Source organism: Onychomys torridus, chromosome 1 (assembly GCF_903995425.1).
Source record: "Onychomys torridus chromosome 1, mOncTor1.1, whole genome shotgun sequence".
NCBI lineage: Eukaryota > Metazoa > Chordata > Mammalia > Rodentia > Cricetidae > Onychomys > Onychomys torridus.
Window position 1 is genome coordinate 59615744 of NC_050443.1, and position 65200 is coordinate 59680943.

Below are 65200 nucleotides of genomic sequence, written 5' to 3' on the forward strand. Positions count from 1 at the left end.
AAAGGCTCTATCTGCATACACAGCATGTGTCCAGGGAGACACTGTCTGACCTTGCTGCTCCCAATGCTAATCAAATGCCTGCCTGGCTCTACCCGCAAAGGAGTAAATTGCTTGCTAGAGGGTGCCTGTAAAGAGCAATGTGGAGCTGAGCCTTGAGGTTTGGAATCCAACATAGGTCTAGGTACAACATCCCACGAAGCTCTGTGTTGGATTCTGAGACTTGGGAGCCAGCAAAGATTCATAAGGAAAGCAGCTAGGGGTGGTATAAGGTCAGGTCTGCTCTGGTTCAGTGAGCCCCAGCTTTATACTGTGGGAACCACTAGTACACTCATTTTACAGGTGACACAGAAATCCAGAAATGTTACATGTCCCAAGTCACAGCTGGAAAGTGATAGAACTGAGGTTTAACACCCATTTCATTGATTGCAATCTGGACTCCTAACCCCAAACATATCTTGTTTGCCTGGGCCACTTTATAAGAGGTCTCCTAAGCCCAAACCTGCCCTGGTCCATTCCATATGAAGAGACATTAACCTCTTCCTCCAAGATTCCCACAATGCCTTGCCTGGGGCCTTCCCTAATTCTATCTAATTTCATCTCTGGGATATGCCAAGACTTGGAGCCTGGGCATTAGACCTGGAGAAGCAATTCAGAGGGAACCTTCAGTCAGTATTGCTGTTGAGGACTATGCTGTCTGCCTCCTGGGGGCTGGTCATCTGCACTCTGCAGATGCTGCCCTTCCTTCAGGTCCTTGACCTAAAAGACCCATGAAAAGGTCAAGGATGCTCCTGGGTCCACCCCAGTGCTCCTCAGAGGGGGACCTGGGGGGGGGGGCGCTGCAGCAAGGCTGAGGCTGGAGGAGGAGACAGGGGAGAGCAGAGATGACACTCAGGTTCATGAATCCTTGGAACTCTCCCCAAACCATTGGTTTTTCAGGACAACCCTGAGGGAGAATTAAGAGAAATTCCGAGGGAAAGGACTCCTCCAACCCTGGGAACCCTCTGCCTCTTTTATCCCAACTCACCACAAATAAAAGTTTGAAGACTCTGTCTCTAATTTTTTGTTTTTTTCTGGGCAGACAAGAGTGAGGAAAGGAAGATTCAATCACTAGCAAAGACAGCTCTGAGTATTGAGGTGTGATGAGGAGGATGGAGTGAGAAGCCTCAAACTGGGCTAGGGTCAGAAGGGCAGCGGGAAGCCTAGCTTGTGTTCAGGCTCGAGAGTCTAAGTGTCTTGACATAGTGCTGGAGGTTCTGAATTGGGAACCCGGTCCCAGTGCACTCCTAAGCCTCAAGGAATGTCTCCTCAATTTTCACCATGATCCCATAAAATGATCACATTTGCCACATTAGGAAACCGAGGCTCAGAGACACAGCGCCGCACAGTTAGGAAACAGTGGCCCTCGGCTCCGGATCTCTAGGAGCAGAATGGGAAGCAGGGGGTCACGAGGCTCGGAAAAGCCTTTGACAAGTTTTTTCATGTATGCGCAAAACCACAATCATGCTTTCATCAGTTTTCATTCTCACAGGCCCTTGTACCCCAGACAATAATTAACACTTTCTTGCTCCCAGTGCAGCTCTAAGTGCTTGCGCAGCCCCAAATTACATTTAATCCTCAGGCGTTGGTGTGCATAGCTGGGCACCTTCCATCCTTAGCCCCATCTAAGCTACAGAGAGGATTAGAACCAAGAAGCTGTTCACCGTGGCCGGTGGCCGGCGTGAGTGTGAGCGCTGCTGAGATGTGAAGATGTCTGCAGTGGAATGCCTGTCTGACCAGGCGCTTGCTTACCCACTGCCTCCCTAAAAGCTTGGTGGCTGGCCAGCCTGAGTTGACCCCAAGATGCTAAATGAAAAACCCTCTCGCCGGCTCACATCAGCCCGAACCACCGAGTAGTTTGAGCCCAAACCATCGACTACCAGGCGGCACTCCCCGGGACGCCCCGATCCTGCGGCCAGAACTGCAGGCTGGAGCCCCAGGGCACCGGGAGGAGCCAAGATCCCGGGCTAGGAGGAGAAGACTAGGAGGCGGGCGGCACAAAGAGCTTTTTATTCAAATTTGTTTAGAGTTTCGCAAATTTGCATGAAAAATGTGTGAGAAAAGCCAGCTCCGGTGACCTCATCCGCACCTGCCATTAACGTTCAATTAGCGGCTGAATAGGGCCTGCCGACGCGACGTGCAGAGAATCTTGCCTGCCCCGCGCAGCGCGGCGGCGGGCCGGGCGCGGGATCGGGAGGAGGGGCGCGGCGGGGAGCAAGGCTCCGCCTGGGGCTGGGGGTCCCGACACCCGAGGCCTCAGCACCCTCAGTCTCAAGGGAGCCCGGAACCCCAGGGCCCTGGAGCGCCGGGCGATTTGGAGCGAGACTGGGCCCTGGAGATCAGGGCTCCCCAGGGTCCCAGCGGAGAGCAGGCTCTCCAGGCCTCCCGGACCGAAGGTGGCTGGCGAGTCCTGTCCCGACTCAGACAAGCTTCCTCGCCACCTTCCGGACAAAGTGTCAAGTACAAGTTCAAGTTCAGGGGCAGGCCCCCGGAGGAAGGAGGGTGGGGGGGAGCCATCCCCAGCTGCCTTTGTTCTCCGGGATAAGCGCTCCCACGTCCCCCTCCCGGGCGGGGCCCGACAGATACCCCCGCCCCGCCCCCCCTCGCCGCGCCCCGCAGCAGCCGCTTCCTCCCGCCCGCGCGATGTCTGTGCCGGGGTCCCAGCGACCCTGCTCAGGGCCACCGAAGGGTCTGGGGGCTCGGGGCGGGGGGATGTGCGCGGTCCGAGCCCGTGGGAGCCTCCCCAGCCCCGCAGTCCCAGCAGCAAACTGAGCTTGGACGGACGGATGCCCGCGAGGAGGTAAGGACCCTTGGCGGGGTTGGTCTGCACACCCCTGTGCCCCGCCCCACTCCGGGCCGGACCGACCTAGACCAGTAGCGTAATCAACTGCGCGCTGCCAAACCTCCAGGTTGGGCCTCACGGGGGCGCGCTGCCGCTCCAGACCTTCGAGGGTGCCAGACTTGGGGGGGGAGGGATGGGTACTGGGTCAGGGGCGCCTTGCGGAGGCTGGGAGAGAACATTGACTGGCCTCTTTCCCAAGGGCAGCTGATTCACCATCTTTCTTGCGCAACACTCTCCTGGCCTCCACGGCTGCATCTCTTTGGCTCCGTGCACCTCAGATTTTAGCAGGGAGGGAGGGTACCAGAGTTAAAGGATATCTCCTCAGACTCAAATCCCCCTGGGAAGGAGGACCGAGGTGTGCTTGCGGCTTAGCTAATAGAGGAATCACTCTTAGCTAATAGAGCAGTGCACACTCCTTCCTCTCTCCGAGACACCTTATTGAAAGTTCTGTGACAAACGCCGGTTGCTGCTGTGGGCCGAGGTGGGCTGAAACCCAGTGTCAATGCTGTGAACTTTATTCTGCCTCTAACACCTCCTTCGGTTCCTGCATGCCCGGTTCTGCAACTTTCCAAGTTAGAGGTTACCCTTTCCACCCCGCCCTCTTCTGAAAGGACACGGAGGCCTGCGTCAGAGCCGCCTTTCACTCTCCTCTTCTGGATTGGACGTCGTTTATGCGACACTGCTTTACATACTGTCCCAACATTCATGATAGTCGGTTTCTGAATCCACAGTAAGTTAGACGTGGGGAATCAGAAGTGTGTGCTCCCCACCCCAACCGCCAAGCTGCTTCCCGTGTGTTCCTTCCTTTTCTTCGTTTGGGGGGTGGTCTCCTCCCTGGTTTCTCATTTGTGGGACACTGCCTGGCCAAACGTTGACGAGTTTCTGCTTGTTCAGGATGTTTGTTCAGACTTTCTCTCTCTCTCTCTCTCTCTCTCTCTCTCTCTCTCTCCATCTTCAGCTGTACTGTCAATATTTATCAATACGTGAAATGGTTTATGGATAGATGAATTTTAAAAACGATACAGCATCCATTTAAACAGCTTTCAGTTCGCATTTGTTTTGGTTTTAATATCCACTTCACCGTCAGAAGCTCTCAGCTCCTCCATCCTTCTGTTCCATAACTTTGGGGGTCTCATCCGCAAGCAGCGACCATGGAAAGAGAGGATAAAGGCTCTCCCAGGGGTTCTATTAAAAAGAAAGGGAAAACATTCAGTGGGGAAAAAATTGCTTTACAGTATCTTGTGAAAGAAGTAGCAGAAGAGAGCCCCTTCAACACCATCCAGCTCTTCACTCCATCTGACTGAGTGTGGGGTGGCCTGGAAGAGCTAGGACCCTCTGACAAAGCCTTAGTGTGCCCCAAAAGTGGAGATCAGCTCCACCAGACCTGTCACCAACAGCTCTGTGTGTTGTTGGATACACACACACACACACACACACACACACACACACACACATATATATATATATCCTGGAAATCACTATGTAGATCAGGCTAGCCTCAGACATCTACGTGGCTCTGCTTCCCAAGGGCTGGTACTAAAGGTGTGTGCGACTGTGCCCAACTTAGTCATGGGTACCAACGTGCTCATGAGAGAGGAGTCTGGGAAGAAATTTCTATTCCTTAAAAAGAAAAGAAATCAAAATAGCTTTATATATATTTATTTATCCGATGAATATGGGTATTTTGCCTGCCAGCACATCTGCACATCACGTGAGTGCCTGGTGCCCTCAAAAACCAGAAAGGACATCAGATCCTCTGGAAGTGGAGTTTCAGACTTACAGATGGAACTGAGCTGCCATGTGAGTGTGGGAATCAAACCTGGATCTTTTGAAAAAGCAGCCAATGCTTTTAACCATTGAGTTATCTCTCTAGTCCCCTAAATGACTTTTCTTGGTTTGAAAAAAAAAAAAAATCTATGGAGGCAGTTCTAGACTCTTTCTCTTCCTCAGGGGAAACTTGGGACTAGAGGTCTTATCCACCTGATTCTCCCTAGGGAATCGTGACGTCTTAGATGAACCTCTCTTTTCCCTCCAACACCCCCCCCATTCATAAGTGGGTAAATAAGGACACACTAGGCAGCCACAGTTTGCAAAGAGTGGCATAAATTGAAGGCATTGACGGTGATGTTATTATTTGTATATATCTAATCCTGAAGTTCTCTCAATTAAAGGACATGGATCTTGTTCTTAGCCCCCTTGGAAGAAGAGAAAAAGGAGGACTGGAGACTTTACCATTTGCCTCACAACTAGGAAGAGGTGCAGGTGGTTTAGACGTATGCAGCCAAGATTCTGACTTGCCCTTAAAGCCTCTCTCTGAATCCTCATTTGGCTCCTCATTCTTTACAAACCTGTCACTTGGGTCAAATCTCTATTTCTTCATCTGTAAAATGGGCTTGCTGATGGGTCTCATGGACTTGCAGTGAGGGTGATGCTGTTTGACTGGGTACCCGAGACATTTTCAATGAACCCATGGGTGGCAGACAGTGTTGTGAATACCAATCATCTCTAATAGTTGGTACTGTAATTTCCTTCCCACTCCAAAACACAAGAAGAATTTGACCCTCTGGGTTGGTCTCTCGGTGCTTGAAAAAAGCAACGGGGAGATGAGCTGAGTCTAGAAAATGACACTACCCACAGCCAAGAAAGACTCACTGATCCACAGGGTCCTAAACACAGACACGTAGAAAGCTCTGCTCTCTAAAAGGGTTGGAGGAGTGGACATTGGGGGGGGGGGGAGTCCCTATGGATAACTGAGAGACTTCCAGACCAAGATGGGTAGATCTGAAGCATGTTCTTATTTTCTCTCCTAGTCATAGATTGGTTAACCATCACCTCTGGATAGAAAATAAGACTAGATCCTGCTACCAAAACAGACCCTGTCACTGGGCTGGCTACCTCTGCCACCTTTTGAAAAATTAATGTTTATTTATCCAGGGTTTGTCTTGTGCCAGTCAGTGTTTTAGGCGTTGGGGATGAGGCCGAGAACAAAACAGATACACCCTTGCCCTTGTGGAGCTGGTGTGTGTGTGTGTGTGTGTGTGTGTGTGTGTGTGTGTGTGTGTTATACAACAGAAGAGAGAACATTGGGATAGCTATGTGAGCTACAGGTCTACTACCTGCCTTTGAGTGGGATCCTCCCTGGTGAGATGGGTCAGTTGGGATTCTCTCTCCTTTACTCATCCTTGTGAGCAGAGGACACACAGCCACCTCTGCCTGTGGTGGTTAGTCAGGAGACTAACGGGACTCCTCTAACAGGCAATAAGTAAAGGCCACTGGGAAACTGGATCAGTGGTAGAGGCACTTACCCAGTGCATGTGAGGTCCTTGGTTCCATCCCCAGTAGGAGCCACAACAAACAAGATTCCAACTAAGGCAGAGAACCATTTGACTCGGCGTGTTTGGCCAGTCCCCAAGCAGCAGTACAAGAATAGAAATAATGACATTCTGTGGTAGAGACCAAGAGGACTGGGAAGGGTGGAGCTGTGTTCAGAGGTCTCAGGAAATTACATTAATAGCTAAGCCGGGTCACGTGTATCAGCCCATTTGTGATCATGATGCCAATACTGTTATTAATCTGTATTAGTAACATCAAAGCACCAAGACGAAATAAAGTGGCCCAGAGTCATAGTGGGAACATCTGAGTCAGATGTGAATCCCAGGTAGCCTGGTTCGGAGGCTTACATACCAAACACATGATCTTACTGCTTATCTGGGGACTGGGGACCAGGGTTTCTCCCCAGCTGAAATCTACCTGCTAGAAGGTCCTAAGAATTCTGGAGATTTCCTTCTGCTACTTTCTGTCACAAGTTTCTGAACTTGTCTGTCTGTCTGTCTGTTGTTTGTTTGGAGGTAGAGACTCACTCTTTAGCCCAGGCTGTTCTCCAACTTGTAGCAATCCTCCTGCCTCAGCTTCCCAGATGCTGGGATTACACACCTAGCAACCCTCCTACTTCTTTAGAGATGCCAGGAGCCTTCTTTTGCAACTCTCCGTCTCTTGGTGGATAAGGAAACTGAGTCTTGGAAAGGACTTGCCTGAAGTCATTGTCAAACTGGGCACCTGCACTCAATCTTGGTCTTGGCAGAACTCAGCAGGTGCCAGCCAGTCTGGAACTGAGTGCAAAGGCCTCAGAGGGAAGAGCTGCTGCCTGGACTAGAGACTGTTCCCGGCTCAGCTGCCCACACTGCTGGGCACCTTGGTGCCAGTAGAGCAAAAAAGATGATCCAGATGGTCTTCAAGGGCTTCAGAGGACCTGAGGCGAAATGTGCTCAGAGAGCCAGAACCCTCTGGAAAATGTCCTCTCTTTGGAAGGAGGAAAGAATGTCAAGACCAATCTGAATTTGAAGTCAAAATGCCAGGAAGAATGTTGTATGTCTCTCCATGCCTGGGGAGCCTCACTTTCTATCCATTCTCTGAACTTCCATTTCTCGTTGGTTGAAGGAAGACAAAGACACCTCCCTGAGCCTGGAGGGTGCCACAGAGAGGGTGTGTAGGCGAGGAGGGTGAAGGTGCTCTACCTAGGGGAAGGTGGATGGGGGACCCTGCTTACTCCACATCGATTCAATAATTTTGAAAAATTGAGTTCTAGACCAGAGACTCCATCACAAATCCAGAAACAAGATGGAAAATGGCACAGAGGGTACAGGATGGGGAAGGAGGAGGCAGAGATGTACTTCCTCTGAGTTCCTGTAGGCAGGATCCACCTCACCCTACTCCAACCTAGGGACTTGCTGCAGTGAGGAGGGAGCTGGGGTGGGGGCCTGCACTTTCTGGTTAGAACTCTATTGTAATGATTTCCACTGGTTGTTAAGCTGGATGCGAGTTTTCCGGATTTTCCTGGCGGACATAGAGGCTGTATCACCAGCTAACGGAAACATACAGTGTTAGTGATAGGCTGTATCACCAACTAACCGAAACACACAGTATTGGCGTTACAGCCAGAGTAAAGAATTTTGTTCCACTCCAGTCACCCCCAAATCCAGACCCAACTCTTCTTGGGTGAAAGATTTCTGCTTCTGTTGACTCTGAGGTCAAAGTTAAGAGCACCAGGTCTGATCCAAAGAAACATTTTTGTGTCCTGCTTTTGCATGGCAACTCGAAAGGCCTGCCTAACTCAGTAGACTGAGGGAGACACTTCAGCCCCTGCAGCAACTGACCTTGGTAAATGAGGCTTTGCTGGAAGCCAAGGATGCCCACCCAGGCCCTAAGGTAGTCTGCCCCAAAGTGTATTAGCCCGAAACTCTCCTAGAAAAAAAAAAACTTAGTAGAGGACTGGCCGGTCAACTGGAGGGGGGACGGGGACGGGGACCACAACCAGCCATCTCTCTTTCCCTAAGAATATTATTATATTGCTATGGTTTGTTTAAAATCCTAATGTGAAAGAAATCACTCAGGGTGGTGGTACCAACAAGCCCTCCTCCTGAACGCAGATATGATTAGTCTTGGAAGCAGCCAGGTAGTGGTGGCACACGCTTTTAATCCCAGCCCTCGGGAGGCAGAAGCAGGCAGATCTCTGAATTCGAGGCCAGCCTGATCTACAGAGTGAGTTCCAGAACCACCAGGGCTACACAGAGAAACTCTGTCTCAGACCAAAACAAGTCTTGAAAGCAAAAAAAATATATAAACGACTTCACATGCTTCTTTGGTCTACCTCTCACGGTTCCAATCTCTCATTGCCTGCCTGAATCTGAGGCTCCAAGTAGGGGCCAGCAGTCACTTTGCGACTGGGATCCGGCAGAGCCTGTCAGTGCGTCTGTAGGACTTGATTTGCTTTCTGCGCTGAGCGGTGCAGGGTTAGTGTCCTTTAGACTAGGAACTTCAGAGGAATCTCGAGTTCCTCCGTCTCAAAACATTTACTCAAGGTTGTCGGGCCAGAAAGCTATTCTTGGCCAAGCAGCTAAGCGCAGTGCCCGCTGCATCTGGACCTCTAGTGGTTCTGGCCCGTCTGGCAGTACTGTTATCCTTCATCCTACTGTCTCTTCTGGCGTTTCCAGAATTAACTCACCCTGGAACTCTAACTCAGGCCCTAACAGGAGTCTTGAAGAGAAGCGTTTCCTTTCTTGCAAGCCTTCTTTTTTAAGCATGGTGGCTAGCTCGCCTCGCCGGCCTGTCCTGCCCAAAGCTGATGGCTGTGCAATTAAGGCCCTTGGACCCTAATTCCGACCTTCCTTCCTACTGTTCTTCTCTATGTCTCTGCCATGGCATTCACAATCAGGATATCGGATTTGCCTAAGAATCAGGTTTATCGTATCTTTATAATTTATTCTAACCTGGAGGTTCCAGAAAAGTCTCTAATGGATGTCAATATGTACAGTGTGTCTCAGAAGGGAGAGCTGTCGGGTTATTCGCCATGGGAAATGTAAAACTGGCCTGCTGGTGGGTAACGTCAGTTCCCTGCCCCTCGTTTGCTATCATCCTGAAAGAATTTTCTCCTCAAGGGGAACCCAGCTTGTTTGAAACCCATTTCTCCTGTCTGATTCTGTAGACTGGAGATTAGTTATCTTAGCAGGCTTTTCGAAACGATTTAAAACAACAACAACAGAGAGCAATCCAGACAGGCCCCAGGAGGACGCACACCACTGGTGTCCCCGACCTCGGGACATCATGAACACGCAGCACCTTAGCAGCCTGGGGTTTGCCCCACACAGATTGCCCGGCCGGGCACCGGAGCTGTCCGCGGCGGCTGGTCTGCGTCCCGTCCCGTCCAGTCCCGAGGCTAAGCACAGGAGAGCTTGCGCTCTGCGCCCGCCCGGGTCGGCTCCCGCCAAGCTCGCTCTGCCGCCGAAGTGAGGCCGCGCTGAAGCCAGTGGTACTTAGGGATTCCGCCGCCGCGGCCAGGGCAAGACAGGGTTTGTCCCACGCCCTTGGCGCCAGCAAACTGGAGAATGAGACAGACCCCAATTTTCTCCCTTTGGAGTTGAAACAAAACCTGAAAGCCCGAGCTGGTCCGCACCGCCAGAGGTGGCGCCTCAGCGGCGGGTGCCTGAACGGTTCCCAGGCCGGGGTTCCACGTCCCGTCCTAGTTGTCCAGTTAGTTAGCTGGTTAGCCAATAGTTAACTCCCAGGCGACATTTATGTAAACGCAAGGCCAGATCCCACGAGCCTCTGCGGCCTCCAGCCCGAAAGCTGCTCGGCTGGGCTCCCAGAGGAGGGTCGGAGGGAAATTCCTGGTAATTAGAGGGGAGGTTTTCCCGGGGCGCCCCTCTGTGATGTGGCCTTGGCTCCAGAAGAGAAACAAAGGGCTAAGGTGCCTGCGCTCGGCGCGCCCTCCGGGCCCGCGCGCCCCGCATCCCGCCCCCTCTCCGCGCCGCGGCGGCCGCCGGGCTTTGTGCGCTGGGGCCGCGCGCCGAGCTGCACCTGCCCGGCTTTAAGTACCTTGGCTAGGCAGCGCGGGCGGCTGTTCTAATCGCCATCTCCAAAGTACCTGCTCATGAATAAACACCAGCCCCATTTGTCAGGTACTTAGCGCTCATTGTGAAAGGGAAATTGGTCCTTTTCTGAAAGTGTCTATCCTCAACCCATCTGCACAGTCCTGGTTGCAGAATTTCCCCCACCCTTCACACACACACACACACACACACACACACACACACACACACACACACACACCACGAGGCTCCTCCAAGCTAAAATAAACTCGCTTTTCTTCCGGTAAGTGCGTGATTGAGCCGCGACAATAGGCCGAGAGGAGGAGGCCGCTGGGTCAATAGCCTGCGTCTCTCTCTCTCCCATTGATAGGAAAAGTCAGCACCGCTCTGCGTTTGCCACAGGGGCTTTGCAAGTCGTACTTGCATAAACCTGCAGACACGCTGCCCAATGGGTTCCCCGGACACTGGGCAAAATACCGGAAGCAGAGGTCCGAGACGTCCAATAAATATTCCTACCAACTTTGGTGCCTCACTGTACTGTCATACTCCCCCACTTTCCCCGCTCGGGCGTCATATTTTGATCTGGGTTTTAAGTCTTGAGCATTTGTGACGGGGAATATAAGAATCTGGATAACACAAGTTGCAAACACCCAGGCCAGTTGCGAGGGATGGGGTGGAGTGGCGCTTCCAAGAACCCGGCTGCACCGAAAAAGTAAGCTTGCCTTCGCAACCAAGGGTTCAGAATGCACAGAGGTGGGAGGGGGTAGCCTGCCCTGCCAATACATTCCTACTTGCCTGCCAGGGGGCATAAAAGCTGAAGCTAACAGCTATGCACTTTAGGTTCACACGAAGGCGGGAGAGTAAGCCGCAAGTAGCCGGTTGGCATCCTGGGGGTGCGCCTCTTTTCCACCTATCCATTCTCGCCGAAGACGGCTGGGCTTTCCGTGTGCGTGGCGCCTGTTCCCAGGACTTTTCCCGGGGTGGAATTCGTCCAGACGCACAGCGATTTTCCAGACCTGGGGACAACCACGAGCAGCTCTGAAAATGAAAGTGTTTGCTAAGGCTAAGGGGAGATTTCTCCAAATGAGTGTGTGTGTGTGGGGGGGGGGGAAGTCGCTTTGTCTTCCTTCAGCTCTCCTGATTTCGTTCAGTGTTTACAAACACCAGCCCAGAGCTAAGCCCAGCTCTGACACCCGGCCTTCGCATGGTTCATGGAGGTGGTCGCCGGGATTCCGGGATCTGAATGCTCTGGATGTTCAGATATGCAAGACTTGAGTGCAAATCCTGGGGTCCCTCTCCTTTGCACACCCAGTTTCCAGACCCTTGCCAAGCATTAGGAAGGAGTTTAGGGCTTCTGAGTTCTGTGAGCGGTAAGCCGACCTAGTGGGGGTGGGACTCTGACCGTGAACTACCGAACTGCATGCCTAGACCAGGTGAGGGAGGAGACTGCTGAAGGCACCTCCAGGTAACCCCGAGAACCATGGCTGTCCTGGAGTCCTTGGCTAGTCCCAAACTTCCACCCGAGTGCAGAGACCAGACTTTCTAGATCCTCTCCAGTCCTGGCATATCAGAAACTCAACTCAAACACAGCCATTTACTTGAGGAATATTCTAGAAGATGACAAGCTCTTGGTTCTCTTTGTCATTAGCAGGTAGTAGTTGATAAGTTGAGGATGCATTGGAGTGAGGGCGGACACAGAAGGGATACATGATTTTAGAAGACAGGCTTAAAAGTAGGAATAGCTTAAAAAAAAAAAAAAAGAACCTCTCTGGTGTCCACCCCAGGGGTTCAGGATCTGAACCCCACAGGACCCTTTAATTTGGAGAAGACCCTTGTAGAGGACTCCGGAATCCAAATTAGTTGACCTTATGAGTTAGTGTTGGAATGTCTTATGGCGAGTGTGTGTACTTCTTTACAAATCTATGGGTTTGGGGAGGCTGATTGTTGCAGGAACTGAGTGGTTCCCCTTGGGGCAACAGATCATAGCAGGAGCTGCTCCCTCCAGTGCTCAGGTTTTCACTGTCTGGGTCAAACCTTTGGTGCACATCCCACATGGAACCAGGCCCACTCCTCCCAAAGGCTGGGGTGGGGGGTTGGGATGGAGCCGAGTCCAGTGGGAACAGAGCAGTGCATGGCTTCAGACTTGGTGCCTCCACCTGCTGGGGCGGTCGCTGGGTCAGAGGCCTGGAGCAGCTGCTGGGGAACAGGACACACGTGGAGACGCTTCTTCTTGGACTCAGGACACACAGGAAAGGCCTGGAGCAGATGTCTCTCCCTGTGCTCAAAGCACTACCCTCCTTAGATCTCTACAACACAGCCTCTCCTTCCCAATTCCCACTGCCCCTATCTTGGGCCCTGGCCTGTTATAGCCTCAGTGAGGGCCAAGAAGGAATCATGGGGGTTGCAGAGGCTGTCTCATGCTGCCGGGGAGGGGGAAGCAATTGTGGCCCCCAAACATGGTAATGGCATGTGGTGCTGGTACTTAACCTCTAAACGGGTTTGAAAAGGAACCTGTTGTCCCATGTTATCTCCTTCTGAAAACTCCTTGATTCCCTGAAAGGATTCAGCCTACATATGGCGAATTTCATCTTGGGGCCGTTTGCCCCTGCTCTTGGCGACATGCTGCGCACACAGCACTCACTGCGGCTGGGGATATTAGGCGGGGAAGGATCTTCACCTGTGGTGCAGGGCGATGCCCTCATTCACTACAACAGACCTAGCCACCAGAGAGAACTAACTGGCTGTGGTCTCCCTAGACCCTGGTTCATCACCCAAGGGCAGGCTTCGGCAAGCTTCTGAGCCCTGCCCTTCTCGGTCTGTGGTGGGTGAGAAATAGGGTCTTGCTCTTGCTAGGGCTTTTCACGCGCTTTCTTAGGCTGCCTGGAGTGTCTTGGAGATCAGCAGCCAGGGCCGACTCCGGGTGCTCATACTCCACACAACCTCGGCAGTAATGCCTTCTACACAAGTTCACCCACTAGCAATCTGTGTGGGATGGAGGAGGCAGGGTGTTTTCTAGAACCCTTACAGACAAGGGGCTGCAGTTCCGTGCTCCCCAACGGTTTAGTTTCGTGGTCTTGGTTCCACGCTGGCTGTGCAGCTTCCTAGCTCGCCTCAAAGTGGAGCGGAGAACACAGATGCATAGATTTCACTGTTTGGACTCCAGGGTCAGGTCCGCAGCTGCGCGTGCTCAAGCGGCCTCCTCCAGAACCGTCTATTACAGGCCCGCCGGCAGAGGGCGCCCTGGGAGAGGAAAGGAGCGGGTTTGAATGCTTTTCCTGGGTCCCTGGCGCCACACTGTGGGGCTGGATGATTCACAGCCACACCTGTCATCACTGTATACCAAACTGGCAGTCCCTTGGACAAAGCTACCGAAGCAGGCCTGAAGGTGGGTGGGAAGGAGGCGTCCCCACCTACGGCAGGAAGGATGCGGGCTACTGCTTCACAGAAGATCTTTTTATAACCACGTGAACACTGAAGGGAGTCATTGTTGGGCGCACTGTGGAGATGTGTGCGTGCCAGCAGTGTGTGCATGTGTTCACATTGAGTGTGCAGAAGCAGGGAGAGGCAGAAGGTTTAGTCCCTGAGATGGCTCTTAATTCTTCTGTGCTGGTCGAATTTGTCTAGAACATTTAGTTCAAGTAATCTCTCCTCTTTGGTGGTGGGGGTGGAGGGCAGGGTTTCACTAAGTAACCCAGGTAGGTCTTGAACTCCTGATTTTCCTGCCTCAACCTCCCTAGGGCTGAGGTTGCAGGTATGTACTCCACAACCAACTTGAGCATTCCCTTAAATGGCAGGAAATTGAGGCCCAGAGAGTGGGACAGATTTATCCAAGGTACAGTGTTGACTCAGCTCAGGCTGGCAAAGAGCCACCTCTCAGCTGTCACTGGAGCACCAATATCCTCTACTGTTAAACAATGAAACTGTACCAGGTCCATGCTTCTGGGTCACAGTTGAAGGTGTGTGTGTGTGTGTGTGTGTGTGTGTGTGTGTGTGCATGCCACCCCACCCCACACCCCCACACTGCTCATGTCTGGGAGGTAGCATATCCCCACTTGAGAAGAAATGTGCCTTATGCCTGAATGTCTATAAAGGACTCTGGGTACCTTATTTGGTGGCTAACACCTGTAATACTACTACTCTAGAAACTGAAGAAGGAGAATTGTGAATTTAAGGCCAGCCTGGACTACATAGTGAGTTCCAGGCTGACCTGGGCTATATGCTGAGACCCTATCAAAAGTAAAGAGGGAAGGAGAAAAATGTGTGTGTGTGTGTGTGTGTGTGTGTGTGTGTGTGTGTGTGTTGCGTTTGCTTATGGGAGGATACATGTGTCTGTTTATGTATGAAGATGTATTTGTGCCTATGAAAGTGTGCATTTGTGGAGTGTTGTGTGTAAAGGTGGTAGAATAATAAAGGGATATGTGTGTCTGGGTAGTGTGTTCATGTGTAAAGGGATGGCTGTGACTTGGGAATAACCACTTCTTCAGACAGTGGGTGTGACACATTTCCACACCTGGTCCTCTACTGCCCATTGACCCCTACTCTCTATTTTCCCTGCTCCTTTAGATGAGCCCTGGAGCACTCATCCCTGAGCCCCAAGGAGAGGGTGGGAGGGTCGTGGGGTGCTGGCTCCAGGGTGTGGCTGTGTCCCAAAGCCCAGCAGGCTCCAAGGGTTGCAATTAGGCAAAGCTTCTGGTCTGCAGAAGGAGGAGGAGGATTATGGCAAATTCATTTCTGTTTTCCAGCCCAGTAAGCCTGCAGCATGTCCCTGATGTTAGCATGAGAATGAGCCAGGGCTCTGTGAGCCCCTCCCCACCGACCTGCTGACCCCTGTCCCCCCACGTGAATAGCAGGACTCACGGCCTGGACAGCCTCTCGAACCAGTGCTTGCAAAACCACGGCTCCTACTCAGGGTAATTTAATATATTTTAAGCCCCTGGCGGCTTTATTTTCCCTCCTTTTTGAGTTTGTTTTAGGCATTCAGAGCTCTCACCCCGTCATTAGACAGCCTTATTTGACGGCTGGAAGGAGCTGCTATGAGACCACAGCCCTTTGTGTCCCCCACATAAGCCGGGCTTCCCCGTAATTAGAATGGTATTCCCAGCCATTGAGGCCTTTCATGAGGCGGAACAAAAACTCTCGAGATGAATATCCCCCAACTCTCAGCCCCCTGGATGGCAAAGGGACTGCGAGTTAAAGGGACTCCTTGGGGAAGGTAGTCTGTGACCAGGGACATCTGAGATCCTGCCAGGAGCAGAAAGTTAGAGGCCACAGGGAGTGGGCTCCAGACAAAGGTTCATCAGGGTTTTCCCCAGGTGCTTTGCCAGCCCCAGGATCTGCTTGGCTCAGCCTTTGTGGCAGAGGACCCGTATATACTCATGGGATTGTGGGTATAATAGTAAGCAAGAGTGTACATGTAACTATACAGCCATTTGGATCTCACTTAGAAATGGCTGTACATTTAAACACACAAATATACATATCATACACAGTTACTTTCACAAATAATTTAGGATTATATTGTAAATAACATGCATGTGCATGCATATATGGACACATGCATGCTTAGAACAGGACCACACTGTCACAAACCAGGTTGGAAAAGAGTAATAAATGTACATATATGTCACATGCACTGTCCTCCAGACATAGAACCAAATTACAATGTGTCTTGTCTGTGCACACACACACACACACACACACACACACACACACACACACACAGGCAAACCATCCTGAGGGGAGTGTTGCTTATAAACACACATGCATGTGCATGCATACACACACACACACACACACACACACACACACACACACACTCACAAACATACTCACATATGCACACCCAGATCTTCTGTGGCAATGGGCATTAACCAGTTCATGTGCTCTGAACTAATTCCATCCTTTCCTCCCAAGGATACAGACTTACTTCTGGCTTCCTTCCTAAACCTATAGTTAGACTGTGTTTAACTAGATTGACATGCGCATAGGTCTGTGGATTTGTGGACATTCTCTGTTCATACTGACACAGGAAAATGCTGTGGACCCAAATGCTGTTACTTTTCTAGGGTAAGCCTCATGATTGACATTCAAGAATACCGGAAAAAAAAAATACAGGTGGGTTGGGTTCTTCTCTGGACCTCAGATCTCCCATGCCTTTGGGAAGAGGAAACCTCTTTTTGGGGGAAGCTTCTACTGGGTTAGGCTTTAAGAGTAAACGGCAGGCATGAGGCTGTCTGGCCAGTCAGTAACTTTTCCAGAGGAGAAGCTCAGAGGGTACTCTTTATTCTGGCAAACCCAGGTTTCTAAGTGGCCCCCAGGAGAAGCAGTTCCAGAGAGGAGCAATAAATGCCCCATTTCTGTGAGGATTTAAAAAAAAGAAGATGGAGTGATCACAAGGCACAGATGCTGTGGAGGGCATGTGATCAATGAATGCAGCTTCTAATCTGTGTCAGATTCTGTGCACAGGGCTTGGCATACGGCGGTGAGTAATGCACACTATTAATATACAGTTATGATATAAGGTACCAAGAACGGCTGGGGCCAGGAGAAAAGTCATATAATGCATGTCTAGCTTCCATACTGGAATGGTAGCACAAGAGCCTGGAGTGGCCCTTTCAATATCCTGTGTTCTGCTCATAAGTGTGGTGCCTTGGAAGTTCCCATGTGACAGAAATAGTGAATCAACTGTTCTTCCAGCTTCTCTCCACTCTAAGACTTTATGTGTACAGCCATGGCTTTCTCACAGGGGACCCACAACATAGCACTTTTGGCCCAAGCCAGAGCTATATGCAGGACCACAGTGGGGGCAGCCTGCTAGGGTCCCCAAGACCAATGATGAGGCTGATGACCCTGTTTCAGTAGAAAGCATCGAAGAGAAGTGAGTCAGTTCTCAAATGCAGCCAATGGCATGTTTATTTTTAATTTTAGTTTTGAACTATGTTGTAGATGTAACCGTCTTGTTAAATAAGAAACACAGAGCCAGTTGCAGAGTTAAAAACCAAGAGGTCAGAGCAATAGCTGAGAGCCTTACCCTTCACTGCTTCTGCTGTCTTTCCTCTCCTCAAGAGACCTACTTCTGTGTGTGTTTTCTTTTTATAGACCATCTGTTCTGCTTTCTCATTGGTTGTAAACCCAGCCACATGACCTCCTTGTCACTGCCTGTGTGTACAGACCTTCAGGTCTTTTGTGGTTGGTATTGAGATTAAAGGCGTGTATCACCATGCTGGCTGTATCCTTGAACACACAGAGATCTGCCTAGCTCTGCCTCCCAAGTGCTGGGATTAAAGGAGTACACCACCACCGCCCAGCTTCTGCTATGGCTTGCTCTGACCCCAAGGCAACTTTATTAATATACAAATAAAATCACATTTTACAAATATAGTATCGTGTGTGTGTGTGTGTGTGTGTGTGTGTGTGTGTGTGTGTGTGTGTGTGTGTGTGTGTGTGTGTGTGTGTGTGTGAATGCAGCTGCCAAGCTGCAGAATGCAGAGGTCAGGAGAGCCTGTCAGATCCCCTGGATCTGGAATTACAGGTGGTCTCGAGACACTGGACAGATCCTCAATAAGAGTACTATGCACTTTTAACCACTGAGCCTCCTCTCCATCTTCCATTTGCAAGTTTTTTAAACCTTATCTTCCTGAGAAATGTGGGTGACCCTTATCACGTTATAACTGCTGGTGGTACAAATGATCACTGACCCCCAGCATCTCTACTTGAACAAAACACTCCTCCATTCTCTTTGTAGAAAGAATTTACAAATGATTGTTAAGGGGCATTTGGAAGTAACTTCTAATAGGTTCTCTACTATTTTAAAAATTTTATCTATTTTTAGTGCATTGATGTCTTGCCTGCATGTATGTCTGTATGAGGGTATTGGATCCCCTAGAAATGGAGTTGCAGACAGCTGTGAGTTGCCATGTGGGTGCTGGAAATTGAACCTGGGTCCTCTGGAAGAGCGGCCAGTGCTCTTATCCTCTGAGCCATCTCTCCAGCCCTGTGGTTTTTACTTATTTAATTTAATGTAATGCTTATATAGCCCTGGTTGACCTAAAACTTGCTGTGTAGACCAGGCTTCTCTCAAACTTGCAAGCCGTTCTCCTGCAGCAATGCCCAGCTCTTGTTTGTGTGTTTATTTATTTATTTTGAGACAGGGTTTCTCTATGTAGCCCTGGCTGTCCTAGAACTCACTCTGTAGACCAGGGTGGCCTCGAACTCACAGAGATCTGCCTGACTCTGTCTCCTGAGTGCTGGGATTAAAGGTGTGCACCACCACTTCCTGGCTTCTTCTTCTTCTTCTTCTTCTTCTTCTTCTTCTTCTTCTTCTTCTTCTTCTTCTTCTTCTTCTTCTTCTTCTTCTTCTTCTCCTCCTCCTCCTCCTCCTCCTCCTCCTCCTCCTCCTCCTTCTTTTTTTTTTTTTTTTTTTGTCGCAATGTTCCTTGCTATAATATAGGGATTGGGGCCTTGGCTCTGGGAATTACCTGGATTTAAAACATTTCCTAGTTTTATGTGACCCTGGGTACTGATTTTTAGGGCCTGGATATCTTCAGTTTTAAAGTGGGGATGATAACAGTTCCACCCCAGTGTGATGGTTGTGAGGGTTAAATGTGCTGATATCCAGAGTCCATCCATGTCTCATACACAGCAAGTGCTCAATTAGTGTTAGCCATGGTGCTAAATACTAGAGTTCTCAGTGAGTATGTATTGGGTACATCAGAGCACCTTTTCATTTTAGCCTTTAAATTCAGGATAAGGTTGTGTGAAAATAAGATCTTGGCATCCTCTCATGAGTTACTTGGTCAGAGTCCGGGATTGGGTAGGGGAGAAAATTATAGGCAGAGAGTCCCTTGAAGTTAAAACATGATTTTAGGGATGGGGCATAACTCTGCTGTAGAGCACCTGAGTGATGTGTGATGATCTGGGTCATATTACTAGAATATAAGAGATGATGATGATGATGATGATGATGATGATGATGATAAGGAAGAAGAAAGAGAAAGAAAAAAGTAAGGGAGGAAGGAAGGGAGAGAGAGGGAGAGAGGGAGGGAGAAGAGAGGAGGCGGGGGAGAAACAAGCTTTCTGCATTGGCTCAGGTTGTTACCGCCGGAGTCAGCAGGGGGAGCCCAAGGCACCGGAGCACTCAGGAGCCAGGGAGGGACCCAGAAAATTACACATGACCCACCACCTACTGTGTGCAGTGTATCTGAAGGAAGGCAGGGAAGTTGGAGGCTCCAGTGACAAAGTGAGGTGCCCTAGGATAACTGCAAAAGCCAGACTTCCCTAGCTCGAGGGCCCTTTCCCTGCAGCGCCGCCTGGCTTTGGGTGCTGCAGAAGTCTAGGCAGCTGCAAGCTCAAAGCTGAAGACAGTCCCCAGGCCACCCTGTGGAGTTGGTGATGACCTGCACTTAGCGGAGGGCACAGTCTCTTTGTAGTGCCCCAGTGTAGGCTCAGAGCAGGCACCCACTGCTACTCCTTACAGCTGGAGGCGCGGCACAACTGTCCCCACGTGCAGCAGCGTGGAGGTGAAGACCACACCCAGTCTCCCACCCTTACACACCCTTGCACAGTCCCAACTCTAGCAATAGCAGAGCTGCCTTGTGGGATGTGGCCTTGACGGTGAGTGTCATTCCGGATTCTACTTTTTGCCACGCCAGATTTTCTTGTCCACTACCTTGAGCTGGCAGGTGGAGAGTGGAAAGACAAGCTAATCCAGGACCCTGGTATGTATATCTGCTAAAATGAGGGCAGCTATATGTGCACGTAATAGTTGTTTTCACAGACATTTTTAAATACTGGAGTCCCTGACAGTCCACCATTTCAGCTAATTAAAAATCAGTTGCCTCCTGGTTTCTAAAAATGCCAGAATTAGAAAGATGTGGAAGGGCAAAGACGGCAGACTTTTTTTTTTTTTTTTTTCCTGGCTCCAGAGCAGACAGGCATGCCCCAGGCAGGGTGTGGTCTGGCGTCTGCATCTGGGAAGGAGACAGTCCAAAGGGGCTCCTTTGCTTGGTTCCCCATGAGCACAGGTGCAGGGGTCACCGAATACAGGGTCTCCTGCTATAACACCGTGGAAACCCTCCCCAGACCTCGTCCCTCTCAATGCCCCTTCTCCAACTTCTGTCCAGCAGGATCCAGAGCCTGGCTCCTGCCCTCTCAGATGCTCAGGTATATGTGGGTTCGAGTCCCCACGCTCCGCATTTCCAGCTGGGTTATTTAACACCTTCTACACATTGAGCCAAAATACCAGCCAGTTGGAAGATGCAGACTCCTTGTGGAAGGCTGTCTGGACACCATGGTGGAAGTATTGCTGGAATTTTCTTTTATTTAATCCTCCCTCACCAGGGAAGTCTCATTCTTCTGGTGCTTGGGTGAAGAAGCCAATGTCTGGAAGAAGGGGGGTAGGGGATGGGCATTATTTATTAATTAATTTGTTTGTTTGTTTGTTTTTGAGCTGAGGATCGAACCCAGGGCCTTGAGCTTGCTAGGCAAGTGCTCTATCACTGAGCTAAATCCTCAACCCGGGGATGGACATTCTTGTCCCTGGGGCAGTGAGTAAAAGTCTTTGGTAGTTCCCTAGGCCTCTTTAGAATTAGTTTCTGAGACCAGCCAGGCATGGTTGTACGAAGCTGTAAACCCCAGCACTTGTAAAAGCGGAGACAGGAGTTTCAGGCCAGTCTGGCCTATGTATGGTAACAACAACAGCAGCAGTTCCCAGGGGTGACAAGGAGCATCTATGGTGACTGGCTGAAGGCTGAGGTCCCTCACCAGGGGTCTTGGTTTAGGGAAATGGAGAAAAGTAGGACAGTTGACTTCCAGGCCTCACTTTTCCCAGTTGTAAAGTGGGATTGCCTATTTTTCAGATGAAAACTTGTTTTTCTGCTGGCACAGTGGTTGCACCTGAACCTGCTGCTGTTCCAGCCAGTAACCACAGCTCCTCCGTTACTGGCCGACTTCTCAGGCGGTGACTCGGCAGGATCCACCTCCTGCCACTGCCACCAAAGGTTTCTAACTAAATCTTTATCATTCTATTTATCAATAAGACTCGGGAGTCAGAGACTGGAGTGAAAACCTGCTAGCTCGGAGAGGTTGAGGAGCAATCAGCTACCCCGCCTTCTCAGAGCATGTTCTTCCACTCCACCAAACCAAAAAAGACCTCCACACTCAAAGTCCCTCCCTCCTGCTTCCTGTGCATCTCTCTATCCATCTTCCCAACTTCCTCTGACTCCCTATGATTACTTTCTGTCAACTAGTTGCTGGCTCCACCTCCTGACCCAAGAATGATTTTATTAATTAATGCAAATGCAAACTCAGGGCTCACAGTGTGGTTGAACAGCTCACAAGAAATGGTTGCTTGGAGCTCAGCAGAAGTCAGAGGGTCCAGAAAGTTTCTGAGAAATAGCTTACCTGGGGGTTGGAAAAAAGATTCTTCTAGTCATCTTCTTGGGTAAACTGTCCCCAAGAGAGCTCTGGAATCAGTGGCTCATTTCTGGTTCCCTCCTGGGAGGGACTTGGTTGTCCCCTATTTCAAAAGTAGAGAAACTAAGATTGAAATCATCAAAGTGAAAAGTATCTTCACTGAGTGATGGAGGTAAGAGAGAAAGTTTCATCAGAGGTCCGCCGGCTTCACAGTCACACTAAGAAACCTTGACCTGGGCACAGCCTCATTTGTGTATTCACCCACTGTCCCTTAAGGGTAGGGTAGTTCCAAAGTGGGGACCTGATCCATTTCAGGGACTTCTGAGGACCAAGTCAGTGAGTACCAGCATCCAGCCCAGTGCAGAAAGCACCAGGGATATGCAGAGGATGTCCAGTCAGTGTGCTGGCCCAGGGAGTCAGTCAGTGTGCTGGCCAGGGAGTCAGTCAGTGTGCTGGCCAGGGAGTCAGTCAGTGTGCTGGCCAGGGAGTCAGTATGCTGGCCAGGGAGTCAGTGTGCTGGCCAGGGAGTCAGCCAGTGTGCTGGCCAGGGAGTCAGTGTGCTGGCCAGGGAGTCAGTGTGCTGGCTAGGGAGTCAGTGTGCTGGCCAAGGAGTCAGTCAGTGTGCTGGCCAGGGAGTCAGTGTGCTGGCCAGGGAGTCAGTCAGTGTGCTGGCCAGGGAGTCAGTGTGCTGGCCAGGGAGTCAGCCAGTGTGCTGGCCAGGGAGTCAGTGTGCTGGCCAGGGAGTCAGTGTGCTGGCTAGAGAGTCAGTGTGCTGACTAGGGAATCAGTGTGCTGGCCAGGGAGTCAGTGTACTGGCCAGGGAGTCAGTCAGTGTGCTAGCCAGGGAGTCAATCAGTGTGCTGGCCAGGGAGTCAGTGTGCTGGCCAGGGAGTCAGTGTGCTGGCCAGGGAGTTATGTGTGAACCTGGACATTGGCAGAGAACTCTTGGTTTGCAGCAGGCTTAGCACTGTGGCACAAGGAGGGTTCCTAGAGGTGACTTCAGGGGAATGGCTAAGGCTGGGGGTCTCACCCTTGCCCCCTTTTCTCTCTCCACAGGGAAGCTGAGAGACTGGAGATCTGGAAGTCATTTCTGAGCATGAAATCTGGAAACCCTTCAGGTCTTAAAACCTTGTTCTCAGCATCTCGATAGAGAAGGTTCCAGAGAAGAACCTAAGTGGGCTCTTCAGTTCCAGGGAGCCCCAGTGGCACCATCCAAACTTGGAAAGGGAATCATGTTGATCACCAGAGAGAGAATCTCATCAGAACTAGGCTGCGTGCAGGGGAGGCCACGTGCAAAGAGGCCCCTGGATGGAGTCCCACAGAGGCACCACTGCCCTGGAGGGAGGGTGTGGCCACAGGTGTGTGGGTCAACGAGACTGCCCTGTTCTCTGGAAGATCTGCTGCACAGAGCTGCAGGGCAGAAAGCCCTGTGGTTAGACCCGGCCAAGTACTCTTTCACCTGTCCCTTCCCACATCCCGATGAAGAGTTGGCTTCGTGTTTAGTTCTCCAGCCTTGGGAGTGAAAAAATCTAGTTCAGAGGCCTTAACCGTGTGCCCTCCCAGATCCCACCACATCCCGGATTCCCAAGGTGGGGAGCTTGTGTGGGTTCCCAGAGGCCTTTAGAGGCAGCGCGCGGTGGTTTTCTTCGCTTTAGAAGGCAGCAAACGGGTTTTCAAAGGTGAGATATTCCCAGAAGGAGGATGCCAAGGCTCATCCCCCAGGACGCCCTGCTCTTGGACGTAGAAAGCTTTGTTAGTCGTGTTCACAGAACTCTGCTGGCCTAGCAGGTGGAGAGCTGTTCTTTTAGTGGTGCTGAAAGTCAGGCCAGCACTTCCTGGTCGCCTACAGGGGGTCTGTGGCTCAGCTACCGCCCTCCTTCCTGCTTAGAGACACAGCTAAATGATTCACTATAGTCTGGCAACAAATCCCGGCAGCCACCTAGTGGATCTCACTGCTTCCAGCTGCTCCTTCCAACCTTTCCTCACTCAGCACTCAGAGAGATCTTCCTCCTCCCTCTCTTTATTGATTTTAATTTAAAAAAATTATTTATTTTTAGCTGGGCGGTGGTGGTGCACCCCTTAAATTCCAGCACTCAGGAGGCAGAGCCAGGGGGATCTCTGTGAGTTTGAGGCCAGCCTGGTCTACAGAGTGAGATCCAGGACAGGCACAAAGCTACACAGAGAAACCCTGTCTCGAAAAACAAACAAACAAAAAAATCACTTATTTTTATCTTTTGGATTTTTTTTTCTTCCTGAAACAGAGTTTCTCTATGTAGTCCTGGCTGTCCTGGAACTCCCTCTGTAGACCAAGCTGGCCTTGAACTCAGAGATCTGCCTGCCTAGGCCTCCTGAGTGCTGAGATTAAAGGCATGCACCACCATGCCTGGATGTTTAATTTTTTATATATACACACACACACACACACACACATACATACACATATACATTACACACACATATATATCTATATCTATATATCTATCTCTATCTCTATCTATCTATCTATCTATCTGTATGTATATATATATATATATATATCTTGCATGTATGTCTAGTGCACAAGGAGACCAGAAGAGGGCATTGAAGCCTCTGGAACTGGAATTACAGATGGTTGTGAGCCACCATGTACGTGTTAGGACTCAAACCCCTCTTTTTCTGGAAGATCAGCCAGTACCCTTAACCACTGAACATCTCTCCAGCCCCTCTGCTTTGTTTTAGACATGATCTCATGTAACACAGGCCGAGACTGGCCTTGAGCTCCTGATTCTACTGCCTCTACCTTCCAATAGCTGGGATTACAGGAGAGCCATGCTTTGCTCAATGTGTGTGATCACGCTTGTCCCCTCTCCAGATGCACAAGCCAGGTAAGCACTGTACCGCTGAGCCACGCCATCAGCACTAGAATATTTCCTTCTTCCCCAATAGCCTCTTCTTCTCCCCCTCCCTCCCTCCCTCCCTCCCCCCTCCTTCCCTCCCTCTCTCCCTCCCTTCCTTCCTCCCTTTCTCCCTTTCTCCCTCTCTCTCTCTCTTCTTTCTTTCTTTCTTTCTTTCTTTCTTTCTTTCCTTCTTTCTTTTCTCTTTTCCTTTCTTTGAGACCATGTCTCAGTTTGTAGTCCAGGTACTTCCTGTGCAGTCTGAGATAACTTAGAATCTACAGTCCCTTTGCCTGTGCCTTACACATGTTTGGCTTACAGGTATGAGTCACCATGCACAACTAGAGTGGCCTTTACAAGGGGCACCTAAAATCCATCTATAGTCTTCATATCATTTACAATAAAACAAAATCTTAGCTGCAGTCAATAGACTCCTTCTTTCTATCAATATCTGGTGCCTGCCTCCTCTCACCTGTCAGGATGGAGCCACTGCTGAGCTCTGGCTCCATTCTGGTATATTGTGAAGGGAGAGCCATTAAGATTTGACAAGGAAGCTAGGTGGTGGTGGCAGCGGCAGCGGCGGCGGTGGCAACATGCGCCTTTAATCCCAGCACTTGGGAGGTAGCGGCAGGCGGCTCTTGCAGTTCAAGCCAGGTCTATAGAGAGAATCCTAGGAAGCCTGATCTATGCAGAGCAACCCTGTCTTGAAGAGCAAACACAAAGATCTGCCAAGGGATTGGGGGAGGATCAGGAGAGGAACTGTGGAGTCAAGGTTGTCTGTGGTGGTATTTCTTATCTAGACCTCAGTATCATCTTGCTTCCAGAACCACATCATGGTGAAGACGACAGGGAGACTCTGGTAGCCATGATACTGCCGCTCAGGTCTTTGCCCACCCCACTGGCATGCTTTACACTCCCTGTTTCAAATGAGGAAACATGTCACAGATGTGAAGTGAGTGACCCAAGGTCGCACAGCTGGAAAGTCACCACTCCAGCTCCAAAGAAACATGTGAGCCCACGGACTTCATCTCCAGCAGAGGCATTATGGTGTTGATCCTGGAACCTGACTGCCTGGGTGTAACCTCAACTCTGCCAGCTACTGACTTGCTCTGGGCCTGTGTTTCCTTATCAGGAAAAGGTGATGAGTTACAACAATGTGTCCACCCTGGCTAACATCGTTGTGAAGACTGAAGGAGATAATGTGTATGATGGACTTGGCATTGTGAAGCTGTTATCACTACTGTTCCCACTGCTCTAGGTCTGAGCTCCTCCCCTGGCCATGGCGGGCAAGTCCAGAGGGTGGAGAGAAAAACCAGGCTGAGAATTTCTTGCCTCATCATCCTCAATGTGCAGGAGCAGAGAGGGCAGAGGACAGAGGAGGGGCCGCGTGACTGCCTGGGCTGCTGAGCAATTTACTGGAGAAGCTCATTTGGCAACTCTGATTCCAAGTTAATTAAAGATGGCCACCGGGGGTCATTGCCATGGTGACAATTAGGCCAGAAAGAAGCCTCATTAAGGTGCGGTTTTAACTAGGCCAGTCATTTTTAACCTAAGATCTCTGGGAAAGGGAACCAGCGTGCTTCCCTTCTCTCCTCCTTGTTCAGATCCATTTCCAGACAGTTCTGGATGAGCAAAGAGGCAGGGGATGGGTCCTGGGCTGAGTCCCTCTGAGTCCCAGCAGGGCAACAGGTTTCTCTGTGACACTCATCCTGTCTCTCCAAGGAGGCTGGTGGACAGAGGGTCATGAGGCCAGAGCAGGCAGAGAGGAAGGGGATTTTGTTCAGAGTAGTACAGGAGTCTTTTCCCATAATTATCACCCAAATCTGCTTCCCAAACTGAGAGGGGTGGAGGGTGCAGCGGGTGATAATGGGGGGGGGGGCACACGAAGCGTATTTCTCCTGTGTTGAATTGAGAAGCAGTAGAAACTTAAAGCCTGTTTCAGTTCACAGCACTGGGATGTGTTTGAGCCAGGCATGGTGACACACCACCTTGCATCTCAGTACTGAGACGGGAAGATAGCAACATCCAGGCCAGCCTCAGCTACAAAGTGACACCCCATTTCATGGGGGTGCAGTGGGGTTGGGGAGAGCAAGACTGTTGAGATGGCTCAGCTGTTAACTTGTTGCTCTTGCAGCAGACCTGCCTGAGCCTAGTAGTCCCCAAGCCCTCGTGGCAGCTTGCAATATCCATAACTCCAGTTCCAGGGACCTGATGCCATTCTGCTGAGCTCTATGGGCACCAGACATGCTCACAGTGCATTTACATACATGAAGGTGAAATTTTCATACACACGAAATAAAAATAAGTTAATTAAAAAAAATCAAGGGGCCACACACGCCTTTAATCCCAGTGCTCGGGAGGCAGAGCCAGGCAGATCTCTGTGAGTTTGATGCTAGCCTGGTCTACAGAGTGAAATCCAGGACAGGCACCAAAACTACACTGAGAAACCCTGTCTTGAAAAAAAAATTCAAGGGGCTGGGACTGGAGGTATGACTCAGTGCTTAAGAACACTAACTGCTCTTCCAGAGGACCTGGGTTCAATTCCTAACACCCCCATGGCAGGTAGCAACTGTCTGTAACTCCAAGATTTAACACCCTCACACAGACATACATGCAGACAAAACACCAAAGCACATAAAATAAAAATAAATAAATTATTAAAGCTAAATGAAGTGGAGAGTAACTAAGAAAGACACTTGGCTTTGACCTTTGGCTTCTACATGCGTGTGTTCAATGTGCACTTGAAGGTGTACATGAATTCACCCAAGAACACATGCACATGCATGCAGCACATACAAAGAAATAAAATGTATTTTTCTTCTCTTCGTAGAAATATAAATGCACCAATGAAAATGAGAAGTCCCAGGAAGTCACAAAAAGAGGCTGTCCCCTGCTGTACCCCACCTCAGACATAATGTCTGTTGACATTTTCCATGTGATAAGTTAAGCACAGGCTACAGGATTCAAAGAAAGGGGGGCATGGACTTCGGGGTTTGTGCCCTTTTCTACTGTTTGTATTTTATCAGAAAAAAATGTCAAATAAACTGCAGTGAAAATACCAACTAATGCAACATTCCTCTTTGTATGGAGATGTATCACACACTCTTCTCTGCAAAAATAGGGGTTGCATTGTACCTACGATTTTGAAACCTGAGTTTATCACGTCAAGATAACGAGGTGTCTTGAATGCTTTTTCAGGATGCTTCAACTTATTTTTTTAAGCACATCGCAAACTATTCAAACTGCAAAGGCAAAAATCAGACAAACAAGTTTGCTATCTGAGCCTCCCTGTCTTTTGTTCCCCTCTACAGAGGCAGCCTTGAAGGTCCATTTCTTTTCCTACTTCCTTCCCTCCTTCTAGCCCAAGCTGGCCTTGAACCCAACAAATAGCTGAAGATGGCCATGAACTTCTGATCCACCTACCTCCACCTCCAGAGTGCTGATATTTCACATGTGCTCTACTATGCCTGGTTTTGTGCTATGTAAGAGGCCCGGAATTTCTTGTGCTCACAGAGAAGCACTAGGGAAACCAGGAATGTCAAACACACAGGGTAGTCTCTCAAAAGGGAGAGACGTACAATCCGTTTTCAGCCAGGAAGGCTGGGAGCAGAAGTGGTTAATAGCCTTTAACACTCTTGTGGCTGAAAGAGACCACACTGGACCCCCTCCACACCCTTATCTTAAGCTTATTTTCTCAGTGAACCTATAGAACCCATCTTTATGGAAGATGTCACATGTCTCTTGTACTTTACAAAGAGTTTTGATGTAGTCATGTCATAAGTTTTTTTGTGCACAAGAGATTGGGTTAATTATAACCAGAAAACTTTTCCCAAATTGTGCTGTGCTTAAATATGCCTAAAATAAACTACTTAGTGTCAGACTCTTGAAGTTTGAACCAGCACCGGGTTCCTGATCATATTGAACCGAACTGCCTTCTTGTCTCTCATGAGTCATCACTCTACTGGCTGTAGTGTTAACAGAGACCCCTATAGTGCCATGTGATGGGTCAAACTCAGGGCTTTTGTACATGCTGGGCAAGCACGCTACCAAATGAGATACATCCTCGGGTCTTTAATGCCCATTTCTCTTGCATTGATTTAGACATGTTCTATGTGGGTACAGGCACACCTATTTTCTCATCTATCTATTTAGTATACAGTTCACCCTGCTCTGTATTTGAAGTTTCCCATGGCATGTATTGGAGTTGGCTTCATATCAGTGTGTATAGAGCTGACTTGTTTTTTTCTCTACTACCTGTCAGTCTGCAGAAGCTGGGAGTCTAGGGTATGAAGAAGAGGTGACTCCAGCCGTGTTGTCGTTGTGTCCAGTATTCAGCAGGTTGGACAGCATGTAGAAGTACTCTGGAAATAAGTACAGGTGGATGAAGAGATGGGGAAGAGAAGGGAACAGTCTAAAGGAGTGATCAGGGACCACCACGGACGGCTCCTTGCTGAAAGCTTTTGCTTCCTCTATTCTGGGATATGATCTCCAAATAACCTCCCATGACAGCTGGCTTCCGCATTAGGGATCCTTATCTTACAGATCAGGAGGCCTAGGGGCAGGACCTCCTTGGACACCTTATCATGGGTCAAAGCTCATCAAGGTCACCAGAGACTCAACTCCTCCATCTCTTTCCTTCCCACTGGCTTTATCTTCAGGAATATTCTCATGGTCACAGGATGGCTGCCAATAGCCACCAATGTCACTGAGGGTATGTGGTTTCCCACAAAGAGTGAATTATGTTTCACCAAATCCACAGAGCTGTAACTGTCCAAAGGGGAGAGCCATCCTCTAACTGGCATGGATCAGCCATTCTCAGTCCTGCCGAGTCGATGCTGCCTATCCATAACAAATCCTCCTGTCCTGATGAAAGCTATAGAAAACGGAACTCACATGTTGAATTAAAACAAATCAAGGAGCTGGAGAGATGGCTCAGTGGTTAAAGAACATTTGCTGCTCTTGTAGAGGACCTGGATTAAATTTCCAGCACCCTCACAGTGCCTTACAACTATCTGTAACTCTGGTTCCAGGGAATCCAGTGCTCTCTTGTGGGCACCAGGCACACAGGTGGCACACAGAAACACATGCAGACAAAAACACTTACAAGCATACAATCAAAATAAATAAAATCTTCAAAAAATATCAATACAAAGTTCTAACTATATATATATATTTAAAAAAAAAAAAAAAAGACCGGCATCATGGCATAAACCTGTGGTCCAAATAATTGTGGAGTGTTGGGGAAGGAGGACATGAGTCTGGGAGTTTGTGGATGCTTGGGTAATATAGCCGGATGATCTGCATCTGCCCAGCCCTGTGACAGTTAATCTTCATTGTCAATGTAATGATTGAGAGTCACCTAAAAGTCGCCATTCTGGGTGTGTCTGTGGAGGGTATTTCTGTTCCACTATACAGAAATATACATGAAAAATCTGACCTTAGAAATGAACTAAATGCTAGATCCATTAACAGGAAGGTTTGTTGCACAGCTGTGGCGTGTACCAACCAGATATTACAGCACCTCTCTATTGTGTGTGCACTCAGGAAGGGTCTGGCCATCATGGTGGCCAGGTTTGTCTTTGCTGCTGCTGTCCCACCACTGACTCCATGTTTCCCTCTTGCTACTCACAGGGACTCTCTGCCTGCCCTGTGTGGACTTGTCACCTGGGCCAGGGCAGGCTTTGCTGTGAGGACGTCTGGGAATATCACCAGTGTGGCCAGGCTCTTCTCCTTGCCTCCTTTGGGTAGCCTGCTCCCAATACATCAAATGTGTTACTAATAAAATATGCTGAGCTGGGTGGCGGCAGCCCATGCCTTTAATCCCAGCACTCGGGAGGCAGAGACAAGCAGATCTCTTTGAGTTCGAGGCCAGCCTGGCCTACAGAGCGAGATCCAGGACAGGCACCAAAACTACATGGAGAAACCCTGGGTTTTTTTTTGTGGGGGGGACAATAAAATATGCTTACAGAACTGGAAAGATGGCTTAGCAGTAAAGAACACTTGCTTTACTTTAGAGGATCTGGGTTTGATTCCCAGCACCCACATGGTAGTGCACAATTGTTTGTAACTCCAGTCCCAGGGATCCAGTGTCCTCTCTGGCCTCCAGGGCTACTGAATGTACCTGATGCAGGGAAAACATCCATATACACATTAAAAAACAAACAAATGAAAACCCATTCACATTACATATTACATATAGTCTCTGGGTTATGGAGCATTTGACTGCTGGGCATCTGTCAGTATTTAATTAAACATTTATTCATCCTCCAGGTGCAAGCCATGCTTCAGTTTGTCATGTCTGTGTATGTTGTAGGCCCTGAAGGCATAAACTAAAGCCCAGTGCTGCTCCTTACTGTTGGAGTCTTCTGACTCTGCCTTGTTCTATTTCCTCTACCTGGCCCCAGGACCTTTGCCCAGCTTTAGAAATCTTGATCTCTGTCTCTCCAAGTCACCCCATTTGGCTCTTAAGTAAGCTTAATTTTATTTTATTTGTTTTGTTTGTTTGTTTTTTGTTTTTGTTTTGTTTTGTTGGTTTTTCGAGACAGGGTTTCTCTGTGTAGCTTTGCGCCTTTCCTGGAACTCGCTTTGTAGACCAGGCTGGCCTCGAACTCACAGAGATCCGCCTGCCTCTGCCTCCCGAGTGCTGGAATTAAAGGAGTATGCCACCACCGCCCAGCTTATTTGGTTTTTCAAGACAGGGTTTCTCTGTGTAGCCCTGGCTGTCCTGGAACTCACGCTGTAGACTAGGCTGGTCTCAAACTTAGAGATCCACTTGCCCCAGCCTCCTGAGAGCTGTAGTTAAAGACACATGCCACCATGCCCGGCTAAGTGAGCTTAATTCTAATTTTTTGTTCTTATGATTTTCGAATCATGTGTACATACATATGTGTGTCTGTTTGTGGGTGTGTGCATGTAAGTACAGTTGCCTTAGAGGTCAGAGTCACTGGATCCCCCTGGATACGGAGCCACAAGTGATTGTGAGCCACAAGATATGAATGCTGGGAACTGAACCTGGGTCCTCTGGAAGAGTAGTCAGCACTCAACTGCTGAACCATCTCTCTAGCCCCTGTGAGCTTAATTTTAAGTAATCCGTAATTATCAATTTAATAATTTTAGTTTAGTTTACTTTTCAGGAAGGTGATTTCCCCCCACCCCCAAATGGCTCAGAATTAAACATGAAAGTTTCTCTAACTCTGGTCTGTACCCATCCTGGATTAACCTTTAGTTAAGAAACTAAAGCCCAGGATTTTTGTGTATTTTCCATACACACACTCTATGAAATTCACCAGTATATATATAAATTCTTTATTGGAAGAATGTTCTCCACTATGCTTTTCAAAGTATTTCATTTACTTTTAAAAACTATTATGTGTGCCAATGTTTTGCCTACATCTATGTATGTGCACCGTGTTTTTGTTGTTTGTTTTGGAGACAACATCTCATGTGTCCTAGGCTGACCTCAAACTCGAGTCTAGCTTTGAATGTCTGAGCTTCCTCCCAAGCGTTTGGATTACAAGATTGTTCCACCACACTCTGCTTGCACTTTAAAAAAAAGAAAGAAAAAAAAAAAAACCCACAATGCCAGCAAATAAATAAATGGTCCCCTCATCTTCTTTTCTTAACTTTTTTGTTTTGTTTCTTGCTATGCAACTCCAGCTGGAACGTTCTCTGTAGCCCAGACTGGCTTGGACCTCACTATCCTCCTGCCTCAGCCTCCAGAGCGCTGGTATTGCAGGCGTGAGTCACCACGTTCCGCTAAACATTGATTACCACCCGCCCCCACCGCCAAGCCCCAAGGAATATATTTGACTTCCCTTCCAGTGTGTGGCCCCGCGGGGTCTTTCGTCTAGGACTGAAAATCTCTATTTCCCCTCGCCCTCATGAACTCTCCCCAGAGTCCAGAGTCCAGAGGTCATCCAGGCTGCGCAGTCCTGTGCCTCGTGGTGCATCTGTCAGGCTAGGCTGCGGCGTCTGGTCAGTCGCAGCCAAAACTCAAAACTCGCTCTCCGGGAGCGCGGGACAGACACACCCACCCATAGAGGGCTTCAGAGCCCTGGGGTCCGATTGCTTTGTCACAGCGACACGGCGTGGTGGGCCTCAGAAGTACAGTAGAGACTGAACAGTGGCGTGGGGGTGGGGGGATATTTGATCATGGGTGATACCACGTTCTGGAAGTCCCCTAGAGGCCAACGCGCCAGCATGCACCCCTCTCCAAGATCTCTCCTTGTCTGCAACTACCCAAGCCGTATATATGGCACTGTAACCCACCTTCCCACCATCCCAGATGCGGTCGGTGCACCAACCTAGTGAATGGCAGATTTGTGTCTTAGCAGATGCTGTGTGTGTGTGTGTGTGTGTGTGTGTGTGTGTGTGTGTGTGTGTGTGTGTGCCTAGCATACACCCAAGCAGATTTGGTTTTTGATTTCTTGAGAAAGGATTTCATACAGTTGAGACTGTTCTTGAACTCCCTGACTTCTGGGATTACAGGCATGTGCCACCACGTGGGGCTCAAAAGCAGGTTTGTTTTGTTTGTATTCTGGTCTTGTTTTTTATTTACATTAGCACCACTTTTTCTGTATAAGAAAAAAATTATAAACAGTAATAATCACAAATGAATAGCTATAAATGGCCAGCGCCAAAATATTATTTTACTGAATTTTTGTGTATAAACTTATGATACTCAAAAAGTTAATTCACTAAGAAATAATTATCATACAGAAGGAAAATAATGACCAAGTGCTTTTCAATGAAATTCTTTTTAAAAGTTGATTTTTATTACTTTTTGTGCATGGGTATTTTGCCTGTACATGTGTCTATGCACCACAAGCATGCATGGTGCTGGAGGAAGCCAGAGAGGCATTGGATCCCTTGGAACTAAGATTGTAGCCCTTTGTGAGCCACTGTGCAGGTGCTGGGATGGAACCTGGGTCCTCTAAAAGAACAGCCAGTGCTCATAACCACTGAGCCATGTCTCCAGCCCCTGAAATTAATTTCTTGATAAAGAAAGAGGGCATATACTCACACCTTGTTCTGTCCCAGTATGAAGAAACACTAGGTTGGAATTTGATGAGACTATAAGACTAACAGTTTGAAAAGAAGAAACTTCAATTTTAAACATAACTTCAAATGTATTGAGTTTTCTGTATACAATTAGAACTTTCCAAGCAAAACTGTTAGAGCTTCAGAACTCACTTTCTGGCTTCATTTGAAACTTTTGGGGGTGCTAGAGTTAAACCCAGGGCTTCCCATGCACTCTGCCACTGAGATGCACTGTGAGCTCTTTAATTTTTCTAGGGGTCAAACCCAGGCCCTTGGGTGTGCTCAGCGTATGGTATACATTGAATCCCCTGACTCCCTGTTTCAAGATTTAATTACCAACAAAAAGAAATGACTTAGCTTCTGTTTCTAAAATTTCAATTTTACTGAACCAGAGCTTGGAAATACAAGCCTTGTACCAGAAATAGCTCAAAATTCCAACCAGTAGACCCCTCTACCTCCTCCTGTGCCTCCTCCCCCTTTCCCTTCTAAGAGAGAGTCTCACTGTGTGGTCCTAACTGGCCTAAAACTCCCTATGTAGCCCAGGCTGACCTTGTATTTACAGTGGTTAGCCTGCTTCTGTCTCCAGAGTGCTGGGATTAAAGGTGTGAGTCAGCAGGCCGGCCTGCCTTCTCCTCCTCTTCTTCTGACAGTCTAATGTAGCCCAGGCTGGCCTCAAACTTGATGTGTAGTCGAAACTGGACTTGAGTTCCTGATTCTGCCTCTACCTCCCTATTTGAAGCATACGTATTTATTATTATTATTTTTTAATTAAGTTAGCGCCATCAAGATGGCTCAGTGGGTACAAGAGCTTGCTCCAAAGCCTGGAAATCTGGGTTCAATCCCTGGAACCCTTAGAAAGATGGAAGAAAGAACAGATACCACAAAGTTGTCCCCTGACTCCCATATATGTGTTATGACACACACACACACCCTCCCTCAACAACACATACATACATGCACATACACACACAATCAAGTTAATATGCAAAAGGACACATGCTTATATTTTCTCGTTTGGATGAGATACCTTGAACAGGTAAACCCCATAAATGAGAAAGTAGACTAGCAATTACCAGGCCTCAATGAAAGGATGTGGAGAGCTACTGCTTAATAACTTCAGAGTTTTTGTTAGGATGACTTTCTAAAAGTCCTGTGAGGACCCAGTGGTGACAGTTACAAAACACTGTAAATGAAGTTAATGCCACCAAATGTGCATTATATGTGGATCCTGGGGACCCCATGCTGGGGTTCAAACCCAGAACCTTCCAAATACTCAGCAAATGATACACCAGTAAGCCACATCCCCAGGCCTGCTCTAGACACTAAAGTGATTGACACACAGGCAGGATGGGCAGGGGTAGTAACTCGGTGGAACAATACATGCTTAGCACATACAAAGCTCTGAGTTCAATCCTAGCATATCTCTCTCTCTCTCTCTCTCTCTCTCTCTCTCTCTCTCTCTCTTTCACACACACACACACACACACACACACACACACACACACAGAGTTAAAGTATCATAGAAAGAAAGGAAATGTTTAAAACTGTAAGCTTTATTACACACACATAATATATACATACATATACAAGCATACAAACATACATACATACACAATTTTAGAGGCATGAAGAATTCAATAGTTTAAACTAAGAGAAGGATTTAGAAAGGAAGAACATCTTTTCATTGACAGGGTTAAAGAATTGTTACTGCAGGGCCTGGAGAGATGGCTCAGCAGTTAAGAACATAGGCTATTCTTCCAGAGGACCTGGGTTTGAGTCCCAGCATCCATCTACGGGCTCCTAACTGTCTGTAACTCCAGTCCTAGGGGAACCAATGCCCATGTACACAGACATATATGCAGGCAAAACACACACATAAAAAAATTTTAAAGTTAATTTTTAAAACAACAGCAGAAAAGCATTACCATTGCAAAGAGATAATAAAAAAAAAAAATGAACTGAAACCAGGTGGCACAGGCCTGTTATGGTAGGGCAGAAGCAGGAGCATCAGGAGTTCAAGGTCATCCTCGGCTTTAGAACAAGTTAGAAGCCAACCTGGGATAGATGAAACCCTACTTTAAAAAAAAAAAAAAATAGACTAACAGAAAAAAAAAAAAAAAAAAAAAAAAAAACCACCAAAGGAATGGGAAGATGGCTCAGTGGGTAAAGGTGCCTGTCACCAACCCTGATGACCTGAGTCTGGTGCCCAGGGTCCACACAGTGGAGGGAAAGAAAATAACTCCAACAAGTTGTCCTCCGACTCCCACATATACAACCCAACAAATGTAAAAAAGAATTAATAAAATCAAGGCCTGAAGAAATGGCTCATCAGTTAAGTGCAGGTACTGCTCTCTCAAGGATGGAATTCAGTTCCCAGAGCCCGTGGTGGGGCAGCTCATAACTGCCTATAACCCCAGTGCCAAGGGCATCTGATGCCTCCAACCTCCAAGGACATCTATATACATGTGAACATTCCCACACACAGATATGCACAATTAAAATAAAATCATTCTTTGAAAATTCTAGTTTACACAGAGTGTAGCTGTGCACGCCTTTAATCTCAGCACTAGGGAGGCAGAGGCAGGTGGATCTCTATGAGTTTGAGGCCAGCCTGGGCTACAGAGTGAGTTCCAGGACAGCCAAGGCTATGTAGAGAGACCTTGTCTCAAATAAAAATTCCAGTAAACTAAAACATAGAAAACAAATAAAATCAACTTGAAGATGAGTGCTGTTTTGTTGGGAAATGGTAACACAGTGTCTCTCTATGTCACCTCTGTTGGCCTAGAACTTGAGATCTTCCGGCTCCAGCTGCCTAAGCACCGTGTTTATAAGCACAGGACTCTACTCCTGCCTTTTTTCATTGCTTTAAATGTGTTGATACTCACTGGCTCCCAGGCTAGCTCCGCCCTGCCCTCTGGTGTGTGGGACAACCCCGTATGTTTATCTTGGTAGCTCAGATCCTTCTGTGTGTCTGTGTCAGGGGTGGGATGGGCTGGGGCAGTTGTCTTTGACTTTGCACTGTGTGTATGTCTCTCTGTGTGCTCATTAGTTTGCTTACAATGTGCTGTGTGACAATTAAGTGAGGTGGTGGGTGTCAGACACTCGCTACAGTGTTGTGAAACAGGATCAGCAACCTCTGTGTGCTGGCTCCTGTGTGCTCTGTTCTCGCCTGCCAGGGGTGTCTGGGAGCCCGTGGTAGTTGGCTCCCCCACATCTCTTCTATGCTTGCCTGTGATGTATCTGCTTGGCACACAGCAATCTCCATTTGGCTCCTTCTCTGGCCTGGAGGGTGACAGGTAGGTGGGATGTCATTACCCCTGTTTTTGGGGGTACACCTACATGGTTCCATTCCCGAAAAAGGGAGCAGCTCTTCCGGTCTCAGTTCCCTAGCTTAGCCCCCGGACCTTAATATTTTCACCAATACTTGCTCATCCATCGGACCCCAGAAGACCTTAACAGCGTCAATGATCTCTTGAGAAGAGAGAGCTAGAGGCCTGAGCCCTAAAGCCACCTGAACTGGCATCTGAGCCCCAGCCTGTGACCGTCCCGTTAGCTGATGAGCCTGGGCTCATCCGTCACCACTGGCACTCAGTTCTGCTACCTTCAAAGTGCACACAAGGACTGTGTGGAAATCTCTTGTTCCTTCCTCTTGACCTACCCTGAAGCAGCCTTCAAAGGAAGCCCCTTTCTAAGCCAACAGCAGGAGTTCTGCTGAAGGTCCTTCACATTCAGAGCTGTGGATGAAGTGTGTCGGGGGAGGGTAGAGGGTGGGCAGGTGGGAAGCCTGCAGTCTGGGTCTGTGGGAGCTGCCTGGCTCATAAAGGGAAGGATGCCCTTAGACACGCTTGCCTCCCAGCTTGGAGGTTCCCAAGCAGAGAAGAGCAAGGGTGGCCAGGAAATCTGAACAAAGGTCAGCCTAGCTGCCTCTGGTAATCTTTTGGAAGTCTCAGATCTGGCCAGCAGGGAAGAAAGGCTCCTTTTCTTGGGTGGGGGTGGATATTGGCACAGGCTGTCTAGATACAAATCCAGTGTCTATCTTCAGGGGCATTCAGATGCCCAGGACCTAGCAGACTCTGCCAGCTGCTTGGAGAAGGGGGTATTGTCCCGGCCCCACCAGCTCTAATGGGGACTTCCATCCACCGCTCTAGGAGGCCTGGCTAATTCCTTGCTTCCGGGGTGGGCTGAGACCCAGAAGCCAGAGATCAGTACCCAGCTCTGAGGGAAAACTGACATGCCTCCCACTTTTCCAAGGGTTTGGAGTCAGAGTTCTGGATTCAGCATCACTCTCTGATCTGCCCAAAAGTCCTGCATCCGTGTGGTGTGTACATCAAGTAGGAGGGTACACGACCTCAGAGGCTTTGGGACTTCAGTTCCCAAATGTGTGTTCCAACAGATTTCAAATCATCAAGGGGGCACAGAAACTCTATTCTGAGTGATGCTTGGGGAGTTCCACATATGCTAATGAGTTTAGCAAATCTATCGCCCACAGGGAGACTAAAGGTAGTTTTTTGTTTTTGTTTTTGATTTTTGTTTGTTTGTTTTTGTTTTTTTGAGGGGGGCGGTATTTCATGACAGGGTTTCTCTGTGTAGCTCTGCCTGTCCTGGAACTTGAACTCTGCCTCCTGAATGCTGGGATTAAAAGCATGCAACACCACCATCCGGCTTAGGTAGCAATGTCCTTTAACTCTGGTCCCACCACAGAAATGAGCTTTGCTGAATGCTCTGCCTTCCAGGAGTAAGCGAACTGATGGAGAATGTCATTCCTGTTCTTATATTAAAAGCCAGGGGGCTGGACTGGGTGTGTGGCTCATTTGGATGAGTGCTTGCCTAATGTACAAGAAGCCTTGGTGTGATGGTTAATGTTGACTGTCAAACTGACAGGGTCTAGAATCACCTAGTGCATGCCTGTGAGGATTATCTCGGTTAGGTTAGCTTCTGGGCAAGCCTGGGATTATCTAGATTTGATTAATTAGGATGGAAAGACATTTTTTTAAAATATATTTTTTAAAGATTTATTTATTATGTATACAGCATGTATGACCACAGGCCAGAAGAGGGCACCAGATCTCATTATAAATGGTTGTGAGCCACCATGTGGTTGCTGGGAATTGAACTCAGGACCTCTGGAAGAGCAATCAGTGCTCTTAACCTCTGAGCCATCTCTCCAGCCCATTTTTTAAATATTTTTATTTCATGTGCATTGGTGTTCTGCCTGCATATATGTCTGTGTGAGAGTGTTGGGTTCCATGGAATTGGAGTTACAGACAGTGGTGAGCTGCCATGTGGGTGCTGGAAATTGAACTGGGGTCCTCTGGAAGAGCAGCAAATGCTCTTAACTGCTGAGCCATCTCTCCAGCCCCGGGGAAGGCATGTTTTAACTGTAGGCCGAACCATTGCATAGGCTGGAATCCAGGATGTAATAAAGAGGAGAAATCTAGCCAAGAATCGGCATTTACTATTCTCTGCTTCCAACTGGATGTAGTCCACCAGCTAATTCAGGATCCTGTGACCGTGGTAGACTGGACTTTCTAGCTATAAGCCCAAATAAACCCTTTCTCCTTAGATCACTGCTGTCAGAGTATTTATCACAGAAACAGGAGAAGTAACTAATACACCTGGGTTGGATTCCCAGTACCACATAGACTAGAACATAGACTAGAAATAGGAAAAGTAACTAATACACCTGGGTTGGATTCCCAGTACCACATAGACTAAGTGTGGTGACACACACCTGGAACCCCAGAATTGGGGAAATGGAGGAAAGAGGATCAGAAATTCAAGATCATCACTAGATACATAGTGAATTTGAGGGCCAGCCTGGGCTATGAGAGACCCTGTCTCAAAAAACCCAACAAGCTAGGTGGTGATGGCACATACCTTTGATTCCAGCATTTGGGAGGCAGAGGCAGATGGATCTGAGTTTGAGGCCAGCCTGATTGCCAGAGTGAGTTCCAGGACAGCCAGGGCTACACAGTGAAACTCTGTCTCAAAATACTAAAACAAAACAACCAACCAACAAACAAAAACACACACACACTGAGACAAAAGAGGAAGCTAGACAGAACATTACACCCTGGACCAGCCATGTTTGTGGGGAAAAAAGCCCAGTGAAGCATTTCAGGGTGTGGTGGTCTTTATGTATCTCTAGTCCCAGCGACTTGGGAGCTTGAGACAGGAGAATTCTTTAAGCCCAGCCTACCCAACATAGCAAGACCTCATCTTGAGCAGTTTGAGCAGTAAGAAAACAAAAACAAAGCAGTCTGGCCTTTAGTTCACACTATCACACCTACACTGATTCCTCAGTTGTGAGGGACTTACAATGGATATGTTAAAATACCAGTGTGGGAGGGCACTGGGCAATGGTACCTGTGATTTCCATCCAGACAGTGACATGTAAAGCTAAAACAAAAGGCTTGGTGGAGACTGTAGGAGCCGCTATTCCCCCCATTTCTTGGGTCTCTTTCCACACCACCCCCACTTCTCTCTGTTTTTGTTTGTTTGTTTGTTTGTTTTTTAGATAGGGTCTCCTGTAGCCCAGGCTGACCTTGAATTTAATATGTAGTCATGGTGGACCTTGAATTCCTGACCTTTCTACTTCCACTTCCCAAGTCACAGGTATGCACTGCGTACCCAGCTTTAACCCCGTTTCTTTACCCCCAATGCACACAGCTTATTACTAAGACTGCTAGGAGCATTAGACAGAGCTTGCTTTTGGACAGAACTAATTTAGAATTGGTGGTCCTTGCCACTGAGAAGGCACGTGTGTCAGGGGTTCATCCTCACCCTCTCTCATGCCATGTACACCCATCCTACAAACTCATTTTGTTTGAGACAGAATCACTATGTTGCTCAGGCAGGTTTTGAACCCTGGGCTCAAGCAGTTCTCGGGCTTCAGCTTCTGGTGGGGAGATGAGGCTGATTGAGTGAGTTGATGCTGAACTGAGGAAGTTTGAGGCACTTTCCATGTATTCCCTACCCATAGGATGAGATGACTATGTGACCAGCCAGCCAGTCAAGAACGGGGAGCTTGGGAGCTCGCCTGGTGGAAGGCTGGTGTAGGGGAGATCTTTCTCAGGCTATGCTTGCTGTTTGTAAACCAATGGCTCCCTGGGAGTCAGGGAATGAGGAGGACTGAAGTCCTTCATCCTGTGTGGAAGAAGGCAAACTCACTCCTCAGTCCTGCAGCTGTCCAGTAAAGTGAGAAAGCAGCCCTCTCTCCTCTCAGCTGCCACCACTGCGGCTCTTCTGGAACTCCTCAGGGCCCTGCACAGTAGAGGGTGGCTCCCTCAGCTCTCACCAACTCCCGGCCCAGCTGCCTAGGCTGCCGGTGGCTGGGGCCCAGCTGGCCCCCGGGGATCAGGCAGCGGGGGATGTTGGGAGGATGCTTGGGTGGGCAGCCAGGGAGCTCTGGCTTTTTCTGGGGCCTCCCCGGGTGCTGAGCAGCGTGGCCACTTCCGAAGGCCCCTTTGTTCGCCCCTTTATCCAGAAGAGCGGCTGCAATTGTGCAGGGTACAAAGCCCCCTCGGGCCCTGACTTCCCACCCTTGCCTGTGGCCTGGCTGGGAGCGGGTTTCCCAGGCTCCTGGACCGCAGCCTTCTGCCCCCTCCTAGGCAGCTGAGGACCCATACCCTCCTTTTCTATGCCCAACATCTATTCATCTAACCCTCCCTTAGCTCCCCCCACACACCCCCAGTCTGGCCATTCACACAGACCACAGGCCCACTGTTCCTTTGGCACCCATCCCTGGACGCACAGAGAGCAGTTCCCAGGCTTAACATTAGGAAGCCCCTCAGAACACGCAGAGTGGTGTCTGCTGTGCAGGTGGATTGGTGTGAAGGGCTGGGTCTGGCAACAGAGCAGACAGAGCGAGGGCAAAGCTCGATGGCCAGAGGGTGTGTGAGAAGGATCCTTGTACTTGGATTGACTGCCAAGAGAAAAGAGTGAAGAAGAAGACAGCTTCCTCCCCCTCCGCCCTTCTCTGCATCTCTTTCCCTTTTCCCCTCCCTTTTGAGTTAGGGTCTCCTGTCGTCCAGATGAGCCTCAAACTCTGTATGTAGCCAAAGATAGCCTTAAACTTCTGTTCCTCTTGCCTCCATCTCCTGAGTGCCAGGACTACGGGCACCCACCATTGCATCTTATTTCACTTGCCACTGGGGAACCACCCCAGGGCTGTGCCACATCCTCAGCCACTTTCTCCTCCACGGACACTAGTGTATAAGCCAACGCCCACACTGCTGCCCCAAGCCCTGCCAGGATTACCCTCCCTCCTGGCAAACAGCCAAGGCGAAAAGGAGGCAGGTAGCGTCCTCAAGGTCGCTCAGTTTTCAGAAGAGGGATTCAAAGTCCAGTGGGGGTTTTGGCCCTGAGTGTTGGTTATTACCTAGCCTATAGGGAAGAAAGCAGGGATGCCAAGGCTGCAGATGCTTGGCTCCTGTCTGGCCAGACTCTGGGTGCAGGGAGCACCTGGAAGCTTCCTCTGCTGGTCCCTTGGGAGCGGCTACTCTTGTTTGTGTTTGTGGGGGAGGAGGGGCATTCGAGTCCTTTATCAGTCTGGAAAAAGCCATTTGGCCCCCACTGACCTCTTAACTCGTTACCCCAAAGAGGGATTGAGAAGGGCCCTCCTGGGCTCATCCTCACCCTTGGGAGCACACGGCAGGCACACACGGGGGACAATCACGAAGACAGTCCACCGGTTAATCTTGTTTTCACCCAGCTAGGATATAAGCTCCAAGAGGAAAGCACGTCCTTGTCCATCACTAACACGGCCCAAGGGCTGTTGAATAGTGCCTGGAACTCCATTCTGTAAATATTTGGGGACTGGTAAACAGTTGAACAATGACACTGGCTGTCAGTTCAGCAAGGAAAGGCGCTTTCCCAGCAGCCCGGTGACCCGAGTTCTGTGCTCAGAACCAGCAGGGTGAAAGGAGAGAACCGAATCCTACCAGCTGTCCTCTGACCTCCACACATACACACAATAAATAAAATACAATCAAAAGAAGACAACGTTTGGTATCTACTAGCTTCCAGATCCAGACTGCTGTGGCTCTCCTGGTGAGGAACAGCCCCCCCTGGTACCCCCCTGGGGCAATACTCAGCAGCCAGGGGGTTTGTGGAGGAAGAACAGTTGCAGGTCCCCAGGTCTTGGGGGTGCTGGCTGTGCCTGGTCCATGTCACCGTTCTTCAGGTTCTGTGGCACTGAGGTACCCCAAGGAAAGGTAGGACAGGCTGTAGTGGTGATCTGGCCCTGCCTGTGAGCGAGGGCTGAGAAGAAGTGGGGGGGGGGTGGGGCAGAGGCTCTGTGTCAACCTTGCCGCCCCCCCCCCAGTCCCCAAGTGTCACTCTGGGCAGGCTGTGGTCAGGAACTGGTCTGCCTAGGAATCACTTGCTCTTTATGGCTGAGTTTTGTGAGGTTGTTTGGTGGCTGACTGGGTGTGTCTTCCCTGGGAGATGTCACTGGGTTTTAAACCTTGGGGGGGGGGGATAGAACCGGCAGCAGCAGTAGTCCCATGGTTGAGGTAACAGCTTGCCTATTTCTGAGTCATCATGAAGACTAAGGGGAAGGAAAGACTTGGCAGCCCCAAGTGGGTGGGTTAAAAATCCTGCCTATCTTTGATTGGAAGCTATGTGCCTGCAAGGACTACATCTGCCTCAAGGGGGCGCACTTTCCTAATTTTCACAAAAAGACATGACCTGCTGGATGGGACTTGGGCTTGTCAGGAAAGAGGGATACTAGTGGTACCCAGAAGTCCTCCAAAATTCTCCAAAATCAGAGTGCTTTTCAGACCTAGCCAGTTCTCAGAGGCAGGGAGAACAGGACATGCAATCCAAGAGAGCTAGAAACCTGAGTCTGTGTCCTCTTCATGGACCCATGGAGAGTGTTCGAAGTTCTGAGCCTTCACCACATACCCAGGCACCTGCCTGTCACCTGCAGGATTGTCGCCAGCAGAGAGCATCTTCTAGATGCTGGATCATCCCACCATCCTCTTGTCTTGGTTTCTGCCCACCTCTCCGCTCATTCCCCCTGCTTTCCGGTTTGGTGACAGAGATAATAAAATTGTTATTTCCATCACATGGATGCTGTTTCCTGGTCTAGGTAAAGAATGTCAAAATAGTGACAAGCTGAAAGCCACTGATTATTGTGGCTCAAGTGGGGGGGGGGCAGTGAAAAGAGCCAGCATCAGAAATTATGTGGCCCAGCTTGCTTGAAGTGCCTAACCCTGCAATTAGTCAGCATGGAAGGGAAGGGGAGGTCTGCCCAGCTCCTACCCTAGGAGGTAGCCTGGCAATTAAAGGGATGAACACTGTCCCCCTTCAGGGGGTTGGTGGGTGGATCAGAAGATGGTTAACAGAGAATAGGGCAGAGTTACCAAGAAATCAGTTTGGGTATTTGGGATTCAAACCCATATTTTTTGGTCTGTGGCTGGGGTCTCTTCTCCAACCCCCTCAAACTCTTGGAATTATCAGGGAATCCAGTTTAGCAGCCTGCCCTCTGGGGGACTGCGCCTGAGAACGGATGAGGCTGAGACTCCCACCAGGTTCACACACATGCTCAGAGGCATTTAGTCAGTCTGCAGGGGTGGCTGTGTAGGGGAGTGATTCCATCCCTTTAACTCCCAGTCTGAGCAGGCCTGTGAGGAACAAACCTTCCCCTCATGTAGGCTGGTGAACTTCCCAACTCGTTTGCAAGCTTGTTCTCAAGCTAGGCTGTCACGGGGAGGGAGAGCATGAAGGAAGCCCCTCGTGGCTCACGGTCTACTTTTCACTCATCTGGGTTAATGGTTTGGATGGGACTGGTCTGTCTGGGCATTGCAGTGGCGCTGTGGGGTGGGGGCTCACATGCCTACAGCAGCGTCTGTCATGACTTGTGTTGCCTGTGATGTCTTCTGGGATAAAGGAGCTTTCCATCACAGAGAGTACAGAGCTAGACCTTCTGAACTGGGCCTCGAGGTGGACAGAGATGTGCTCAATGTGAAGGGTGCTGAGGTTTCAGGGAATCGTGATCTTCTGACCCTTTAGCCCCCCCCCCCCCATCAGTAAATCAATCCACTAAAGGAACTTGGTTGTTTTTATCTGACACTCAATGCAGTCCCCCCCACCCCCACCCCAAGTCCCCTTTGTACGGACACCCTGGGGACCTGGGGACGGAGAGCCCAGATGAGACTTAAACTCACAGAGAGGTCAGAGGGGAAGGCCTGGTAATTAACCCAACATCCTAAACAAGCCACCAGGGGTCAGTGGGAGTGAGGGAGGGGTAGACCGCACCAGCCTTTGGACTGAGGAGGCCTCCAGGGGCGCCCACAGGTGGAATTCCAGCTTCTGCCTAGCTGGCCATCCCCAGGTCTCCAGTGCTTTCCACTTCCTGCTGGATAGCCCCTAGGGCCTGCCTCTGGCTAGGCCTCTTGCAGGGGTGGGACCCTTGCCCCCCCATCCAAAGCAGCAGCTGAGTCCCCCCCCTCACTGCCCCTCCCTGCTCCACTCTACTTTGGGAGGAGAATAACCTGTGATAATTTTTTTCTTCTTCTTTCTGGCAACTAATGGACTCCTTAAATAGCAAAAATTGCGGCCTGTAATTAAGATCTTGCTTTTTAAATGATTAATCATTGTAACCCCTTTGAGCAGCATCCCACTTCCCACTCTTCCCACATTGAAATGCAGATCGCTGGCGAAGGAGGGAGGTGCTCCCAAGCCACTGAGGAGCAATTAAACCTTCCCAGCTGTCACTGTGCCTCCTCGGCCATCCAGACGCTGAAGAGAGAGCTCTGGGCCCCTGCTCCCGGGCGGCGGCGCCAGACTCGCCAGCGGCCTGGCTGGGGGCACCGGGACAGTCTGCCTCCACTCCTGACCCCTGCCCCTGCGTGGCAGCCCGGGTCTGGCTCCTGGGAACTGCTAGAGAAGCATCAACCTCTTCGGAACATTTCCTGAGGAACTGGAGGAGTCGGCCCTCCCCGGGTTTCCATAACAGCCAAGGGGAAGAGCGTTGCCATTTGGGCAACAGGAGAACCCAGAGCACAGATTCACACAGTTGGTGGGTGGTCAGAGCGGGGAGTGGGGTGGTGGTGGGGGGTGAGGGGGCTTAAACAAGCTCTGGTGGATTCGGAACTCAAGTTTATTTTGCTCTTTTATGTCATCAACGGGTCAAGGGCACACTTCATGGGAATAGAGTGGGAAAACGTACACCATTCCTCACCAGCTTACAAAGGGCTGCCCGACTGATCTCTTCTCAGTCTACCTTGCAAACAGGGGCCATCTTGTGTCAGCCGAGCCTTGTGTCAGCTGAGCCTTCTTCTTCCTTTGATAGGCTCGTATTTAGGAGCGGCGGGTTGGGTAAGGCTAGAAGAGAACTTGAGAACCCCTGAGTCTGCACCCCTCATTGGCTCTGGAGGATCTGGGGATGAGCTAGGCAAGATCACCCTTGTCAGCACTCACTGTGGTACCAGATGCCTAGCAGGGTCTGTGGGGGTGAGGAGGCCTGGAATGTGTCAACACAAACACAATTCTTGTTTCAAAGAGGGAAAAAAATCATTTATTCTGGAATAGATAAGAATAATCATGATCAGGAAACATGGGTGTAGGTTGTTCTGGACAACATGCTCAATTGTGGAAGAGGTTGCATGCTTTTTTTTATACAGTCCCGGAACAAAAGGATGTTGGAAAGCAGTGTGTTGACTGGCATCAGCTGAGAAAGGGAACCCTGTGTGCAGAGTCCAGTTTGTCCCCTACCCTTTTAGCCCATGGTGGTCTCCAATTTAATACGTAGCTGAGGAGGATGTTAACTTCTAATTCTCCTGCCTCTGCCTCTTCGGTGCTGGAATTCCAGGTGTACACCACCCTGCCCAGTTTCTGCATTCTCAGCAGAAAAAAAAAAAACCACACATTTCTCACCTCAAAGGGGGCAATAGTACATTCTGGAACGACCGACATATGCGTAAGTATAGTGCAGGAAAGCAGGTTTGTGTTCCTCAAATTTCATGTTTCAGTGTGGCAACAGTTTCATGAAGTTTTAATAGTAACAGAACAAGGAAAATCATAAACCAAGATACTTTAAATTCTATTGGTAGCAGGGCTGAAGAGACAGCAGTGGTTAAGACTAGTTGCTACTCTTGCAGAGGACCCGGGTTCAGTTCCCAGCACCCACATGGCAGCTCACAACCATCTCTAACTCCAATTCCAGGGACTCTGACACCCTCTTCAGATGTCCATGGGCACCAGGCATACCCATAATGCACACACACATACACAGGCCAAGCATTTACACACATAAAATAAAAATCAATAAATCAAAAAAAAAATGTGGGAACATCAGGCTATTCACAACAAAGCAAGAAATCTCTATTACAAGCCTGAAAACTATGGGTCTGGTTGTACATCCCCAAAGGCTTTACCTAGTAGTCATAAGGTGTTAGGTCAAATACAAAGGTAGGCAATAAATACTTGATTATTTTAAACAAAGATAGCCCAGAATAATTTGGTTCTGTATCAGCAACATTCCAATTCTTCAAACATTGAAGTTCTAATTGGTCTTATTGAACATTTGAAATAAGTGAGACTTTTTTTTCCTGGGAACTTCAGTTTGTACCATGTTGGAGATCAGACGCAGGACTTGTTCACGCCAGCCAAGCACTCTATAACTGAGCTGCAGAACTGGATTCTGATGCTATCTGGTATCACTTTGCTTCAGCATCGGTGGAGGATGGACATCTGCTAGGTTTTCAGTACACTCCAGAAGTTCTACTTACTAGTCACTGGGCTGTGCTGTCGATGGCGGGGCTTTGCGGTGCTGTTCTGTAAGTCTAGCACTCAAAAGGCAGAGATATCAAGAGTTCAAGGCCAGTCTGGTCTATATCACAAAGTTGAAGTCAGTCTGAGCTGCACATTGAGATCTTGTCTCCAGAGTAAATTAAAAAAAAAAAAAAAAAAAAAGATTGATAGTGTCAGAGGCAGAGATTGGAGTAAATGGCCATTAACAAGGATGAAAGAAGGTTCAAGTTTGGCTCTCCATCAGCAGCATCCTCATCTCCATGGTCAAGATGTCTGTCAGTCATCAGTCTGTGAGACAGACATGGCTTCTTCAGAGAAGCTCACAGAAGACACACTTCTTCCTTTCCAGCGGTTCTCAGCCTTCCTGATGCTGTGACCCTTTAACACAGGTCCTCAGGTTGTGGTGACCCCAACCATACAATTATTTTGTTACTACTTCGTGACTCTAAGTTTGCTACTGTTATGAATCACAATAGAAACATCTGATATGAGACTCTACTGGCACACTTTCCAGGGACAGAGCAGAGGCAGGGGAGTAGATCAGACTTCATGAAGGTTGATCATGCTGTTGTGCAGATCCTGTTGGGAAGTGCTGGGCCAGAGGCCTGCACGGCCTGTGTCCTTGAAAACCAAACTGAGATGTGTGCTGAGATTAGCATGGAGCCTGGGCGTGGGCAGGGGACGGGGACTAGTCAGCAAGGTGCCCAGGGGAATCCTCTTTTATGCAAGCAGCCTACTTCTGGGAATTTGCCCTGTACTTGCACTCAGCTGAGCCATGTGCAGAACTGTTTGCTGCTGTGATATTTGTGAAAGCAAAACATAAACAAGCTTCAGGAGAGAAAGGCCAATGTCAGGCGGGGGAACACAGAGCTCCTCCAGAAGGCAAATATCCCAAGGAGTCCTGGGACCCTGGATGGTGATGAAGGTGGTGATGATGACAAAGATGATAATGACGAAGATGACGAAGATGATGATGATGATGATGAATAGCAACAACAGAGGGGGAGGAGAAGGAAGAGGAGAGAGAAAGGGAGAGGAGGAGCAGGAAGAGAGGGGGAGGGTACAGTATGGTAGGTATATAACCTTTTGTGTACAAAGAAAGAATAAATAAGAATCGTGTTTGAGCCACCACGGTGGTGCATGCCTATATTCCCAGCGTGTGAGAGGCCAGAGTAGGTTTGCCAAGAGTTTGAGGCCAGCCCTTGTCTCAAACTAACAACAAGCCAAGTATAAATGATCTCATATGCCCTCACTGATCTTGTATATACTTGGAAGTTCCCATTAATGTCACCTGCCTCCAGATAACGGTCCTCATTCTCTCAGATTGGGCACACCCATCCCAGTGAGTATAGTTATGGGAAGTGTATTTCATTCGAGAAAAGGGACCTATCCGTGGCAGGAACACACTCAGGGGAGTGAGAATTGGTGGAAATCAGGGGGCCAGGCCATAGCCTCTCAACAGTAGTGGTCTCAGGCAAGGCAATGTGGCTCCACATTCCTGGGGACTTGGTAAACTCAAAAAGCAAGCCACCTGCATTGGTTACCAGCTCTGCCTAGTTTCCAGGGAGCCAGATGTGTTCCAGGATGACCTTCACTGCATTGGCAAGTCTAGAAACTGAGGCACAGAGAGATGGGTTGGCTGGCCTAAGTCTCACAGCTGGTAAGTGGCAGAGTTAGTCGTATATGGCAGCCTGGCCCGGAGGGTGTGATCTGCCTCCTCCGATCAGCTGACATTATACCTTTTACGTGGTGGGGATTCCCTTGGTGTGCAGGAGTCTTCTGAGGTATTTGAACACATCTCTCCAGAGATGGATGTTCTTAGAAAGCATGAGGGCCATCATGGATGCTTCCCTCCACCCAAGAGGCGTCACATTGACATTAGCTTAGAGTATGACATAATGGTTGAAAGATCAGTGGTCAGGTTCTACTGGGCATCCTGAAGGATGACTCTTCAAGAAGCATGGAGGCCGGAGATGGCCTGGGGATGAGTCTCCTGGGGCAGAAGACCTGAGGGGTAGGAACTTAGGAAAAGAGAACTCAGTTTACTGTGTCCTGTCTTAGGAGGCCATGCCCATCGAGACTGTATTACCTTCCCCATTTGCTCCATGCCAGTGGTCCAACCCTGATGTCACCATGTAAGCAGAAGGATAGGAACATGGGCTCCCAGATATCCCACTGTGTTGGGTCAGAGTATTTGGACTGTAAGTAATCCATAGACAGAGACTTACATAGCCCGACTGTATTTACCTCATGCATCCAGAGAGGAGTGACCCAGGGTTGGCCCATGACTGTTACGTCAGAGGACAAGTTCAGCTTTCAGCACTGGGCTATGAGCCTTAGATTCTCCTAATGGCTGTCTCCTCAACAATACATCACACAAGCCCACAAGAGCCAGGAAAGCAGGCGGGAGAGGGGAGGACAGGGGAACCCATGGCTGATGTGTAAAATTAAAACACAAATATAATAAATAAAAAGAGGAGAAAAAAATTGAGGCTGAAAAAGAAAAAAAAAAAAAAAAAAAAAAAGAGCCAGGAAAGCTAGCCTGTTCTAGCTGGTGGCTAACAAGGGCACAGGCCACTTGGGCCCCATTAACAGCCTGGGAGGGAATCTGCCTAATATAGGGATTCCAATGACTCCCCACCCCACTCCCCACTCCAGAAAGCACTGCCCTGCTCCAGGACACCTTCTGGAAGTACACTGTGGCCAGCCTTGCCCATTCCGTCCTCCCCAGAAATGCGAGCAGGCATCTTCATTCAGCTGTGATTTGCATGTCCCAATCCTCTGCAGCTCCCCTGGAGGGACTCAGAGTGCCCCCGTGCTCAGCCCAGGCAGCTTCTTTGTGTCATCCTGTTTCATCCAGCAGACACAGACGTTGGAGCTGCCTGGGACAGGACCACCTGGGATGGGACAGACGCAGAGCCAGTACTCAGAGGCTGCCTTGTGGGACCTACCTCCCGGGATACCTTATCTAAGCCAGCGCCAGCCCAAGCCTCTCCAGATAAAGTGGGCTGCTGGGATAGCCACTGAAGGAGAAAGGGTAGGCAGGCCTGAGCAGGAAGGGCTTACTTAGTAAATTGAGATGAGGGACCAGCAGGAGTTCATAGCCTGGGATCCTGAGGCCCAGAAGGAAGGGCATGCGAGCCCTGTTAATGATCATCTACACCCAGGGCCTTTTCTCTAGGATGAAGATTATCTTTCATCAGATGTTTGAAAGAGCATGTTGTACCATTAGGCACATCCAACTTCACATTCCACAGATGTAAAAGCCAAGGCCTACAGAGCAGGCATGTCTTACCTCATGTCACACGGGCCCCCTAGTTCATGCTCACGGAATCTGTCTGCTCTGCTAGAAGTCACACAACTGTGAATTTACAGGGCTCAGGCAGACTTCTATAAGGGGATACCCATGTTCTCCAAAGAGGGCCCTGGACATTCAGGGTACCGGGTGACAGGTACACAAGTACCCCAGTGCTGCCACGTCCCACGGAAAAAAAAACAACCTGATTTTTGTTTTGTTTTGTTTTGTTTTCTCAAGACAGGGTTTCTCTGTGTAGCCCTGACTGCCCTGGAACTCACTCTGTAGACTAGGTTGGCCTTGAACTCAGAGATCCACCCACCTTTGTGCTGGGATGGGTCACCACTGTCGGGCAAACAAGCCATTTTTAAAATGTGAAAGTCACTGGGTTTGAAATGCTTTTTTACATTATGAAGCCCCCGGATTGGGAGCATACTCCACTAGGAGTTTCGAAGTTCAGACTTTTGGTATGTGTTGGCTGAGGTCCCCATCCCTGTCTCACAGGGGAAGGAAGCTTGACTGTGGCCTCAGCCTCCCTTGTCTCCCCGCCTCCATGCCCCGCAGTTCTGCCCGCAGCCCACTGCTGCCTTCTGTTGTCACTTGTAGTGACTGGCAAAGCAGTCCTCTCTCCTCCAATGGCTGCAGCTCCTGCCTTCCCTGACCCTGTTTTCCCAGCTGGAGGCAGGGCGAGTTAATGGCCATGTGTGCTGGTGCCCTGGGGTACTTTGACCTTTCCTCTGGGCTTGACATGACCCCACAGCACCCCTCAGAGAGGGCCTGAGGGAGAGGAGGAAAGGAAGGAGAGAGGCACAAAATGATGAGGGGGGAGGGGGAGGGAGAGAGAAATGGGGAGGGGGAGGGAGAGAAAGAGGAGGGAGGGGGAGGGAGAGAGAAAGGGGGAGGGGGAGGGAGAGAAAGAGGAGGGAGGGGGAGGGAGAGAGAAATGGGGAGGGGGAGGGAGAAAAAGAGGAGGGAGGGGGAGGGAGAGAGGGGGGAGGGGAGGGAAAGAAAGAGGGGGGAGGGGAGGGAGAGAGAAATGGAGGGGAGGGAGAGAGAGGGGGAGGGGAGGGGGAGAGAAATGGGGAGGGGGAGGGAGAGAGAGGGGGAGGGGGAGGGGGGAGGAGGAGGGAGAGGGAGAGGGGAGGCAGGTAGGGGAAGAACGATGCAGAATAGCATTTACTTTATACACACTTAACTAAAGCGCATGCAGTGATTCACCCTCAAAGTGCTTTAAAATGAAAAATCTGGCAGGGTGGTTGGTAGTGCAAGCCTTTGATTCCAGCCCTCGGGAGTCAGAGGCAGGCAGAGCTCTGTGAGTTCAAGGCCAGCCTGGTCTACAGAGTGAGATCCAGGACAGCCAGGGCTACACAAAAACCCCGTCTCAGGAAAAAAAGAAAAAGAAAAGAAAAAAGAAAAATTCTGCAGGTGCCAGGATGGTAGAGTGCTTGCCTAGCATGCATGAAGCCCTGGGCTCAATTTCCAGTATCACATAACTGACCAGGTACGATGGCACGTGCCTGTAATCCCAGCACTTTGGAGAGAGAGGTCAAAGGACCAGAAATTCAGTCATCCTCAACTACATATCAATGTTGAGGCTAGCCTGGGTTACCTGAGACTATGTTTCAAAAACACCAGTAAAGTGCTAATAAGGGTTGGAGAGATGAGATGCTCAGAGGTTAAGAACACTTCCTGCTTTTCCACAGGACCTGAGTTAGGTTCCCAGCACCCACATCCAGTGGCTCACAGATGTCTACCTCCAGCTCCAGAGCATTTGATGCCTCTGGCTTCATGGGCACTTCGCACTCACACGCACAAATCCACACGCAGACACTCACATGTGGTGATATTGTGTTCCCAAATATATTGTGCACCCTAATAAACTTATCTGGGGTCAGAGAACAGAACAGCCACTAGACAGACATAGAGGCCAGAAAATAGTGGCACACTTTTTTTTTTTTTTTTGGAGCTGAGGGTTGAACCCAGGGCCTTGCGCTTGCTAGGCAAGCGCTCTTCCACTGAGCTAAATCCCCAACCCCTGCACACACACCTTTAATCATAGCATTCCAGAGGCAGAGATCCATCTGGATCTCTGTGAGTTCAAGGCCACACTGGAAACAGCCAGGTGTGGTGACTCACACCTTTAATCCCAGGAAGTGATGGCAGGAAGCAGAAAGGTATATAAGGCACGAGGACCAGGAACTAGAGTCTCTTTAAGCTTTTAGGCTTTTAGCAACAGTTCAGCTGAGATCCATTCGGATGAGGATTCAGGGGCTTCCAGTCTGAGGAAACAGGATGCGCTGAGGAACTGGCGAGGTGAGGTTGGATGTGGCTTATTCTGCTTCTCTGATCTTCCAGCATTCATCCCAATACCCGGCTCCAGGTTTGTTTTTATTAATAAGACCTTCTAACAATTCGTGCTACACACACACCAACACATAAGTTAAAGATAACACTAATAATAAATCTTTAAAAGGCGAGGGGCCAATGAGATGGCTCAGTGGGTAAAAGGGCTTGCTGTGCAAGTCTGAAGATCTGAGTTCGATTCCTGGAACACATAGGAGGGAACCAACTCCTTCTTTTCTTTCTTTTTTGGTCTTTTGACAAAAGGCATCTCTACATAGCCGTGGCTGTCCTGGAACTCACTCTGCAGACCAAGCTGGCCTTGGACTCACAGAATTCCGCCTGCCTCTGCTTCCCAGTGCTGTGATTAAAGGTGTGCACCACCATGCCTGGCCAGAGAATCAACTCCTGAAAGTTGTCCTCTGACCTCCACATACTCACCATGGCACATTTGCACCCCCCCCCCCCGACAAAAGTTCTGTACAAGCACATACCAAAGCACTCTTTCATGTATATTGCATGAATCTATCATACATTACTATTGACTTGTATATATGAGTCATATGTCCTAGCTTGCTGGGCAGCTTAAATTCCCACCTAAGGTAGTTCTGACTATATACTTGTCCATTGGTATCCTTGAGGGATTGATTCAGGAGGATTCAGGATTCAATAGATACCCACATCTACTGAAGATCTGATCCCTTCTATAAAACAGTGTCATATTTGTATAGAACCCACCCACGACTTCCTGTGTTTTTTAAATAATTTCTGGATGATTTACCCAATCCACTGTAAACGCTATGGAAACCAATTGTTACATTGCTTAGGGAATACTGACCAGGAAAAAAAAATTCTGTGTTCAGTACAGACAGTTTGCTACCAGTAGGGGCTGACTGGATCGTCCAGTATGGAACCTGAGGATTCAGACAGCCAACTGTTGTGGAAGTTGCTCTGAGTACTAACTCTAATCCCCACAAAGGATAAGACTTAAACCCGACTCTGTACCGGAGACAGGTTTGAGTAGAGGAGATATCTTCTATTGAGGGGACGAAGGGCCTCCTGACGGTGCTCCATGACGACACACGCTATGTATGAAATGGCTTCCGGGAAGGGTTTGGGGAGGAGGCGCTGGCGTGGGCTCTGAATAGGAGGGAGAGAGTTTATGGGCAGAAGCCATTTCCTCACTGCTCTTGCCAGCTTGAGAAGCCTGGTTTCAAAGTCTGCCCATGCCACATTCTGAGTAAGTGAGCTTGGCCCCTTGTCTCGCTCTGCGGACCCACAGCAGCCATTTCTTTGTTGTCCTTGATGGCAGAGACTGCTTCTGTCCCTGTTCCAGGGAAGGAGAATCCTGATGTAGCCCTATGGTAGCCCCAGGGAGAAGGTTCTAGAAGGTGTAAGTCATTTATAGGGGCTACAATTCCCACACCGATGACAGATTCAGGCAGTGAGCGATACATGCCCTTAGCGCTGATGTTTGTGGCTGTCTCAGGACTCAAAACTGAAAATGACGGCCAAAAAGTGTTTGCCCAGCACATCTGTCATTGGGTCAGGTCAGACTTGACCAAAGGACCCAGTTTCCAGGACCTGCCCTCACAGCTGGTCACAGCCTAGATATGTGGACCTGGGTTCTTGACTACTCTGCTATAGTGGCTGGGGTCCAAGAAACGTAGACTTGCGAACTAGCCCAGTGCCACTGTTCTCCTACTCTGTGGGCTAAGCGGTCACCTCACTCCAATGGAGGCCATCAGCCTTTCTGCACAAAGGAAAGAATGCCAATGCATTTGGAGGCCATGGTTTAAATGTTTCAATAGCTAATGAAACACAGAGAGAAGTGTGTTTAGGAGAGTCCTGGAACAGGCTTCTTTGCTCTCGAAGGCAGCCATAAACTTAACTGAGTCACAACTGTGAGGCCAGCATGACAGACAAGCTCACCTTGTGAGAAACATGTCCAACTTTTCATGATGATGCTCTCACTTGCACAAAATGCAGAGGGAAGAGGGAGCCCATGACCTAGCTCCTGTAGCTGTTATGTGTAGGAGGATGGTAAACATGGCTAGGTGACTTACAGTTATGTGACATACTTAATGTTAATATTCTGATCCACCCCTAGAAATCCCTAAAGATCCTCCTGCTTCTGCCTCCCAAGTGTGCAAGTGTGGAGATTAATAAAGGTGTGTACCACCATGCCTGGTCAGGCATAGGTTTTCATATGACAATATTAGTACAAACTCTACATATTATCTCACAGCCCTTGTCCCAAAAATGGCTTAGCTGGGCCACTGCAAGCCTGCCATCAAAGTGGAAAGCAGGGGCTGGAGATGGCTCAGAGGTTACAAGCACTGGCTGCTCTTTAAAAGGACCTAGGTTCAATTCCCAGCACCCAAGTGGCAGCTCACCACAGTTTGTGACTCCAGTTCCAGGAGATTCAATGCCCTTTTCTGGCCTCTGTGGGCACCAGGCACCCAAGTGGTGCAGACACACATGTAGACAAAACACCCCCCCCCCTCACATCAAATACAGATTTTTAAAAAATGTATAGCAGAACAGGTTTCTCATTTGGAAACTCATCTGGGGGAGGTTCTGTTTCTGAGTTCATGCAGCATTTGGCACAGTTCAGTTCCTGCACTGACGGGCACTGAGGGCTTCTTCCTTAGTGGACACCCTAACTTTCTGGAGGCTGCTCTCAGCTGGATCCCAGCATGGCCATTTGCCCTATCCAGATCACCAAGAATATAAAAGAAGACTCCAGGAAATTGCATGCCACAGCCCTATGTGGTTCTACCACACAACCACATGCGTGGAATCACCTACATCCCATCACTTTTGTTATATGATAGTGATCAGAAGCAAGTCACAGTTCCTAACCATGAAGCAAACAGGAGACAGGATTTTAAAATGGCTTGAAAACCAGGAAGTGGTTTGGGCAGGGGAGGGAGATGTCTCAAGTATCTTCCATGTGGATATGTGTGGGTATGCGTGTTATAATGTACATGTGCTCCTTGACTTAAGAGTTGCAACCTGGGGGTTGGGGATTTAGCTCAGTGGTAGAGCGCTTGCCTAGCAAGCACAAAGCCCTGGGTTCGGTCCTCAGCTCTGGAAAAATAAAATAAAATAAATACAAAAGAGTTGCAACCTGATAGTCCCATTGTGTATGGAAAATATTGTAAGTCAAAAGTGCAGGTAGTGGGGCCAGCAGTTAGGAGCATTGGCTGCTCTTCCAGAGGACCTGGGTTCAATCCCCAATGCTAATACAGTGAGTAGCTCCAGTTCCAGGGAACACAACACTTTTTTTTTCCCTGACCTCTGCAGGCACCAAGAATGAGTGTGGTGCACACACCCACACGTTGGCAAACCATCCATATACACATAAAGTTAAAAAAATGAAGGGCACCAGGTGGTGGTGGCGCACGCCTATAATCCCAGCACTTGGAGGCAGAGGCAAGTGGATCTCTGTGAGTTCAAGGCCAGCCTGGTCTACAAAGTGAGTTCCAGGACAGGCTCCAAAGCTACAGAGAGAAACCCTGTCTCGAAAAACAAAACAACAAGACAACAAAACAAAACAAAACAAAAAATGAAGGGTGCTCCAGGATTGGGAGAGGGCTAAGTGAGAAAATGCTTGGTGCACAGACATGAGGACCCAAGTTCAGATACCCAAAAGCCACAGAAAAGCTGCGTACAACAATACACATCTGTGACCTCAGCCCTGAGGACAGATGTAGCAGGATCCTGGAGGCTCACTGGCCAGCCAGCTGAGCCAAAATAGCAGGGTCAGTGAGACACCCTGTCTCAAATAATAATAATAATAATAATAATAATAATAATAATAATAATAATAATAATAATGAGGGAGGAGGAGGAGGAGGAGGAGGAGGAGGAGGAGGAGGAGATGAAAACGTGAGCAATGGAGTGAAGACATCCCAACACTAACCTCTGGCCTCCAGACACACCCATCACCATGCCTATACATATAAACATACATGCACATGCAAAAACAAAACAAAACAAACAACAACAACAACAACAACAACAACAAAATCCCACAAACCCAAATAAAAAGCATTGGCGGACTTGAGCTGCTGGCCATCATAGCTTGGCAATGCAGTGAAGGATCTGCTGTTCACCTCGTGAATTCATCACTCACAGCCTTTCCCAGCATCCAAAGAGCATAGTGCTACTTTGGGGGGAAAGTCTAGCCTCTACTCACAGGGTTTGATTTTTCATATGATCGGAAAGTGAAAAACAAAGAAAAACCCGGAAGGCCATCTGTATATACACGTTTATGAAACACTTCATAGGACACGTAATCTTTTCTCTTAAGATCTACTTTATTTTTAACTATGTGTGTTTGTGTGTGGGGGGGGTACACACACCTGAGTACAGGTGCCTTCAGGGGTCAGGGGTCGGTAGAGGGTCCTGGGTCCCACGGAGCTGGAACTACCGGCGGTTGTGAGCTGCCTGACATGGGTGCTGGGAACTGAACTCACATCCTCTGGAGAAAGCTTGAAGTAAGCCCTCTTAACCGCTGAGCCATCTCCACGTACAACAGTGATGTTGCACACAGATAGTAGTGGTCCGTCAGTATGAAGGCCACCAGTGCTGTTGACATTTGTCATCCAGCTACCATATGCTAATTGTCCCCTTAACGTTAGCTCAGGACTGACTCTGAGGGGGACTTCATTTCCCACATTTTATGAAAGCTCAGGGAAGTGAGGAGACCTGCCCAGGATTGAAGCGTAGGAAAAGATGCATTTGAACTGCAGTCTACCTGACACACCTCCTCTTTTCCCAATGTGGAGATGGGCACATGCAGTGAGACAAGTCTTACATGCAGTCTAGTGAAGCCAGCTGTCTCTGGGTTCTCCTTCTGTTGGTGCCTCTGCATCTGTCACCCTAGGCAGTTCCTCGCGACACGTGTGCTGTCCAATCCAAGTAAGGTTTCAGTTCCCACCCTTTCCTTGACCCCGTCCAGGGGGCAGTCTGCTCTGCCCACGGCCATCAAGGTATGATGGGCTCCCTGCAAAGCAGATGCACCCTTCCCACCTTCCCGACTCCTGCTCCCCAATGCTTAAGCCTCCAGGAGAGTTGAGAAGGGTGAAGTGCAAAGGCATGATGATGCCTTCGAATGCTGAACAGGGGAGAGGTGCTCTCTTTCCCCATAACCTGTGGGATAGAGAGAAAGAGGGCAGGGGTGGGGGAGAGAAAGAATGACAGACTCACTGAGTGTTGTTCCTTAGACATTTGAATCTGGGAACTTAGGACCCCAAAACACTCACAATGCTGAACTGTCTTTCCAACCCACGATCCCCTTTCCAAGCTCTTCCTGTGGACCCCCCGCCCCCACCACCAGAAGACGGTATACTTATCAGAATATCAGCTTGGAAGCTGGTCAGGGAGGGCAAAGGAGTAGGTCATAAATGACTAAAAGCATTTTTCTCTTATGTAAAAATCTGGGCATTTTTACACAGTAGTATTGGAATAGTAGCCCTGGTAGCTGTCAAGGGCCCTGATTCTCCATCTTTAAAACCAAATCAAATCCCTTTTTGATGCATCTGTGTGTAGGGAGGCACATGTGGAAGTCAGAGGATAACTCGCAGTAGCTGGTGGTCTCCTCCCACTGTGAGGGTCCTGGAGTTCAAATTCGGTCCTCAGGCTTAGTGGCGAGTGCTTTACCCACTGAGCCATCTACCTAGCCCCAGCTCTTTTCATCTTGTTGTTCTGCCATGGAAGAGGAAAGGAGCTTCCTTCCTGAAGCCCGACATGTTGTACTTACCTCTCAACAGCCAGAACTTGGCCATGTGATTACAAGAGAGCTACAGAGGAGGCTGGGAAATGTAGTTTTATAATGAGAGACCATGTGGCCGTATAGTGGGACAACCAGTGTTCTATTAGTTGGCCAGGGCAACAATGAATCTCAGAAATGATGTAACCCCATAGCCTTGGCTCTGTATCTTTGTCTGAGTGAGTCTTCATGATAGCCAGCCTTAATATCACATATGGTGGCTTTACTTCTGTTGGCATTAAGGAACAAATAAGGGGTATACCAGGACCAAACAACTCATGCTTAAGTGTATGAGGAAGCAAGGCAAGGAGGTTAGGCAAAGACGGTCTGACCAGCTATTCTGTGCCCAAAGCCAGTTTCAAGAATGACAGCCCTACCCTCTCTTATTTACTGCCTACCACCCTGGTTAGCCAGTATCATGGTTATTTCCTTCCCCAACTCAAAGCACAGCTTTTTACTTCTTTGACTATAAAGTGGCAAGGGTTTCTAGATTGAAGAAAGGACTTCTAAGCCGCATGAGAGACCTCTGCTCTTCCAGCTAGTGAGTCTACTTTCAAATCAAGGAGATGTACTAGCTGGGTGTGGTAACACATGCCTTTAATCTTCTGGATTAAATCCTCTGGAGGCAGAGGCAGGTGGCACTTGGCGTTTGAGACCAGCCTGGTCTACAGAGCCAGTTCCAGGACAGCCAGGGCTACACAGAGAAACCCAGTGTAGCCTTTATGCTCGAAAACCAAAATACAACACCAGGAGAAATGTTGTAGGTAGTAGGTTCACGTCCTGTAAGTACTGCCTCACAGTGTCCAAGCCACTCAACACACCTATTGCCTTCACTCACAGCCTGTCATCTGTGTTCACAGCTGGCATGGCGATGACCTGAGTTGGTCCCTGGAGAATATCTTACAGTGACAGCTCTGCTGTCTTTGACCTTAGTCTCCCAGTACAGATGAACTACATCCATCCACCCACCCGCCCCATCCACCCGTCATTCTTTCATTCAGCAAGTATTGATCAAGTTCCATAATATGCCAGACTCAGCCTTAGCAGACAAGAGGCCTGTCCTGGTGGAACACTCTTTCCCTAGAGAGACTGACAAGTGACTAGCCACACAGAGGAATACACTACTCTACAGACTTGACAAACACCACGAAGAAAAGCCAGGGTAAGAAGAAGACAAACAAGAACGGAGCATGACATACAGAACATTCTAATCCAGTGGTTCTCAGTCCTCCTAACTGTGACCCTTTAATACAGCTCCTCGTGTGGTGGTGACCCCCAACCATACAATTATTTCATTGCTACTTCATAACTGTCATTTTGCTACTGTTATGAATTGTAATGTAAATATCTGATATACGACCCCAAAGGGGTTACCATCCACAGGTTGAGAACTGCTGTTTGGGCTGGAGAGATGGCTCAGAGGTTAAGAGCACTAACTGCTCTTCCAGAGGTCCTGAGTTCAATTCCCAGCACCCATGGGTGGCTCACAACCATCTGTAATGAGATCTGGCACCCTCTTCTACAAAATAAATAAATACATCTTTTAAAAAGAGAGAGAGGGAACTGCTGTTTTAGGCACAGGACACAGCTTAACTGAAGCTTCTGAGGGAGAAGTGAGCGTGGCTGATTTCTAGGACTAGATGGAGCTGAGGCTTCCATACTTCATGACAATCACGTGATGGCTTACTGCTCAGAATAGCGCCTCTTCTTCCCCCCACCCCCAACCGGAAGATCCAAATTTGCCTCTGGGGAGGGAGGTTCCTGTCTTTTTTTCTGGCCTCACAATTTCTGAGCTAGATATTCTACTATCTCCCAGAATCCTTTGCCTCAAAAATCCCCACTGGTCCTTCAGGACCTGGCTTGAGTGTGGTCCCCAGGGATATTCTGCTCTCGTGTTCAGATCCTCTTCTCAGGAGGGACAGGTGGGAGGTCGGAGGTGTGCTACTCAGTTAACTTTAGGGTCTTGGGACACTAATTCAGCCTCTCAGTTTCTCTGTGGGGTGGAAAGGGTATAATAATGGCCCTACCTCATAGGTTGTGAAGATCTGTCACGTTAATGACAGCACATGCCTAGCACAGCTTGGCACCAAGGAGTGTTCCATGTTGGCTGTTGGGAGTAGTTCATCCTCTCCTGTCCAGAGCAGCTACTAATTGCTGGGTTTTAGTTCCCCTGACCAGGACTGGGAAGGCTAGTGGTTAGAACTTCTGGACCTCACAGCATCTGGTCCAGCTGAGGTCCTGTGGTAACTTCATCACCACCGTTCAGATCTGCTCTAAGAAGACAGGACTTCTGGCCATCGTACAGTTACAAACACCGACCCTGGCCCATTCCCCAAGAGTAAGGGATGCCTTGCTGTGGCTGGTGACCCTCCTGAGGTCTCCTTCCCACCTAACCCTCCCCCTGTACCCATCCTCCTGTCACCTCTAGCAGGGCAGATCCTAACAGCCCTGTAAGGGAAAGCTAGGAGGCTTTGGAGGGGGTGGGGGGCAAGCAGTGATGTTGGGATGTCACATCCAGGGCAGACGGAAAGGGTCTTCATGCGCTGAACGGGATTCTGGGAGCCCATAAGGCAGGAGACAGCAGGTGGTGTGTGTTATGTGTCTGAACAGATGACACAACTGTTCATAGGGAGCGCTGTCCCTAAGTGCCATGTCTTATGCTTGTCCCATGTGCCCCGTGCTGAGTGACATACCACAGCGGGTGGTGTGCTAGCAGTGGTCAAGGTCCTTGAGATCCTTTCTTACCTGAATCAACTCAGTCCTTTGAAGTCTCAGTGTCCCATCCAAGCGAGGGACAGGGACAGAGTTCCTGCTAACTGTTTGAAGGGAAGAATGAATCCATGGAGTGGCATGGGACAGAGGGACAGAGAGGACTCAGATCCTTACTGCTCACTTGTAAGCTGGATGACTTTGGGCAGATCACTTAGCTTCTCTGCGTCTCTGTATTCTGGGTTGTGAATTAGGGCCTGTGGCACACTGACCATTGCAGTCATAAAGGCTCAATAAACCGGTGAGAACTTTCTCCAGGTCTCCATCCAACTCTGAATCTGCCTGACACCACCGGACCCACCAAGTGGGACTCATTCTTCAAAACTCCATCTCCCAGCTTCCCCCATCTCTCAGCAATTGCTCAAGCCTCTGCCTGCCATACTAGAGAGCCAGCCGGCTTCTGCCCTGGTTTCATGGAGGTCTCCTAGGGATTCCTCTCCTGTCCAATCCTCTCTCTGTGGCCCTTGTCTCCCTCCCCATCGCCAATCCCACCCATTTGTTCAGTTCTCCCCAGAGGACAATCTAGGCTGGAAGTTTCTGGAATGTGGTAAATGTGGAGAGGTAGCTCAGCTGATTCTTTAATGTAGGCTCCAGATCCCATAGTCAACAGTAGGAGCCTGAGGGAAGAGCCCCACACCAGTGAGGAGGGCCCCAGAAGCCTGGGCACCCCATGCCCCTGCCCTGCCTGCTCCCTGGAGAAAGGTCCCAGTCCCTCCTCTTTCCCAGCCAGGAATCCTGCTGGTTCCCACATTACCACATGAATGGGGCACATGCCCCCCTGTCCACTTGAGCAAACAATTTGGCTAGCAAATTGACATAATTACCAAAGACTGGGAAGAAAGAAGCCCCCACCCCTTGGCCCCCCAGAGGGTGGTTCCTGCAGAGTTCCTCCGGGGCTTTGTAGGCTGGGGCGCTCAGGGCTGATTAGGGACCTTGTGGCCTTTTCAAGAGCCCTAAGTGATTGGTCCCCTTAATCTGATTACAATTTGCAGAGCCCCTCCAGCCGCCTCTGAAGGGCTGCTCTTGAGCACCCTGCTCGATCAGCCCTCAAGTGCACACACACACACACACACACACACACACACACACACACACACACACTGATATATTAGGCTGCCTATTTTTAAAGCGTGCTACATACATACTACACCCAGGCCAGAGCAGCTGTGCACACTCCTTCAGGCATAACTACTCATCGCCCACCCATCCCTCCTCCAGGTGGCCTCCTCAGCACCCAGGACCAGGCCGAGGGACCCCATCAAGGGCAGACTGTCTCCTCAGTAGCTTTGTCTGGGCTCCCGGGCCTGGCTCCCAGGGGATTAGTCTCAGCAGGCAATCTGGACACAGAGCAGGTTGCTCCAGCCCCCGCCTGGGAACTCCGCTCATGACAGTCAATGGTCCAGGCACTCCATATCCAATTGGGAGCTCTTAATTCCCTTGGCCCAGTGACAATGGTGCCTTTTCCCATCCTTGCTGCTGCCTGTCACCAGCCTCAGCCTGGCCTCCTACCCCCACTGTTTCCCTCCTGCGGCTAAGTACCCCCTCTCTAGGCACAGGGCTTGTGTGGGGCTCTCCAAGGTGACCTCCACCTTGACACACCATCCTTGGGGAAGCCCTGCCTGGAAACTCAATGAGAATAGTGGTTGCATGTAGGAACCCCACACAGTTCAGCCCATCCTGAAAACGGGTGGACTGAAGGCTGGGTCTGGAGTCAGAGAGTCTGGAACAGGTGGCTAGGAGCAGCAGAATCAGAGGCCGATGTCTCACCTCAAGCTGTCTTTAAGAACATGCCTACTCAGCCTGGTGGTGGTGACACACACTTTGATCCCAGAGCTCAGGAGGCAAAAGCAAGAAGATCTGAGTTTGAGGCCAGCCTGGTCTATTGAGTGAGTTCCAAGACAGCCCGGACTACATGGAAACATCCTGTCTTGAAAAAAAAAAAAAAAAACAAATGAACGAACGAACACTAATACTTGGGAGACTGAGGCAGGCTAGATGTGGTATTCCAGGCCAATCTGAGCTGTATAGTGAGACCTTCTCTCCCCATGCCACCACAGTGACTTAAGTAGGGTGTTATGGTCTCTCGACCTCAGTTTCCCTACAGTGGTAAACTTGGAAGGTTACAGCCACTCCCTTGGAGTGGATGGAAAGTTAAAAGACTGGTGTGTAAGAGAGGGTTTCAGCATAGTGCCTAGCTTAGCGCTCAGTGCGTACAGGGGAGGGAACCTGAAACACACCCACAGGACACTGGCGGACCCGCCGGCTCCCTGGGAACCCTTACAGTCCAATTTTCTGGTACAGTGCCCTAGCCCCCAGCCCTGTGAGACCTCATTCCCGTTCACATCATGTTAAGGCGACCTCTGCCTAGCTCGCTCTGAGAAAGGGGCTGGAGAAAGGGGCTGGGCGTAGCTTCCAAGGCAGCTTGAAGTTGCCCGAGGGCAGAAGTCTGTCGGTCCTTGTCCTCGGTGCCCAAGTCCTGTCTGTGATCAGCGGATCGTCGGGGAGCGGCACACCACAGTTCCCCTAAATGGCCTGGCCCACCATTGGTTTTTGTTTTTGTTTTATCAGCAGAGACCCGACGTGTGGCCCTCCGGAGGATCGCGTTCCCTCCCCTCCGAGGCCACCCCGCCTCCCGGCCCCGGCCCCTGTATCCTCCTCAGATCTCTTCCCACGCTCCCTGCACCCCACCATCTGTACGGCCCCTCCCAGACCCCAAACCCGTCCCTTGCGCCCCTCCCTCACCGCGCCCCTGCACTCCGACACCTGCACCCCATTTTTGTGTGTGTGTGTGTGTGTCCCCTCCCAGACTCCGCCTCTGCACCTCACCACCTGCGCCCCTCCCACACCCCGCCCCTGGACCCCGCCCTGGCCCAGCAGGGGACCGGCTGGGCGGGACCGCGAGGCCGTGGGGGAGGGGCCGGGCCGATCAGCTGGAATCAAAGCCGCCGCCCCCTCCCCCGCCACCCTGTCCCCCTGCCGAGCCGCCGCGCACCTCCTCCTTTGTCACAATGTTTTTCAAGCCGGTGAAGCAAACTGTCCAATTAGAGCCGGGGCCTCCGGCTTCCATCTTTGCCGACGTTTAATTAACATGCTCCTCTTGGCAGCTGCTGACAAGTTCCAGAAACAGGTTGTAAAGGGTTTTTGTCTTTACCCAGCATGGAAAATAAGGGGTGTTACATCGCGGAACATGAATAGGTGGCACTTCAGCTTCCTCCTTCTCTCCTCCCCCCCTCCCCCTGCTCTGCAAAGGGGAACGGCGCCCTGAGTGTTCGTGTGTGCGCGTGTATGTGTGTGAGTGAGTGTGTGAACTGCCAGGGAGGCGGGGAGAGACCCAGTCCCTTCCTCTCTTTATCCCTTCCTTCCCAGGAACCTCTGCTCCACAAAAGCTTTGGGTTTCTTTGCTCTGTAGCCTGCACACTCTTCCCTCCCCTCTCTGCTAGCTAAAGGCAAACTCGGCCTGGTTCCTGTCCATGAGTTTGCCCATGCTAACCCCGTGTTACTTTACTCTTCTGGGGTAACTCCTGTTCATCCTCCACAACCCCAGCAGGCTACCACCTAGTCACAGACTGCCTCTTGCAAGCACGCCTGACTGTCTAGTCTACCTGTCTATTCCACATCTGGGAATTTAAGGACCGGACACTTTCCCCCATTGTACAGCAGGAGTGGGGGCTGGTCTGGCTGGCAGAGGAAGCC

At 49.5% G+C, this 65200-nt stretch overlaps 1 protein-coding gene and 1 long non-coding RNA gene across 2 annotated transcripts; both read left to right on the plus strand.

Moving 5' to 3' along the window:
- Positions 1–1846: 1846 nt before the first annotated feature.
- On the plus strand, positions 1847–24607 carry LOC118571446 (basic proline-rich protein-like). The gene is made up of 4 exons (XM_036170497.1): positions 1847–2024; positions 2158–2836; positions 22711–23333; positions 24354–24607. Exons 1-3 carry the CDS (start codon positions 1847–1849, stop codon positions 22802–22804), a joined length of 951 nt encoding a protein of 316 aa, XP_036026390.1. The 3' UTR covers positions 22805–23333; positions 24354–24607.
- A 121-nt stretch (positions 24608–24728) lies between these two features.
- LOC118583998 lies at positions 24729–27585 on the plus strand. Its single transcript, XR_004944989.1, has 2 exons — positions 24729–26044; positions 27358–27585. It is a non-coding gene; the product is annotated as an uncharacterized LOC118583998 (long non-coding RNA).
- Positions 27586–65200: the final 37615 nt, after the last annotated feature.

What these genes read in the sequence shown, in the direction of transcription:
- LOC118571446 (XM_036170497.1), top strand. Translation starts at nt 1,847, where the DNA reads ATGAAAAACCCTCTCGCCGGCTCACATCAGCCCGAACCACCGAGTAGT. An exon ending in TAGGAGGAGAAGACTAGGAG is followed by an intron (nt 2,025 to 2,157) that starts GCGGGCGGCACA and finishes GCGGCTGAATAG; the next exon opens with GGCCTGCCGACGCGACGTGC. An exon ending in GGACGGATGCCCGCGAGGAG is followed by an intron (nt 2,837 to 22,710) that starts GTAAGGACCCTT and finishes CTCTCTCCACAG; the next exon opens with GGAAGCTGAGAGACTGGAGA.